The sequence below is a fragment of the Ursus arctos genome, unplaced genomic scaffold, assembly GCF_023065955.2.
Source record: "Ursus arctos isolate Adak ecotype North America unplaced genomic scaffold, UrsArc2.0 scaffold_23, whole genome shotgun sequence".
Lineage (NCBI taxonomy): Eukaryota > Metazoa > Chordata > Mammalia > Carnivora > Ursidae > Ursus > Ursus arctos.
Genome location: NW_026622908.1, coordinates 33,107,346 through 33,175,879, shown reverse-complemented (window position 1 = coordinate 33,175,879; position 68,534 = coordinate 33,107,346). Strand labels below are relative to the sequence as shown.

Sequence of the window (68,534 nt, the reverse complement as noted above, 5' to 3'; positions counted from 1 at the left end):
TGCTAAAAAAAGCAGTTGAAGACTACATTGGTACGAATAAAATGGGAAAAGTCTTTTTAAGCAAGATATAAAAACCAAAAAAATTTAATATTAACTTAATAAAAACATTATTTACATGCCAAAAGCATTCTATAATGTATACAAGTATTAAAACACACCACAAGTACAATTACAGAAAAATAACAGGTACTTCTGCAAACAGTAAAAGACATCATTTCTTTAGTAAAAGAGAGCACTCAGTAAATATCCGTATGGAAAAGATCAACAATTACACAAAATAGATAAAAAACATTAATAGATGATTCACTAAACACATGAAAAGATACTCAAACTCAATAATATGAGAAAGGTTGCAATTTATTCAGGTTGCCTTATGCCATGAGTGTGTATCAGGTAGTGGTTGTCGAGAATGTGGACAGAAGCATTTTCACAGTCCGAGCAGCAGGGTCGCTTTAGTACAATCTCAAGGATGACAGTTTGGCAATAACTATGAAATTCAACATTTAACTATATGGCCATTGACTCTAATACATGTACGAACAAGTCCTCTCCTAGGAACTCATACTTGCACATAGTCACAAAAATACAGTAATAAAATTCGTCATTGTAGAAAAAGGTAATAACATGAACAGGAAAGGATACATATATTTTAGTATATATTTACAAGTGAGGATATGGACTACAAGAAAAACTAAGAGATCGATATGGACTGGTACGGACTAGCTTCAAGATGCTGCAGAAGACTGCACTTTTATGTGGAATTTAACCAACAACCAAAGCAAACAAAAAACAGAAACAGGCTCATAAATAGAAAAAACTGGCTGCTGTCAGAGGGGAGGGAGTGGAGGGATCCACGAAATAGGTGAAGGGGCTGAAAGGTACAATATTCAGGGAGTAAAATAAATAACTCACGAGAATGAAAAGTATAGCATAGGGAGTATAATCAATAATATTGTAGTGACTTTGTATGGTAACAGATGGAAGCCTTTCGTAAGGTACTTGTGTGTGTGTGTGTGTGTGTGTGTGTGTGTGTGTGTGTGTGTCTCCCAGGATTCTTTAAGAACAAAGTGATGAGTGATGTGGGGATTAAAAACAAGAGCATCCTTGAACTTCACCTTCCCTCCAACTAGTTCTCTCCAAACTCCCTGCCCCCACACTTTTTGTGTTCCCAACTCCTTTCTCAGTGAATGAAGAACTTTAATCCCAAAGCCCTGGTACAAACCCCAGGCTCTTGTTCCCTAGCTCTCCCCTTTCCTCTGCCCCCCATTCCTGGGAAGGGCCCACACCTCAGTGTGAATGCATGGGAGAGCCCAGAATGGTGACAGACACAGAGGGAAAGGCTTCCGCCTTAGGGAAAGGAACCAAGGAGTACAGGGTAGTGAAGTGGGGGCCCCCATAGCCTGGGGTACCAAAGTGGGGCCCTGGTGCCAGAGGAAAGGGTATTGGTACCCTGAGAAAAGAAACCCAGCAGCCTCAAAATCCTCTCCTGGCCAGTCGTGCCTACTGGCACCCAGTGCAGAAGTGCACACAGACCACAACCCTCTCCTGTCGCAGCGCTGGGCAGTGGGGCTGATCTGCATCAGGTGGGTTTCAGGCACTGCAGAAACGTGTTCTCCAGATTACCTCACTCGGATCTCTAGCCTTGTTCACTTGCTCTTTCGGGCGTGCACAAGGGTCCCTGCTTTGTATATCTCCTGCAATTTTCATCGTTGTCAGTTTCCACCACCCACTTCTGCAGCAGGGCTGCAGCTTACACGTGTTCTAGTAACTGAGCTCCTGAGGCTCAAAGGGGCAGACGGTTGTTTGGTGAAACACCTTCCCAAAGAGAATCCTCAGGGTGAGCCCCGCATTGGCCTGGATATATCCTAGAGTGATCCTCTTCAATTTCAGGGGCTTGGCAAATTGTTCCAGGTCTTTCTGCAGAGCTTTGATGTCCTGGGACTCCTCAGGGTTTTGCTCCAGCTTCTCCTTGCCTGGCTTCATGGCCTCTGGTGGGGCAGCACTGTGCTCAGGGAAGCCCCCCTCAGAGCTCGCTCTCCACTTGGCTCCCAGCTCGCCCTCCCCCTGAGAGGTCTCCAGGCTGCCTTGGGGCACCTGCCGCACCCCAACCTGAGGTCCACAGTATGCTGCCCCCTGCAGAACTCATAGGGTGGGGAGGCATGGTGGAATCCCCCACACCTCAGCACCTCGCCCAAACCCTGGCCTAATTCCTGACCCACCAGGATGTTCAGCCAGATCTGAGGGTTAACCCAGTAGGGCTCTGCCCCTCCCCACCCATCACCTCCACCATCACCTCCTCATGGGTGCAAAAGTGCCACGTCAGAGGCCAGGCATGCTGCCATGGGGAACAGAGGCAGCCCAAGCCAGGGGGTCTGGAAAAGTGAAGGCTCTCCAAGAGATTGCTCAAAACCTCTCTCCCTCCCTAATCCCACCCACTATCATAATGTACATAATTGTTAAATCACGATGCTGTAAACCCGAAACTCTTGTGATATTGTATGTCAACATACTTCAATTAAAAAATTAAAAATAAATCAATAAACAAAACTACTATAAATTAAGAGTTTACTTATAAAAAGTTCTAAAGTAAAGCAAATATTTACATACACATAGAAAGACTCACCTACAAATATTTAAATTTACACTTGCATTTGTAAAGATTATTACCTGATGAGTTTAAAGACACAGATCAAGCAACTGCCTCTGGGGAAGAGAACTGGGAACTATGCTGAGACTTAAACAGAACTTTATTCTACACTTTATCTCTTTTTGTAAGGTTTTCAATATTACTATTTATTATCTATTACACTTCAATTTTTCTTTTATAAACTAAGGGTATTAGTCTAAATATCTTTATATAAAACAACCAAAAATTAATAAAGGAAAGACTACATAGCACTAAGTATTTTAAATTAGATAATAAAAGAATAAACTTAACTGATAGAATCTAACTAAAAATAATCCTGTCTCAGAAAAAAAAATGTTTTTAAAACATTTTTAAATATTTAAAAATTAGTGTAATCATATAAAAATGTCCTCAGTAATTCATTACCTAGGATGGATTCCTTGCTCTACAGGCATTACACATTTCTAAGTGAAGAGATCGGCAAGGTGTTATGGACCTTACATTCTAGCCACAAGGGAAACTGTTATAGCAAAATCATCCAGTTCATACTTTAATTATAATTAACTTAAATTCTTTCCAAAAAGGAAGTCAGAATCAAACTTAAGAGGATTTCTTCCAAAGATGTGGACCCTAATGTCAAATAATTCTCTTCACGGTGAATAAAACACTTATCTACTGAGAGATATGACATTTCTTCCCCAGAGCTGCTTCATAGCATTTGTCATCTCAGAATTTCTCAGAGTGTAGATCAGTGGGTTCAGCATGGGGGTTATGACTGTATAAAAGACACTCAATGATTTGTCAATGGGGAAGGTCTTAGCAGGTCTTACATACATGAAAATACATGGAACAAAGAAGAAGACCACCACAGTGATGTGGGAACCACAGGTCTGGAGGGCTTTCCGCCTCCCTTCTGGACTAAGGTTCTTTAGAGAGTGCAAGATGACACCATAAGAGGTGAGCAAGAGCACAAACACAATACTACAGATCACTCCTCCATTGGCCAACACTAACAGGCCAATGACGTATGTGTCAGTACAGACCAGTTTCAGTAAGGGGTACATGTCACAGAAAAAATGATCAATGACATTGGGGCCACAGAATGGGAGCCCATAAATAGTGCTAACTTGAATTACTGAATGCAGAAAACCTCCGACCCAGGACACTACCAGCAGCACAACACACACCCACTGCCTCATGATAACCAGATAATGCAAGGGCTTGCAGATGGCCACATAGCGGTCATAGGCCATCGCCAGCAGAAGAAAGACCTCTGATCCACCAAAAAAGTGCCCTGTTAATAACTGAGTCATACACGATTGGAAGGATATGGTATTTTTCCCAAACAACAAGTCTGAAATGAATCTAGGAGAAATAGAAGAGGAATAAATGACATCCATACATGATAAGCTAGCAAGAAACAAGTACATAGGTGAGCCCAGGGTCTTACTGACAGTTACCGTCACCACGATGAGCAGGTTGCCCACCACAGTCAAAATATAGAAGAGCAAGAACATAACAAAAAGGACCTTCTGTTCCTTTGGATCCTGGGTGAGGCCCAACAGGACAAAGTAAGTTACATTGCTCCTTGGTTCCATCTAATCTGCATAGGAGCTGACTCCTCATATGAGAAGCAAGGGATCTATAAAACAAGGGGGAAAACTTTAAATGCATTAGAAGGTTACTCTTTCATTGACTCATTCAACTAAAAGATTGTGCTGGGAACACCTGTTTGTGTCACATGTGTCGCAGATGTTGTGATTTCCAAGTTGAATAAGCTATGGTTTCCAATACTCGGTGACAACATACATAATAATCACCAATGTAATCAGTACCACTATAAAAATTGTTGCACAGAGGAAGCAAGGCTTTAACTGAGTTTCAAAAGAAAAGTGAAAAGACAAGAAAAGAAGGCAGGGGAATTCCATGCAAAGGTACACAGTTCATAAAGTCATAAAGGTTAAATACTTGAGACTCCTTTAAGATAACGGACATATTTAAAGCGAGTGGATCTAACTAGGAATGCAAGGTTGCTGCCCTGGATTGTGTCTTCCCTCAGACTTCTTTCCTAGGATCTTTGGTTGGATACGCCCACTTTTCCTGACCAATAAATGGGAAAGCACTCCAGTGTTGTGTCTCTGCCTTAATTTTTAAAATTCTTATATGCAACATCTCCAACTCTGGACATCTCCAATTCAGTACTTGTGAAACTAAATTTTTAATTTTCAGCAATAAACGTGTTTCCCATCTCATTAAATGGTACCTCTTGCTGTATCATTGCTCAGACAAGAAATACCACCATGTCCTTCATGCCATTCTTGCCCTTGTATCACATTTGATACCTTTAACAAATTTTATTAATGCCCTTTAAAATATATCACAAACTTGATCATTTCCCTTCCCTCCCCACTTCTTCTTGCTCACTGCACTAGTCTCCCACAACATCCCTTCCCTTTCTTTCTGGCTTCCATCAATTTGTGGCCCTGATACAGTCCATATGATCCTTTTTAAATCTGATTCGCATCTGATCACACCACTGCTCACAACTACAGTGGATTCCAATCACTCACTCACAACTTAATGAATCACATTTCATATTTACAGTAACAGGAACTATAATCCCCATTTCATAGTTGAAAAAGAGAGGCTTAGAATATCTCATTAATTTTCCCAAGGTCATTCATTTTCAAATGATAAAACTAGAATTGGAATCCAAGTTTGCTTTATCTCAAAGTGATCTAACTTTTACATAATAAAGATACTCACACAATTGCAAAGCCTGGCTTCCACTATTATCTGTACATCTTACCTTAGAAAGACAAGTCTGCAATCTGAAGGAACAGTTTTTACTCATTCACAGGGGCCAGGAATTCTTCTGTCATCAGTTTGACAAGAGACGCCAAAAACTGCCTTAGCACTTTGGGACGTATTTTATTTCATCAACTGTCTGTCCATTCTCTGCATGGAGTCTTCTGACTATTCAGAAGGTTGTTTTTCCTTGCACTGTAGATTACTTTCTAGGAAGTCTAGGGTTCACACAGGAAAACAAAAATTTAGCATATTAGGTTAATTTATCAAAAAGATAAGGAAGTCCTATCCTTACATAAGACAGCAACCAGACATTTCTGAGGGAGATTTTTCTCAAGTAACTTCTTTCCTACTAATTTCCAAATAGAAAAATACCATTCAACTGTTTAGTCTTCTTCATTCTATCCTGTTGGTTTGCTCAGATTAGCTGACTTGAAATTTTAAGAGACATTTTTGTGCTTTTCATTACATAATGCTTAAAGCCTAACAGCAATGCCCTAAAAAAATGTGTCAGTTGTTAGGAGAATAGCATCTTCTTCCCAACAGAGTCAAAGATCACTGGACATTTTATGCATTCTAACCAAAGTCCTCATTAAGTCCTGGAATTGGGAAGTATCCAAGACTGATTCTTGCTTAATTAAATTCGCTGGGAATTTCCATAAAAACTTTAAAAACATCAATATGAAGATGGTATTAAGTTAAATCACATAATTAGGGTCAGAAAGATGTTACATAAAAAAAAAAAAAGACCACTGCCAGTCAAGAATAAAATTTCAGTCTTGTCATGTTGTTCTACAGAAAATTAATTTAGCATATATTTCCCACTTGTCATAGCAAGTTTTTCTTTCCTTTCATTTAATAGTCAATTTATGCTGCCTTGCAGTGTGGTTAGATGTCCTAGATATTTATCGACAGATTTAGACATAATAATTACCCAATTAATATTATTATTATTAATTTGGAGCTCTTATTTGCTGCCAGGAACTATACTGTGAGTGCGGACACAGCAATTAATGAAATAGGGAAAAAATTATGCAAAAGGTCCTTCCTGCATGGACCCTATATTCTCATAACAGAATCAGAGAATAAATAAGGGGACAATTTAGTTTACTAATTATAAACAGGGTATTCGTGGAGAATTCTACTATGGAGAAGGTGATCAGGGAAGCCCTTTCGTCAAAGGTGATGCTTAAGCTGAGTAGTTGGCTACCATCAGAAACACTGTTACACCTAGTGATTTTGAGTGAAAATTAAGTAAAATGATCTCACTTCACTGATGGCATGACCTATATGTAGAAATTGCTAAAAATATCACAGGGATTTTTATTCCAATGCTTTTGGGAAAAGGAGGGGTGACAGTGGGCATCTCATCTTGCTCCTGATTATACTGGGGAAGCTTTCAACCTTTCCCTGTTGAGTGTGATGTTAAATGTAGATCTGTCATATATGACCTTTATATGTTGAGGTACATTCCTTCTCTACCCAATTTGTTGAGAGGTTACTTTTTTCATGAAAATATACTGAATTTCTTTGTGTGTGTGTGTGTGTTTTGTTTTGTTTAATTTTTTATTATGTTATGTTAGTCACCATACAATATTCTACCAATGAACACCCAGAGAGGATTAGGAAAACAATTCTTTTTACAACAGCATCAAAATGAATAAATACGTAAGAATAAACTTAAAGAGGCAAAAGTCTTCTACAATGAAAAACTACAAAAAGTTGATGAAAGATAATCTGAAAGACACAAATAAATGGAAAGACTTCTATAAACTGATATAGATCATGTCATAAAGATGTCAATTCTACCTAATCTAATCTATAGATTCAACGTAATCACTATAAAAATTAAAAAACAAGTTCTTTGAGAAATAGAAAAATCCATCCTAAAATTCACATGGAATCTCAAAGAACCAAAGAGAAGACAATATTGGAAAGGGAAAAAGAAAAATAAGTTGGAAAACTTCCTGGTTCTAAAATTTACTACAAATCTATGGTAACCAAAACAGTGTGATATTGGCATAAAAATAGACATCATAATGGAATAAAATACAGAGCCTAAAAATAAAGCTTTACGTATGTATTCAATGATTTTCAACAGGGGTGTGAAGAGTAGTCATGGGGTAAGGACAGGTATTTCAAAAAATGGTGCTGTGAAACTGTATATCCACACAGAAAGGAATGAACCTGAACCCTTAATGTACACCATATACAAAAATTAACTCAATATGGATCAAAGACCTAAAATCTAGAAAAAACTATAAAACTCATATGAAAACATAGACGAAAAATCATGACATTGGATTTGGCAATGATTCCTTGGGTATGACACCAAAAGCACAGGCCAAAAAGGAATATGTAAATTGTACTGTATCAATATTAAGAGCTTTTGTGCATCAAGCAACAACACTGACAGAGTGAAAAGGCAACACACAGAAGTGGAGAACATATTAGCAAATAATATATTTGATAAGGTATTAATATCCAGAGTACACCAAGAACTTCTACATCTAAAAACACAATGAAGGGGGCCTGAGTGGCTCAGATGGTTGAGTGTCTGACTTCGACTTAGCTGAGGTTGTGGTCAGAGGGTCCTGGAATTGAGCCCTGCAACAGGCTCCCTGCTCAGTGGGGAGTCTACTTCTCCCTCTGCGACTCCCCCTAGCTGGTGCTCTCTCTCAAATAAATAAATAAATCTTTAAAAAAATAAATAAAAACACAATGAAATAAACAACCAGATTAAAACAAAGGACTCAAATCGACATTTCTCAGAAAAAGATATATAAATGGCCTATGGGCACATGAAAATATCTCAATATCACTAATCATTAGGAAATGCATTTTAAAACCATAACGAAATACCACTTCAGACCCACTCAGATAACGATTAAAGAACACATACACATATACACACACACAAATGTAGAAGAGAATGTGGAAAACCTGGAATAATTGTGCATTACTGATGGGAATGTCAAGTGATATCACTCTATGGAAAATGTTATGGCAGTCCTCAAAAACTTAAAGAATTATTATATGATCTAGCAATTTCACTTTTGGATATATATCCCAAATGATGGAAATCAGGAATTCAAACAAATATTTCTATACTGATTTTCATGGCAGTATTCACAATAGCCAGTAAGAAGCAACCAAAGCAGCTACTGGCAGGTAACTGTATAAATAAAATGAGATGTATCACACAGTGGAATATTATTCAGCCTTGAAATATGAAGGAAATTCTGACACATACATTAATCTATAATACATTATGCTAAGTGAAATAAGGCAGTCACAAAAGGACACATACTCTATGTTTTCACATTCGTGAGATACTTAGAGTATCAAATTCACAGATAGAATGTAGAATGGTGGTTGCCTATGGCTCAGGGAGAGGGAATGGGGAATTAGTATTTAATGGATGTCTGGTTTCAGTTTGGGAAGATGAAAGAGTACCAGAAACAAATGATGATGATGATGTTATTATAACAAAGTGAATTAACTTAATGTCCCTGAAGTATGAACTTACAAATGTCTAAAATTGTAAATTTGCCATGTATATTTTACCACAATTTAAAAGTTAAATGTAAAAACTAAGCTAACTTCCATAAGCAGTATAGTAAGTATATCTATAAAAATCAGTCAAGGGATTCACAAAATAAAAGGATGTAAAGTCTGACACCATATTGCTAAAGCATGGCTGGAGGGGAGTAAAAATGTAGTGCTTCTAGAGGGGGTTCCATCTTAAGCAACCATCATCTTAATACAGACTGCTATAAGCATAAGATGTTACATATGATCCTAATGGTAAACACAAAACTAAAACTAGTAATAAATATGGGGAAAAAAAAGAGAAAGGAACCCAAGTATATCACTAAAGAAAGCCAACAAACCATGACAGAAGAGAGCAAGAGAAGAAAGGAACAGAGAAGAACTACTAAAACAACCATAAAACGAGTAACAAAATGACAATAAGTACACACCTACTGATAATCACTTTAAATATAAATGAACTAAATACTCCAATCAAAAGACATAGAGTGACAGACGGATAAAAAAAGTAAGACCCATCTATATGCTGCCTACAAGAGACTAATCTCAGACCTGAAGGCACGTGCAGATTGAAAGTGAATGGATAGAAAAACATTTACCATGCAAATGAAACTGAAAAGAAAGCCAGGTGGCAATACTTATGTCAGAAAAAATTGACTTTAAAAAAAAGACTGTTAACAGAAACAAAAAAAGGACACTACATACTCATAAAAGGAACAATCCAACAAGAAGATACAACAATTGTAGATATTTAGGCACCAAACATGGGAGCATCCAAATGCATAAAGCAACTACTAACAACATAAAGGAAGTAATAAATAATACTACAGTTACAGTCAGGAACGTTAACACCACAATCACACCAATGGACAGATCACCCAAACAGAAAGTCAGCAAGAAAATACTGGCTTTGAATGACACATTGGACCAGATGGATTTAATATACCTACTCAGAACAGTCCATCCTAAAAGAGCTGAACACACACTTTTTTCAAGTGCTCATGGAACATTCTCCAGAATAGATTGCACGTTAGGAAACAAAACAGGTCTCAACGAATTCAAAAAGATGGAAGTCATATCCCCCATCTTTTCTGACCACAATGCTATGAAACTAGAAATCAACCTCAAAAAAAAAAAATCTGGAATGAACACAAATATATGGAGGTTAAATAACATGCAACTAAATAAGGAGCTAAGCAAGAAATCAAAGAGGAAATCAAAATAAACATGGAAACAAGTGACAATGAAAATACAACAGCCCAAAATCTTTGTAATGCAGCAAAAGCTGTTCTAACAGGCTGCTTTATACCAATATAGGGCTATATCAAGAAGCAAGAAAGTCTCAAATAAAAAACCTAATATTTAAAGGAGCTAGAAAAAGAAAAACAAATAAAACCAGTAGAAGAAAGGAAATAATAAAGATTAGAGCAGAAATCAACAAAATAAAAACCAAAAAAACAATGAGATCATGACAATCAAGAGCTGATTCTGTAAAGATAACAAAATTGATAAGGCCTTAGCTTTATAAAAATAAAACAAACAGGAAAAAAAAGAGAAAGAGAGGACTCAAAATCAGAAATTAAAGAAGATAAATAACAACAAACACAACAAAAATACAAAGGATTGTAAGAGAATATTATGAAAAATTGTATGAAAATAAACTGGACAACCTGGAAGAAATGGATAAATTCCTAGGAGGGAAAAACAAAAAACAAAAAAAACCTCCCAAAATTGAGTCAGGAAGAAATACAAAATTTGAACAAATTACCATCAATGAGGGAGGAAGAGTTAAGATGGCAGAGGAGTAGGGGTCCCCTTTTTCAGCTGGTCCCCTGAGTCGAGCTGGATATGAACCAGACCATCCAGAAAACCCATGGAATCAGCCTGAGACACAGGAAGATACATCTGGATCTCTAAAAATGAACATCTCCAGTACTGAGTATTGAGGTACAAAGTGGGGGGCCGTGAATCCACGCACAGATATTGGAAGATAAACGGAAGGGGGAGGGAGCCTCCGTGCTCGGGGCCAGGAAGCAGTAGCCCCCTGCGCTGGGGAGCAGGCCAGACTCGCGGACCGGCACCCGCGAGAGAGTGGACTGAGACCGTGAGCCTGGGAACGCGCGTGCACGACCAGACTGAAAACAGAGCTCCGGAGCACTCACTGGAACCGGACTGATACCGGGAGCTCAGGAGCGTGTGCGCGCAAGCGACCTGACTAAAAACCAGAGCTCTGGAGGGCGTGGGAACAACACTGAAACAGGGAGCTCAGGAGTGCGCAGGGGCGGCTGGCGGTGTTAGAAACACAAAGGACAGAGATGCACCCGCCCTGGAAGTGAGGGCTGGGACACCCGCTATGGGGCGCACATCCCGGGACGCTATAGGGTTTTTAGCAGCACCAACAGAAACAGAGTTAGAGAGACCAAGAGAGCTTAGTGGAGAGCAGACTGTGATCTCTCTGTTCTGAGACAGAGGCTGGGATTTGGCCACTGCTGCTGTGACTCTCAGAAGAGTCACAGAAAACTGCCAGGGAAAGCTGCCAGAGAACAAAAGCCCGGAAATACCAGCTCACATTGTGCCCATCCCCATCCCCCCTCGCAGGGGACAGGGACTCTACCCAAACAGGGTTGCCTGAGTATCAGCGCGGCAGGCCCCTCCCCCAGAAGGCAGCTGAAAAATCAAGAAGCCCACATCCCTAAGGTCCCTATAAAACAAGAGCACACTGCCTGGGTCCCGGTCAATAATTTGGGCAACCCCGCAATCCTCATCAGAATGACAAGAAGGAGAAATCCCCCCCAGCAAAGAAAAGATAATAAGTCTGTGGCCTCTGCCACAGAACTGATGGATATGGATATAAATAAATTGTCAGAAATGGAGTTCAGAGTAACAATGGTCAAGATGATGTGTAGACTTGAAAAAACTATTAATGCAAATATTAACAAGAATATAGAATCTCTAAGGGCAGAAATGAGAGCAAATCTGGCAGAAATTAAAAATGCTATGAATCAAATGCAATCAAAAAGAGATGCTCTGATGGCCAGGGTAAATGAGGCAGAAAAACGAATTAGTGAATTGGAGGATGGGATGGTAGAGAGAAAGTTAAAAAAGAAACTTGGCTCAAAAAAAATCCAGTATCGAGAATGTAGGTTATTGGAGATTACTGACTCAATGAAACGTTCCAAATGTGAGAATCATCGGCATCCCCGTGGGGGTGGAGAAAGAGAGAGGTCTAGAAGAGATATTTGAACAAATTGTAGCTGAAAACTTCCCCAATCTAGCAAAGGAAACAAGCATTCGTATCCAAGAGGCAGAGAGGACCCCTCCCAAATTCAACCATGACAAACCAACACCACGTCATGTCATAGTGCATTTCGCAAATATTAGATCCAAGGATACAGTATTGAAAGTGGCCAGGGAGAAAACATTTCTCACGTACAGAGGCAAAAATATCAGAATTACATCAGATCTGTCTACACAGACCTGGAATGAGAGAAAGGGTTGGCAGGGCATTTTTAAAGTGCTTTCCAAGAAAAACATGCAGCCAAGGACCTTTTTCCAGCAAGGCTGTCATTCAGAATTGATGGAGATATAAGAACCTTCCAGAATCACCAGACACTGACCAATTTCGTAACCATGAAACCAGCCCTACAGGAGATATTAAGGGGGGTTCTATAAAAGTAAAAAGGACCCAAGAGTGATACAGAACAGAAATTTACAATCTATAGAAACAAAGACTTCACAGGCAACATGACATCATTAATATCATATCTCTCAATAATCACTCTCAATGTGAATGGACTAAATGCTTCCATAAAATGCCACAGGGTTGCAGATTGGATAAAAAGACATGACGCATCCATTTGCTGTCTACAAGAGACTCATCTTGAACCTAAAGATACATCCAGAGTGAAAGTGAAGGGATGGAAAACCATTTTTCATGCCAATGGACCTCAAAAGAAAGCTGGGGTAGCAATTCTCATATCAGACAGATTAGATGTTAAACTAAAGACTGTAGTTAGAGATACAGAAGGACACTGTATTATTCTTAAAGGATGTATCCAACAAGTGGATATGACAGTTATATATATAAGTATCTACGCCCCCAACAGAGGAGCAGCAAGATACACAAGCCAACTCTTAACCAGAATAAAGAGACATATAGATAATAATACGTTAATAGTAGGAGACCTCAACACTCCACTATCAGCAATAGACAGATTACCTAAGCAGAAAATCAACAAAGAAACAAGAGCTTTGAATGACCTACTAGATCAGACAGACCTCATAGATATACACCCCAGATCAACAGAATACTTATTCTTTTCGAATGCACACAAAACGTTCTCCAGAACAGACCATATACTGGGTCACAAAACAGGTCTCAACCGATACCAAAAGACTGAAATTATTCCCTGCATATCCTCAGACCATAACGCTTTGAAATTGGAACTCAACCACAAGGAAAAATTTGGAAGAAACTCAAACATTTGGAGACTAAGAACCATCCTGCTCAGGAATGATTCGATAAACCAGGAAATCAAAAATCAATTTAAACAATTTATGGAGACCAACGAGAATGAAAACACAATGGTCCAAAACCTATGGGACACTGTAAAGGCAGTCTTAACGGGAAAATACATAGCCATATAAGCCTCCCTCAAAAGAATAAAAAATCTAAAATGCAGTTTTTATATTCTCACCTCAAGAAGCTGGAGCTGGAACAGAAGAACAGGCCCAACCCACACAAGGGAAGGCAGCTGATCAAGATTAGAGCAGAGATCAATGAATTAGAAACCAGGAGCACAGTAGAGCAGATGAACAGATCTAGAAGCTGGTTCTTTGAAAGAATAAATAAGATCGATAAGACACTGCCCAGACTTATTCAAAAGAATAGAGAAAGGACCCAAATTAATAAAATTATGAATGAAAAGAGAGAGGTCACAACCAACACCAATGAAATAGGAAGGATCATTAGAAACTTTTATCAAAAGCTTTATGCCAATAAATTAAACAAAACTGTAGAAATGGATGCCTTCCTGGAAACCTATAAACTACCAAGACTGAAACAGGAAGAAGTTGATTTTTTTAAACAGACCTATTAATTATGAAGAGATTGAAGGAGTGATCAAAAACCACCCAAAAAACAAGAGTGCAGGGCCTGACAGATTCCCCAGGGAATTCTACCAACATTTAAAGAAGAAAAATACCTATTCTCCTGAAGCTGTTTCAAAAAATAGAAACAGAAGGAAAACTACCAAACTCATTCTATGAGGCCAGTATTACCTTGATCCCCAAACCAGGCAAAGACCCCATCAAAAAGGAGAATTACAGACCAATATCCCCGATGAACATGGACACCAAAAGTCTCAACAAGATCCTAGCTAAAAGGATCCAACAGTACATTAAAAGGATTATGCATCATGACCAAGTGGGATTCATCCCTGGGATGCAAGGGTGGTTCAACATTCGCAAATCGATCAGTATGATAGTTCATATCAACAAGAAAAGAGTCAAGAATCATATGATCCTCTCAATTGATGCAGAAAAAGCATTTGACAAAATACAGCATCCTTTCCTGATTAAAACACTTCAGAGTGTAGGGATAGAGGGTACATTCCTCAATTTCATGAAAACCATCTATGAAAAGCCTACAGCAAATATCATTCTCAATGGGGAAAAGCTGGAAGCCTTTCCCTTAAGATCAGGAACATGACAAGGATGCCCACTCTCGCCATTATTATTCAACATAGTACTAGAAGTCCTTGCAACAGCAATCAGACAACAAAAAGGGATAAAATGTATCCAAATCGGCAAAGAAGTCAAACTGTCTCTCTTTGCAGATGACATGATACTCTATATGGAAAACCCAAAAGAATCCACCCCCAAACTACTAGAACTTATAGAGCAATTCAGTAATGTGGCGGGATACAAAATCAATGCTCAGAAATCAGTTGCATTTCTATACATGAACAATGAGACTGAAGAAAGAGAAATTAGGGAACCCATTCCATTTACAATAGCACCAAAAATGAAACGTTATTTCAGAATTAACTTAACCTGAGACACAAAGGATCTATATTCTAGAAACTACAAATCACTCTTGAAAGACATTGAAGAAGACACAAAAAGATGGAAAAATATTCCATGCGCATGGATCGGAAGAATTAATATAGATAAAATGTCTATACTACCCAGAGCAAGCTACACTTTCAATGCCATCCCGATCAAAATACCAATGACATTTTTCAACGAACTGGAACAAACAGCCCTTAAATTTGTGTGGAACCAGAAAAGGCCCCGAATCACCAAGGAATTGTTGAAAAGGAAAAACAAAGTTGGGGGAATCACATTGCCGGATATCCATCTGTACTCCAAAGGAGTGATCACAAAGACAGCATGGTACTGGCACAAAAACAGACAAATAGACCAGTGGAACAGAATAGAGAACCCAGAAATGGACCCTTGGCTCTTTGGGCAACTAATCTTTAATAAAGCAGGAAAAAAACATCCAATAGAAAAAAGACAGTCTCTTCAATAAATGGTGCTGGGAAAATTGGACAGCTGCATGCAAAAGAATGAAACTTGACCACTCTCTCACACCATACACAAAGATAAACTCCAAATGGATGAAAGACCTTGATGTGAGACAAGAATCCATCAAAATCCTAGAGGAGAACATAGGCAGCAACCTCTTTGACATCGGCCACAGCAACCTTTTCCATCACACATCTCCAAAGGCAAGAGAAACAAAAGAAAAAATGAACTTGTGGGACTTCATCAATATAAAAACTTCTGCATGGCCAAGGAAACAGTCAAAAAAACTATCAGGCAGCCCACAGAATGGGAGAAGATATTTGAAAATAACACTACAGATAAAGGACTGGTATCCAAGATCTACAAAGAACTTCTCAAACTCAATACATGAGAAACAAATAATCAAATCAAAAAAAATGGGCAGAAGATATGAACAGACACTTTTCCAATGAAGACATACAAATGGCTAACAGACACATGAAAAAATGTTCAAAATCATTAGCCATCAGGGAAATTCAAATCAAAACTACCTTGAGATACCACCTTACACCAGTTAGAATGGCAAAAATGGGCAAGGCAGGAAACAACAAATGTTGGAGAGGATGTGGAGAAAGGGGATCCCTCCTACATTGTTGGTGGGAATGCAAGTTGGTACAGCCACTCTGGAAAACAGTGTGGAGGTCCCTTAAAAAGTTAAAAATTGAGCTACCCTTTGATCCAGCCATTGCACTACTGGGTATTTACCCCAAAGATACAGACGTAGTGAAGGGAAGGGCCATATGCACCCCAATGTTCATAGCAGCTTGTCCACAATAGCTAAATTGTGGAAGGAGCTGAGATGCACTTCAACAGATGATTGGTCCATATACACAATGGAATATTACTCAGCCATCAAAAAGAACAATTTCTCAACATTTGCAGCAACATGAATGGGACTGGATGAGATAATGCTAAGTGAATAAGTCAAGCAGAGAAAGACAATTATCATATGGTTTCTCTCATCTATAGAACATAAGAAGTAGTAAGATTGGTAGGAGACAAAAGGGATAAAGAAAGGGGGGGGTAATCAGAAGGGGGAATGAAGCATGAGAGACTATGGACTCTGAGAAACAAATTGAGGGCTTCAGAAGGGAGGGGGGTGGGGGTTGGGATAGGCTGGTGATGGGTAGTAAGGAGGGCACGTATTGCATGGTGCGCTGGGAGTTATATGCAAGTAATGAACCATGGAACTTTACATCAAAAACTATGGGTGTACTGTATGGTGACTAACATAATATAATAAAAAATGTTATTATTTAAAAAATTACCATCAATGAAATTGAATCAGTAATCAAAAAACCCAACAAGCAAAAGTCTGGAACCAGATCACTTCACAGGTGAATTCCACCAAACATTTAAACAAAAGTTAATACCTAACTTCTTCTCAAACTAGTCCAAAAAAACAAAAACAAAACAAACAAACAAAAAAAAACAGGAAAGAAAGAAAACCTTCCAAATTAATTTGATGAGGCCAGTATTACCCTCATACCAAAACCAGATAAAGACACTACCAAAAAAAGAGAGAGAGAGAGAGAGAGATCGATCTACAGGTCAATATCTCTGATAAACATAGATGCAAAAATCCTCAGCAAAGTATTAGCAATCCTAATCTAAAATTAATTAAATAATTTAAAAAATCATTCACCATGATCAAGTGGGATTTATCCCTGGGTTGCAAGAGTGGCTCAATATTCATAAATCAATCAACATTTTACATCATAACAGGAGAACAGATAAAAACCACATAATCATTTCAATAGATGCAGAAAAAGCATTTGACAAAGTGCAACATCCATTCATGATAAAAACCCTTAGCAAAGTAGGTTTAAAGGGAACATACTCTAACATAATAAACACCATATATGAAAAACCCACAGCAAACATCATACCCAATGGTGAAAAACTGAGAGCTTTTCCCCTAAGACTATGAACAAGACAATGATGTCCACTCTCACCACTTTTATTCAACATAGTACTAAAAGTCCTAGCTACGGAAATCAAACCACAAAAAGAAATAAAAAGCATTCAAATTGGTAAGGAAGAAGTAAGTTTCACTATTTACAGATGATGGATACTATATATATAAAACCCTAAAGACTCCACTAAAAAACTACTAGACCTAATATATGAATTCACTAAAGTCACAGGATACAAAATCAATATACATTAATCTATTGCATTTCTATACACTAATAATGAAGTAGCAGAAAGAGACATTTTAAAAAAGAAGTCCATTTACAATTGCACCAAAAATAATAAAATACCTAGTAATAAACTTAACCAAGGAAGTGAAAGATCTATACTCTGAAAATTATAAAACACTGATGAAAGAAATTCAAAACGACACAAACTAATGGAAAGATATTTCATGCTCATGGACGGGAAGAACAAATACTGTTAAAATGTCCATACTAACACAAAGAAATCTACATTTTAATGCAATCTCTATCAAAATACCAACAGCATGCTTCGCAGAACTACACCAAGTAACCTAAAATGTGCACGGAACCACAGGAGACCCAGATTAGCAAAAGCAATGGTGAAAAAGAGGAACAAAACTGGAGGTATCACAATCCCAGATATGAAGATATACTACAAAGTTGTAGCAATGAAAACAGTATGGTACTGGCACAAAAATAGACATATACTTCAACAGAACAGAATAGAGAGCTCAGAAAAAAATGATTATATGGGAAATTAATCTACAAGAAAGGAAGTAAGAATATGTAATGGGGGGAAAAACAGTGTCTTCATCAAATGGTGCTGGGAAAACTGGACAGCAGCTACATGCAAAAGAATGAAACTGGACCACTTTCTCACACCATACACAAAAATAAACTCAAAATGTTTTAAAGACCTAAATGTGAAACCTGTAAACATAAAAAGCCTGGAACAGAGCAACGGCAATAATGTCTCTGGCATTAGCCACTGTTATATTTTTCTAGCTATGTCTCCTTGAAGAGGGAGCAGAAGGCTAACTGAGGACAGGCAGAAGCTGACACCCCACAACCCAACCCCCATGGGATATATGTGACATTTCTCAGGCATTCCTGGCTGCCCTAAAGGAAAAACAAATAGTTAACTTAGATTACAATCCTGCAAGACATGAGTCTCCCTCAGTTTACAAATATCTTAGAAATGTATAAGAACAAAGCATTTCTATCAATAGCCTAGCTTCCAGAAGGGAATGTAGATACAATTAGGTGTCCTTATAATCTGCAGCCATTGACAGATACTTGAAGTGGGCAAAGTGTAATGTTCCTCCAGGAAGCTCCTAACTATCTTACTGTTAATGCCTTACTAGAAGGAAAAACCACCTTAATTTGACAATGGCAAGTCCTCCTGTATCCGGTGAGTCTTCTTTAACATTTAAAAATCCTTTTGAAACCTCCTTTTTCCTTACCTCCCCGAACTCCCAAGTATATAATTAGCCACACCTCACAAACCCAGGGCCACATTTTTTTGCCCTGCTTTAATAAACCACCTTTTTGCACCAGAGATGTCTCAAGAATTCTTTCTTGGCCATTGGCTCCAGACCTCACCCCACCGAACTTCACCTATATTCCAGAACACCATCATCCTGAGGCAAGGGAAAGAAAACCAAAAATAAACTATTTGGACTCCATCAAAATAAAAATCTGCACAGTGAAGAAAATAACCAACAAAACTAAAAGACAACCTAGGATTGAGAAAAGATATTTGCAAATGACATACCCAATAATGGGCTAGTATCCAAAATATATAAAGAACTTATACAATTCAATGCCAAAAAAAACAAATAATCCAAATAAAAATAGGCAAAAGCATGAAAAGACATTTCTCCAAAGAAGAGATACAGATGGCCAACAGACACATGGAAAGATGTTTAACATCACTCATTATCAGGGAGATGCAAATCAAAAATATAGTGAGAAACCACCTCACACCTGTCAGAATGGCTAAAATCAAAATACAAGAAACAACAAGTGTTGGCAAGGATGTGGAGAAATGGGAACTGTAGGTGGAAATGCAAACTGGTGCAGCCACTGTGGAAAAGAGTATGGAGGCTCCCCAAACAATTTTTAAAAAATTGCCATAATGAGCCAGTACTTCTACTACTGGGTATTCACCCAAAGAATATGAAAACACAATTTTTTAAAAGATTTATTTATTTATTTTAGAGAGAGAGAGAGAGATGAGAGAGAGCATGAGCTGGGGCAGAGGGAGAAGCAGGCTTCCCACTGACCAGGGAGCCTGACACAAAGCTCGATCCCAGGACCCTGGGATCATGACCTGCACCAAAGGCAGATACTTAACTGACTGAGCCACCCAGGCACCCCAGCGAAAAACAAATTGAAATGATATATGCACCCCTATGTTTACTGCAGCATTATTTACACTACTCAAATCATGGAAGTGTCCACTGACTCATGAATGGATAAAGAGGTGGTATGTATATACGATGGGAGATTATTCAGCCATAAAAAAGAATGAAATATTGCCATTTGACATCACGATGCCGGATTTCAAGTTGTATTACAAAGCTGTGATCACAAAGACAGCATGGTGCTGGCACAAAAACAGACACATAGACCAATGGAACAGAATAGAGAACCCAGAAATGGACCCTTGGCTCTTTGGGCAACTAATCTTTAATAAAGCAGGAAAAAAACATCCAATGGAAAAAAGACAGTCTCTTCAATAAATGGTGCTGGGAAAATTGGACAGCTGCATGAAAAAGAATGAAACTTGGCCACTCTCACACACCATACACAAAGATAAACTACAAATGGATGAAAGACCTTGATGTGAGACAGGAATCCATCAAAATCCTAGAGGAGAACATAGGCAGCAACCTCTACGACATCGGCCACAGCAACTTTTTTCATGACACATCTCCAAAAGCAAGAGAAACAAAAGAAAAAATGAACTTGTGGGACTTCATCAAGATAAAAAGCTTCTGCACAGCCAAGGAAACAGTCAAAAAAACTAACAGACAGCCCACAGAATGGGAGAAGATATTTGAAAATGACACTACAGATAAAAGACTGGTATCCAAGATCTACAAAGAACTTCTCAAACTCAATACACAAGGAACAAATAAACAAATCATAAAATGGGCAGAAGATATGAACAGACACTTTTCCAATGAAGACATACAAATGGCTAACAGACACATGAAAAAATGTTCAAAATCATTAGCCATCAGGGAAATTCAAAACAAAACCACACTGAGATACCACCTTATGTCAGTTAGAATGGCAAAAAGTGACAAGGCAAGAAACTACAATTACTGGAGAGGATGTGGAGAAAGGGGATCCCTCCTACATTGTTGGTGGGAATGCAAGTTGGTACAGCCACTCTGGAAAACAGTGTGGAGGTCCCTTAAAAAGTTAAAAACTGAGCTACCCTATGATCCAGCCATTGCACTACTGGGTATTTACCCCAAAGATACAGACGTAGTGAAGAGAAGGGCCATATGCACCCCAATGTTCATAGTAGCATTGTCCACAATAGCTAAATTGTGGAAGGAGCCGAGATGCCCTTCAACAGATGACTGGATTAAGAAGATGTGGTCCATATATACAATGGAATATTACTCAGCTATCAAAAAGAACAATTTCTCAACATTTGCTGCAGCATGGACGGCACTGGAGGAGATAATGCTAAGTGAAATAAGTCAAGCAGAGAAAGACAATTATCATATGGTTTCTCTCATCTATGGAACATAAGAACTAGGAAGATTGGTAGGAGAAGAAAGGGATAAAGAAAGGGGGGGTAATCAGAAGGGGGAATGAAGCATGAGAGACTATGGACTCTGAGAAACAAACGGATCGCTTCAGAGGGGAGGGGGGTGGGGGAATGGGATCGGCTGGTGATGGGTAATAAGGAGGGCACGTATTGCATGGTGCACTGGGTGTTATACGCAACTAATGAATCATCGAACTTTACATCAAAAACCAGGGATGTACTGTATGGTGACTAACATAATTTAATAAAAAAATATTATTATAATAAAAAAATATTGCCATTTGAAACAACACAGATGGATCTAGACGGTATAATGCTAAGTGATATAAGTCAGAGAAAGACAAATACCATATGACTTCACTCTTGAAAAAAATGGGCAATGGGGGAAAAAGAGATAAACAAAACAGACTCTTAAATATAGAGAACTGGTGGTTACCAAAGGGGAGGTGGGTGGGGTAATGAGTGAAATAGATGAAGGAGATCAAGTACACTTATTGTGATGAGCACTGAGTATTGTATAGAATTGCTGAACCACTTTACTACACCTGAAACTAATATAACACTGTATGTTAATTATACTGGAATTTTAAAAATACGTAAATAAGAAAAAAGTTTTTAGAGTACTAGAAGAAAAGAACTAAGATGATTTCACTAATAGGTTCATGTGGTGAACATAAATTACAGCAAAACAGCTAGAGAATATCCAAGGATCACTGGTTTCAGATATACCTGGGTAATTTGTCTAAAAGTTGATATGTCATACAACAAAACTAGTATATTAAAATCTCCACAGCTTTATTCTGACAATCTGGAGTTTACAAGATATCTAATTCTCACAGTACATTGAACATTGACAATCAATTGGACAATACATAAATCTAAATAGGATATTTTTACAATGATAAATAGTTTGTCCCTGGACCTTTCCTCAGTGTCTATATGTCAAAATAAACATACTTTGGACAAATAGTGTTCACGTGCCTCTGTAACATAGAAATTATCTTTTCTCTTTTCCATTTAATAGATAAATTTATCTTATAAAGTTATAGATATCTGTCAAACGTACCATTTTTACCCTAGAACTTCCTCATGGCATTTTTCACCTCCCAATTTCTGAGTGTGCAGGTTTAAGTTTAACAAGGGAGTTACCATGCTATACAACACAGCCACAGCTCAATCAGTGGAGAAGGTGGTGATTGGGTGCAAATATACAAATATGCGGGACACAATCCTAAGACCACCACAGTGATGTGAGAGACACAGGTGGACACAGCTTTGTGTCTCCGCTCCAAGCTACAGGTCCTCAGTGAGCATATGAAGACCAGCTAGGAGACCATCAAGAGGAAAATTTTCACAGGCAGATGAACCCACTGTTGACAGCAACAAAGAGACCAAGGGTATGAGTGTCCATGCAGTGAGTTTCAGGCAAAGGTTTACATCATGCATGAATGGTCTATGACAGTAGAGCCATGCACAAGCAGCCACACTGTGAAGAGGACCTGAATGGTTGCAAGGACAAAGCCTCTAGCACATGCCACCTGAAAGAGGAAGGCATATCCCTGTCACTCGTGATGTTTCATAATACAGGGCTTTGCAGATGGCCACACAGATGCTGAGCAAAGACATCAGTCACACACTTCCTGAAAGAGATGGTTTTTCTTACAACAAAAGTACCAAGCAGCATTTTAGGGGTCATGGATGAAAAATAGCAGATATCTAGAAGGCACATGTCACATAGGCAGAAAATGGAAGCAGTACCCAAGGTCAAGAAAGATGACTTGTTGAATGAAAAGACCCACTCATGGACAACAGTTCTCAGTACTGGAAAGCTCTAAACTCTTCCTAAATTAATTTCCTTAAATTGAATTGTCTTGAACATAATAACTGACTTTGTTTTGTAACTAAACCATGTTAAACTTATTTTAACTTACCAACTTATTTTAATGTTAAACATTTACCTTATTTATGTCTAAACTTACTATTTTAAACTTGAATTTGAAACATAAATATGTAAGACTATTTGTAAGTCTGAAAAGAACAAAAATGAGAGACCGCTAGTTTCATCACATATCTATGTGTTATATATCAAAACATATATTGTATATCAATTGGGACATGAATAAAGAAATCAATAAAACAGAATAGTCTTAAATTGGATCCAAATACAAATGGGACATTAGAGTATAATAGTCAGGATTTCAAGTCAATGGTAAAAAGATAATTACACAACTATAAAAAAACTAAAATTTATAAAAACAAACAAAATTCAATCCCTATTTAATTCCCGTATCTAAATAAATTCCCAATGAATCAACAGTTTTAATATAAGACCAAGAAAAGTGTTTAACAAGTGCTAAAAATAGTTGAAGAATATTTTGGTATGAATGAAGTGAGGAAAGTCTTTTTGAGCAAAATACAAAAAAATAAAAATAAAATGTAAGACAAAAATTTTTACATGCCAAAGGCATGTAAAAAAGTTAGTATACAAAGGTTAAAAATACCACATAGACATAGGATAAAAAAGTTAGAAATACCACAAGACAGAAAAATAATAATTACATATGCAATAGTAAAAGGGATCATTTCTTTAGTACATAAATGACTTCTAAAAATCAGCATGGGAAAGGTCAACAACTGAGTGAAATAGGCTTTAATAGATAATCCACAGAAAAAGAAATACAAGTCATGTTAAATATACGGGAAGGTGCTCAAACTCAATTATATGAAAAGGATTTTGGAAAAAAAAAGGATTTTGATTAAAGTATAAAAATGAAATAAAATAATTTTAATCAGATTGTTCTATGCCTTAAATATTTATTAGGGACCGGTTGTTGAGCATGTGGGCAGAAGGCCTCTCAGACTGTGAGCAGCAGTGTACCACCTCAAGGATGGTAGTTTGGCAATAACTATGAATATCAATATTTAACTATCAGACCATTGATTGACTCAAATACATATATCAACACCTCCACTCCTAGAAACTCATCTTTGCACATAGTCAAAACCATGTATTTATTGCAAAATTCTTTGCCATACAAAAGGGTTAGGAACAATCCATAGAGAAATGCATACATTAATTTTAGTAAATATTTATAAGAGAGTATTACCTAATACAAGAAATACTAAGAGTTAGATCTCTATAGACTGGTATGGAATGTTTTTAATGTTGCAGATGATTTCACTTATACATAAAAATCTAAAAAACAAACAGAAACAAAAACAGACTCAAATACAGTGAACAAATTGATGATTGGAAGAAGGGAGGGGCTGTGGGGACCAGCAAAACAGGTGAAGGTGATTAACAGGTACAAAGTTCCAGTTATAAAATATTCAAGTCAAAGGGTATAGTGCAGCATAGGAAATATAGTAAATACTGTCATAATACCTTTGTATGGTGACAGATGGTGACTATACTTATCATGGTGAGCATTCCGTTATGTCTGTAGTTGTCAGAGCACTATGTTATACACCTGAACCTAAGACAGTACATCAAGTATACTTCAATTAAAAATGAAAATAAAAAATATATAAAAACTATCTTAAAATTAACACTGTATTTAAAAACAATGTTGCACAGACAATAAGCGGGGCACATGATGTCATGAGTACTGGGTGTTATATGCAACTGATGAATAACTGAACTCTACATCTGAAACTAATGATACAGTATATGTTAATTAATTGAACTTAAAATAATAAAGAAAAAATTTTTAAAGATGTTGCATAGTAAAGGCAACATTTACATACACAGAAAAAACACACATATGTATATTTAAATGCACACGCATTTGTAAAGATTATTACCTGATAAATCTTAAGAAACCCATGAAGTGACTGCAAGAGGACTGCAGACCATGCTGAGAGATGAGTAGGAAATTTACGCTACACCTTATCCTATCTTTTAAGGTCTTCATTTTTGCTATTATTAGCTATTACACTTCAACTTTTCTTATATAAGCAACTGAGATTTAACAAGGAAGACTTTCTATACATGATTGAGTTTTAAATAGTATAATAAAATGATTAAATGACAATAATCTAATTAAAAATAATACCAAGTCTTGAAAAAAATGTAAAAGATAAATGCACAAATTGATTGAAATTTAGTGTATTCATATAAAAATTTCCTCACTAATGCATTACCTATTATGGATTTCTTGCTATAAAGGCATTACACATTTTTTTTAAAGATTTTATTTATTCATCCGACAGAGAGAGACACAGCCAGCGAGAGAGGAAACACAATCAGGGGGAGTGGGAGAGGAAGAAGCAGGCTCCCAGTGGAGTAGGGAGCCCGATGCGGGGCTCGATCCCAGGACCCTGGGATCATGCCCTGGGCCAAAGGCAGATGCCCAACAACTGAGCCACCCAGGCGCCCCTAGGCATTACACATTTCTAAGTGAAATGATACACAAGACATTATAGACCTTCTATTCTAGCAGGGAGGAAAACTTATTACAGTACAACCATCTAGTCCATTCTTTGATTATAATTACCAGAAATTCTTTGAAGAAAGGAAAGTCAGAATCAGATTTAAGAAGACTTCTGCATTCTAAGGAAATGAATCCTAATGCCAAATGACTCTCTTCGTGGTGGAAGATGTGCTCATTTACAACAAGGTATGATGCTTCTTCCCCAGAGCTTCTTCATAGCATTTGTCATCTCAGAATTTCTCAGAGTGTAGATCAGTGGGTTCAGCATGGGGGTTATGACTGTATAAAAGACACTCAATGATTTGTCAATGGGGAAGGTCTTAGCAGGTCTTACATACATGAAAATGCATGGAACAAAGAAGAAGACCACCACAGTGATGTGGGAACCACAGGTCTGGAGGGCTTTCCTCCTCCCTTCTGGACTAACGTTCTTTAGAGAGTGCAAGATGACACCATAAGAGATGAGCAAGAGCACAAACACAATAGTGCAGATCAGTCCTCCATTGGCTGCAACTAAGAGGCCAATGACATGGGTGTCAGTACAGACCAGTTTCAGTAAGGGATACATGTCACAGAAAAAATGATCAATGACATTGGGGCCACAGAATGGGAGCCCATAAATAGTGCTAACTTGAATTACTGAATGCAGAAAACCTCCGACCCAGGACACTACCAGCAGCACAACACACACCCACTGCCTCATGATCACCAGATAATGCAAGGGCTTGCAGATGGCCACATAGCGATCAAAGGCCATCACCAGCAGAAGAAAGACCTCTGATCCACCAAAAAAGTGCTCTGTAAATAGCTGAGTCATACAAGATTGGAAAGATATGATATTTTCCCCAAAGAACAAATTTGAAATCAGTTCAGGAGAAATAGATGAGGAATAAATGACATCCATAAATGATAAGCTAGCAAGAAAAAAGTACATCGGTGAGTCCAAGGTCTTACTGAAAGAAACAGTCACCACGATGAGCAGGTTGCCCACCATGGTCAAAATATAGAAGAGCAAGAACATAACAAGAAGTACTTTCTGCTCCTTTGGATTCTGTGTGAGGCCCAAGAGGACAAAGTCAGTAACATTGTTCTTTGGTTCCATTTCCTTGGCTCTGTCTATTCCTTATAGGTGCTGACTTAAGTTATTAGAAACAGTTTACCTTTAAAACAAAGGGAAAAAACTTTTAATACATTATAAGCTTAATTTTTTTATTTATTCAATAAAAAATGCACCTGGAAAAATCAATTTATGTCAAACCCGTCATAATTGATATCACCCAGTTGAATACAACATGGTTTCTTCCTCTCAGTGATTTCATATATAGGGGGCAGACCATTACAGACCAATTTACTAAGTGTCACTATACATATATTCATGTATACTACAGGTTCCCTGTGCCAGAACACATAAATCAACATGAGATCTGGGAAGGCTTCCCAGAGAAAGCAGTATGTTAGCTGAGTTTTAAAGAAGAAGTGAGAGAACAAGAGAGGATGGAAAGGGAATTCCATGGAGGATACACCATGTATAACGTCATGCATGAAGTGTAATTCCTAAGTGAAGAATCACTTAAGGTAATTTACATATTCAAAGTGGGAGAACAATTTATGAATGGCTCTCTGTATACAACTACCTAATTGACATTTCCAAATGGGTATCTATTAAGTATTTATTAAGGTAAGGTTTTAATTCCCTACAATAAAACTATTCCTTCCTAAATGTCCTCCATCTCATTACATGGTACGAAATATTTTAATGACAGGAAATGCTGCAAGAAGAACATCTATTATTTGTCACGCACAACTATATATCACGTGCTATTTCCACACTCACTGTGTATGTGTAATATACATACACCTTTACATATACATCTACATCTATATATGCCCATGCATATAGAATCACATTTAATGTACATTTTATCTTTACAGTACAAGTACTGTTATCCCCATTTTGTAGTTGAAGAAACAGGCTTAGACACTTAATTTTCTCAAAGTCATGCACCCTTCAGTGACAGAGATGGAATTAAAAACTAACTTTGTCTGACTTCAAATCTCCTGTGATTCCAAAGAACTTCTCAACTTTTCAATTCTTATAAACTAGTTTAGAAGAATTTCCTGCATAATACAATAATTCATACAACCGAAAAGTCTGGCTTCCACCCTCATAGGCTTACCGTTGGAAGGCTTGTTCACAGTCAGCAAGAGGGCTTTTTAACTAACTCCTAAAGACCTGGAAATGTCTCTTCCATCCAGTATCACCACGGAGGACAAAAAGCTGCATTAGTCCTTAAGGATATATTTGACTTCACATGACTGTGTCTGTCCATTTTCTACACAGAGTTCTCTAAGTACTTCAGAAAATTGTTACTATTTGATTGTAGATCTATTTAAAAGGAATCCCATGATGCAAACAGAAAAACAAAAATTTTCCATGTTAGGGTAATTTGTCAAGGCAGACAAACTTATGTAACATAAGAAGTCAATAACGAACTCTTTTCAAAGGGAAATAGTTCCCTAGAAACTAACTTCTTTTCTAGTACCTTCAAAAAAGAAAAATTACCATTCCCATTTGGGGGACATCTTACTCTGTTAATATGGAAAACGAATTGTACTGAGATCTTGAGAGGACATTCATGAAATGTCCTCCTGAAAGAGTTGCAACAGTCCTGAAGAGAATAACACCTTCTTTCCAGTAAAGACAAATCTCTTTTCACCTTCTCAGCAGATATATCATCAAGTCATGCAATTGGGAGTATGTCCAAGACTGACTCTTGCTTTATTCTATTCACTGCAGTTTTCCATCGAATTTTAAAAATTTAAAAGAACATCTATATGTAAATATACTTTTAGACCTATTACAGTATGGGGAGGTTGGACTGGAAGCACTGGTGAACTATACAGTCCCAGAAAAAAGAAACTAGAACAGAATATGCAAGAACAGTGGGACAACTACCAAAGGGGTAACATACATGTAATGGGAATACCAGAAAAGGAAGAAAAAGTGAAAACAACAGAAGCAGTATTTGAAGCAATATGACTGAGAATTTTCCCCCAAAATAATGTCAAACACCAACTCTCTGGAAGTTCAGAGAATACCTCATAAGATAAATGCCAAACAAAACAAATAAAACACCATATAGAAGTATGTCATATTCAAACTTCAGAAAATCAAAGATAAATTTGTAAATCTTGAAAGCAGCCAGAGGAAAAAATGTCTTACCTATAGAGGAGTGAGTATCTGACATTAAGCTTGTGTAGTATAAGTGCTTGACATTAAGTTTTTGATTGCCAAAGCACCCATTTCAAAAGGCATCCATCGTGAATAAATGCACTGCCAGCTTCTGACACAGCTACTAGCAAAGCAACAGGATAAGGAATTAAGTCACCTCCATTCATGAAGTTCTCTGTTGCAGAAAGCCCTGGGTAACTTCAATAACTGACCACTTGAGCGACCCTTCTTCTCCCTTTCCATGCTCTAATTCCCACTCTTATACTTTAAATTATCCAATGAAGACAGAACCCACGAAACCCTAGATACCTCCCCACCACCTCCAGACCCTAGTAAAGGCAGAGCACCAGGTCTGTGCTCTCTTGCTCTCTTCACCTGCAACCTCAGGTGTGGCCCTTGGATAGGCCATGCACCCTCCAGACTAGTGTGTAATATATCTTGTACCTCGAAGTTCCTTGATCATTTCTACTGCAGTCAAGTGTGTCCTGCAATCATAATAAGAACCACGAGAGCCAGTCCAGCCCCAACACTGGCCTCGGCGGGGGGGGGGGGGGGGGGGGGGCGGGAATGTCTGTGGGGACCTACTACAAGTAATACAGGCCCAGGTGAGTGCCACAGGCATTCCTGGACAATAACACCACCATCAGTAGTCTGGGACCACCACAACAAGGAGCAGAGGCAAGGATTACATCCAATTTCTCCTCAGCAACCACGCCAGAAAGAAGTGAATGGAGTGAAGTATTTAAAGTGTTGAGAGAAAAAACAAACAAACACTAAGCTGAATTTCTGTGCTCTGTGTAATTATCCTTCAAAAGTGAGGAAGGAAAGTCAGACTCAGAATCAGAGTAGAACAGTGGTTGCCAGGAGCTAGGGTTAGGGAAGGGGGGAGATGTTGATCAAAAACTATAAGCTTCCAACTTAAGATGAATAAATTCTGGGTATCTAATAATCAGTATGGTAACACATTTAACAATACTGTGTTATATACTTGAGAGTAGATCTTAAATGTTCTCACCAAAAAAAAAAAATGTTAATTATGTGAGGTGTGACCAATGTTTTAACTTACCTTTCTGTGGTAATAATTTCACAATATAGATGTACACCAAATCATATTGCACATGTTAAACTTTTAAAATATTATATGTCAATTATATTTTAATTAAGTTGGGAAGAAAAAAAACCTACACCTTGATGTTTCTAGCAACTTTATTCATAATTGTCAAAACATGAAAGCAACCAAGACATCCTTTGGTAGAGGATGAATAAGCTGTGGTACATCCAGACAATAAATATTAGTCAGCACTAAAAGAATGAGCTATCAAGTCAGGAAAAGACATGGAAGAAACTCAAATGTGTATTACTAAGTGAAAGAAGCCAATCTCAAAGGGCTACACACTGTAGGATTCCAACGATGTGAAACTGTGGACAAGGCACAAGTATGGAGACTGTGAAAAGATCAGCGGCTGCCAAGGAGTTAGGAGAGAGGGAGGGATGAACAGGCAGCACACAGAGCGTTTTCAGGGCAGTGAAGCTACTCTGTATGATACTACAATGGTGGGTACATGTCATTATACATGTGTCCAAACCAGAGAATGTGAAGCACCAGGAGAGAACCCTAATGTAAAGTATGGACTTTGGGTGATAATAATGCTTCAGCATAGCTTCATCAGTTGTTACAAATGCACCACTGTCATGTGAGAGGTCCATAGTGGAGAAACTTGCATGTGTGGGGACAAGGATTATACAGAAACTTTCTGTACTTCCTGCTCAAATAGCCAGAAGCTGGAAACTTTACTAAAAATAAGGTTTATTAATTTTTTAAGGTGACATGTGTCCAGGAAGAGGAAGCACACAAATGCATGTGGATCAGCTGGATGACCTGGGGTCTGCATTAAGAGCCACGGTCCAAACAGAGATATGAGGCAAGATGGGATGAATCTGCCATTTTGAACCTAGCCAACTGTGGATTTTAAACAGAATTCCAAATATGTTGGAGAGAGGCGACCAGGAATAATTCGTCGTATTATTTACAATAGCATAACTCTGAGAACATTATTTTAAATATCTCTAAGCCTCATTTTTTAGCTCTAAGAGAATAACATGTACTTCGAGAAATGATGATGATTGAATGATATAATGTTTCCAAAGTGCTTGATGCATGGTAGTATACAATACATTTTGGGGTGATTTTTTTTAAAAGGATTAGAGTCACTAAAGTAAGACAAGCATTTTTGTTTCTTATTGAGAAATGCTTCCTTCTAATAAATAGTTCAAAATTAGGGTAGAGGAGGTATTTTGAAAGTGCTACTGCATCCATTGCTACACTACGCTAATGCTGCAAGGTGAAGGACGATGCTATCCATTTGTGTTTCTACTTCTGCCCTAACCACAACTATTAGCACGGCAGGTATTCAGTAAAAATAAATGATATGAAATACTCAGTGGTAACAACAATTTTCCTGCTCTCAGCTTTCTTGTGGTCCTTTATTTCTACTTCTCCTATACCTCCCAGGTGTAGGATAGAGACTGGGACACCCTTAAATTCTGTGGAAATTAAAAACAATGGGATAAATGAAATCCATTTTGTGAGCTCCCATCCCCCACTGTGCACATCTAGAATGTGTGGTTGTCCAAAAATTTCTTAAAAGCAACCTGCACATATTAGTTTCCAAAATGTGTATCCACTTTCCCAACATAAAATCCAAAGAACCTCATTTCCTTTCCCTGTCACCCTGCCACTTGCGTGCAGGCATGTGATGGTTTCGACCAACCAAAAGCATGTGTGCAAGTCTTGGAGTGGAAGTCAGTTACCTGGGGACAGGTGGTTCCAAGCATCAGAGTGGCTCTGAAGTCAGCAGTGTGTGTACCACTGCAGTCTAGCCAGGTCAGGGTGATCCTGGTCACGGCACAGGCAGCAGCGCCCTCAGCATGCCAGTCCAGTCAGGTGTGCCTCTGCAAGCTCTTTCTGATAGCTCGCCCTCGAATCTGTGATTCCCACTTTTCCAAATATCCATGAGCTATTTAATTGCATATCATATCTCCCTTCTACTTAGGTTAGCTACAGAGATTCTGCATCCTCAGCTAAGAACCCCAGCTGATATATTAACTGACCTAAAGTTCTCCATTTCAATTTATCACCAAGAATGGAAAGTCACCAATTTCAGGAGCTTCTGGTTAACAAGGGTACCTTTTAAAAATGCATTTATTCTTAAGAGAGTTAAGTGGAGATGGTGGCCTTTTATTCAGTAAGTATGTATGAAGCATTTACTATGGCCAAGTCTACTCTAGTTGCTGGAAATACAGTAGTGAACAAAACAGCCAATGCATCTACTTTTGTGGAGCTTACATTCTAATTGGAAGAGAGAGAGAATAAACAAGTAAATCAGATAATCGGATGGTGAAGATGCTATAGAGAAATTGCGAGTGATGTGACAAAATTACTCAGGGAAATAGAGAATGGCTTTACAAGGTGGTTAAAGAAGACCTCTAAGGAGGTAGCAGTCGAGTTGCAGACTAGGTGGGGACAATGATCCAGGCATAGGAAGGTCTAGAGGAAAACCACAAGGGAATAAAGAACTAGTTCAAAGGCCTATAGGCAAAAATGAGGCCATTGCAGCTGGAGCTAGTGGACAAGGGAGAGAATAATTTGATAGGGTCAAAGAGATGTGCTTGAGTGGGACAACTGTACGGAGATGTACAAGTTAAGCAAATGCTTTCACATGGGGAAAAATTGTAGAAATTAAAGAAGCTGTGAAGAGGCAAAGTGGAGATCAATGTCATTGGCTATACCAAGTCCACCAAAGAAAACACCTGCCAGAAAGCACATGCAAGTTCTGGGGAAAGACGGTTGCTTGAGTACAGATGTTTTCTTTCACTTCATCCTGATTTTTTTTTAATGATTTAAATTTTTTATTTGAGAGAGAGAGCTTGCGAGTAGAGTGAGAGAGAGCATGAGCTGGTGGGGGGGGGAGTCAGAGGGAGAGGAAGAAGCAGGTTCACTGCTGAGCAGAGAGTCTGACAAGGGGCTCAAGCCCAGGACACTGGGATCATGACCTGAGCCAAAGGCAGATGTTTAACTGACTGAGCCACCCAGGCTCACCTCCCTTCATCCTGATTTTAATTAGAGTTGAAGCAATTGTACGGTTAAGTTTGCTTGGTGTTCTCAGAAGAGAGTAGTTAATGACACTCACTCATGTCAAATAGAAATCTCCTTCACACATACAGAAACTCCTTTCTAGTGGTTTTACTCATGACCTTTCAGCTCACTGTCTCTCATACCTGAACACAGATAAACACTATAAATTCTTGCTTTGGAGTCTTCCTTGAACACAAAACTTAGAAAGGCCCCCTGCCTTCTGATTCACTATCACATCACCTCCTTCAATTTTTAAGCACTTTCCCCCTTGAATGTAACTTTTTTTATATATGTTAACTTACTTATTGCCTATTTCCCTCCACTAGAAAGTGTTATGTGATCTGTCATTATTATGATGTACATCATAGTGTTTATTAGTGCACGTTCTAAATCCCATCTTGGGCATGCTCTAGTGTGACATACAGTAAGCTATTGAAATTTTCCACACTTCAGTTCTTCTAGAAAGTAGGAATAACATTATCTATTTCATAGAGACTTTGGGGATTAAACAGTAACTTGCCTTTGTAGCACCAGCCAAATTGTAATAAGTCGGAATCACTTCACTACAATTACTAATTATTGTACTATAGATTTTTTATTTGTCATGAAAAGTGCATTAAATTTTGGTGTCTTCCTTAACCTAATTATAACTTTGGAGACATTCACATTTTTAAGGTGAATTTTTTAAAGAGTGTATCTTATCCATGTTGTATAATTTTGAGGGCTTTACTCTCAGAATTTTGAAGTACCTCATGACCTCTTAACAGAAATATCTACATGGAAGGGCCATATGCACCCCAATGTTCATAGAAGCAATGTCCACAATAGCTAAACTGTGGAAGGAGCCAAGATGCCCTCCAACAGATGACTGGATTAAGAAGATGTGGTCCATATATACAATGGAATATTACTCAGCCATCAGGAAGAACGATTACCCAACATTTGCAGCAAATGGACGAGACTGGAGGAGATTATGCTAAGTGAAATAAGTCAAGCAGAGAAAGACAATTATCATATGGTTTCACTCATTTATGGAACATAAGGAATAGCAGGAAGATCGGTAGGGGAAGGAAGGGAAGAATGAAGGGGGCGTAAGCAGAAGGGGGAATGAACCATGAGAGACTATGGACTCTGGGAAACAAACTGAGGGTTTCAGAGGGGAGGGGGGTGGGGGGATGGCCTAGCCCGGTGATGGGTATTAAGGAAGGCACATATTGCATGGAGCACTGTGTGTTATATGCAAACAATGAATCATGGAACACTACATCAAAAACTAAGGATGTACTGTATGGTGACTAACATAACATAATAAAAAAATTTTTTTTAAAATCTACATGGAGTTGAATAACATGTATAAATCAGAGGTTTTTTTAATGTATAAATCAGAGGGTTTTTTTTTTTAACGTCAGATAGAAATAGAACACTAACAAAGAAATGAGCAGGCAACAAAGACAAAGACATTTATTAAGTACCCACTGAGTGACAAGCATCGTCATGAATATTTGGCATGTAGTGTCTCAACTAATGCTTGAAACTACCGTATAAAAAATGTATTACCATGTCATTGTCCATGTGAACTAAGATTAAAATAAGATCCTGAGAGCTGATGAAATTCACAATGTTACATAAACTTAATGAGACAGAGTTCAATACTAATTCCATTTACTCCACGACGCAAATTATTCGACATCACCCAAAACTGCCACTAATACTAACTTCCAGAGACTGAATAATAACCTAAAAGTCAATAACGCTCTTACCTAAAGTTCAAGGGAAAAGTTATCTGATGTGGTATTGATCATACAAGGAGCTGTCTTTTTCACCTAAGGAGACAGGGACCAAGGCAAGATCCATCCATAGAGGTCCTGATCCATTCATAATGAGGGCCTTCCTAGTTCAAGAAGAGATATAAGCACAAATCTGTCTGTATTACGAGGAGGGTCAGCACCGGGTTTTTTTCCTTTTAATGTTTACTGTGTGCCGGGAACTTTCACAAGCACTTAACATATATAAGCCCACTTAAATAGCCCAAAAATATTCTGAAATAGGTATTTATTATTACCATCTTTACAGATAAAGAAAATATTATAGAAAGGTAAAATAACTTCCCCAGGATACATTCAAACCCAGCAAATCTGACTCGAATCTATTCTCACCACCGCACCACACCACCTCCTCTAAAGAAATACCTCACTTAATTCTGTTCATACTCCAGTTGCCTGCTGTTGTTGACCTCAGGTCCATTAAAAAAAAAAAAAAAAGACTTCTTTGGTCCTTCGACTCAGACCTGTCAAAAACTCATACCTGTAAGTGGATGAGCCCCAAGGCCTAGGAAGCATGAGGACAAGGTAAATGAGAAAAACAGGAAAGTGTGGGAAAGTAATGGCCAGGATGTTGGGAAACATTCCAGCCCCCAAGAATTTTACAAGGCCAGTGAGCTCAGAGTATTATTCCTCACAGAAGGTACAAAGACACTGCGTATTATCCATTCTAATGCTCAAAAATAGATTAAGTGGTTCTGTAATGTTATACAGACTCCAGTAATAAATTTCATACTAGCTAACAGCTATCGAGAATTTACTGGTATTAAAAGATTTACAAGAATTATTTATTAACCCTGATAATATCTCTATCACTTTCTTTTAACTCGCAGAAGTTGTGGTTTGCTGAAGTTCACACTGCATGTGGCAAAATTAAGTTTTGATCTCACAACTAAGTTTTGATCTCACAACTATCTCAGAACTATTCTCTTAACAATAATGATATACTAAACCCATTCCTCCAAATGTTCATATAAAAATGATATATAAAATTTCCTTCACATAGCAAAATCATGAAAATAATGTTCTCAATGTAAATGACTAGTTACTATTACAATAACAATGAATTTTATTCCAAATAATCCAGCAAGAATAGTAGACCTTCCCACTGGAAGTAAAAGAGGAAAAGAGAGAATCAGACCGGATATAGCAAAAGATTCAAAAGTATAGAAAGTGAAGATGAAAAATACAGAAAGCTTTTCCACCTTCACAAAATAGTACATTTTTGACAAAGATAGTGAGCTTGCATTGCATGACTTATGAAGAATTGAGTTTCGTGATGCTCACAGCATCTGCTATGAAAGATACTTCCCAGGAAATGCTTTAACAAGTGATCTGTTAATAGGTCAATGGTGCAAACATAATCTATAGCATTATTGCTCAAAGTGTATGCATATATTATCTGCTTAGAAACATCTGCATAATTTGTTTAAAATGCGAATATGCCAATCGAGGGACAGTCCCGCTGAATTAGAATCTCTAGAGTCTATATTCTGGCAACGTGCCTGTGTCGGCACATGCCAATTGGCAGAATTCCAACTGATTCTGAAAGTCATCAAAGTTTGACAACTAAATGGGCAATAAACAAATCTAAATGGGACATTTTTAAATGATAAATAACTCCCTGCCTGGGCCTTTCCTCAGAGGACTTATATGCCAACATCAACATACTTTTACATATAGTGTTCACCTGGCCCTGAACCACAGAAATTATATTATTTTCTCTTTACCATTTAAAAGATGAAGTCATTTTACACTGTGGTGATTATTTCTCCACTGAAGTCACCTTTTGATCCAGAGCTTCTTTATAGCATTTTTCACCTCTGAATTTCTCAAGGTGTAGATTAAAGGGTTTACCATGGGAGTTATCATGGTATAAAACACAGCCACAGCTTTATCAATGGAAAAGGTGACCACTGGACGCAGATACACAAATATGCAGGGCACAAAGAATAAAACGACCACGGTGATGTGAGAGACACAGGTAGAGAGAGCTTTACGCCTCCCCTCCAAGCTATAGGTCCTTAGGGAGTGCAAAATGACCACATAGGAGACCACCAAAAGGAGGAAGTTTAACAAACAGATGAACCCACTATTGGCAGCAACAAAGAGACCAAGGGTATGAGTGTCCATGCAGACGAGTTTCAACAAAGGGTTTAAGTCACACATGAAATGATCGATGACATTGGGGCCACAGAAGGGCAGCCAGATTGTGAAGAAGATCTGAATGGTTGCATGGACAAAGGCTCCAGCCCAGGCCACTCCCACAAGGAGGCTACACACCTGTTGACTCATGATGGTTGTGTAGTGTAAGGGTTTGCAGATGGCCACATAGCGGTCATAGGCCATCACCGTGAGAAGGATAATCTCAGCAGCACCAAAAAAATGCTCAGCAAAGACTTGAGTCATACATCCCCTAAAAGAGATGATTTTTCTCACAGTAAGAGTGTCTGCAAGCATTTTAGGGGTCATAGAGGAAGAACAGCAGCCATCTATAAGGGACAAATAAGACAGGAAGAAGTACCGGGGGGTTTCCAGGGCCCTGTTGGTGCTGACGGCGGTCATGATGAGTAAGTTGCCGGTCAAGGTGAGCAAGTAGACAATTAAAAACACAACAAATGAGAATTTCTGGAGTTCCACATTTTGAGTCAAGCCCAGGAGGATGAATTCCGTCACATTATTCATCTTATCCATCGATTCAGTTCAGGTGACAAAGGACTTCGCTGAAAAGAAAGTCACACTCATCCTCAATAATGACACCTTTACCTAATGAACAAATATTCATGGAGTGCCTTATTTTTTTCTAGTTTTACAGAAGGCAAAAACAAGCACAAAACCCTATCAACTGTTTCATTTTTTTATATTCTTATAAGTGACAATATAGGTGGTATTTTTTGTTCTTTATAATTTCCTGTTTTGTTTTTTTTTTTTTTGAGAGAGAGAGAGAGCACAAGTCGGAGGGGAGGGGCAGAGGGAGAGAGAGAATCTTAAGCAGTCTCCACACCCAGTGTGGGCTCATTTTCAGGACCCTGAAATCATTATCTAAGCTGAAAACAAGAGTCGGAGGCTTAACCAACTGAGACACTCAGGAGCCCCTTGTTTTAATTTCTACAACAAAAATGTGTAATGTTTAAAATCGGAAAATAAAAATACCAAGCATCAATTGGGAAGAGCCAATTCATGATATACCATACATGTGGCACATTCACATATACCCAGAGATTTATGTATTTTAGCTCTAAAATGGCTGGACATGTTTACCAGTGAAAAATTTAATTTGTTCTAATTGAGGTCACATGAAAAGACTCAAAGACATATAAAAATTCTTTCACAAGCCATACTTTTTCCTACTTCACCTGTCTGGTAGCTCCTCAGCTTCCTCAAGACTAAAAATGGTATTGCTACCTCCTCCCAATCTCAGAGAAGGTGGTAAATGGCCCTTGGGGCACTTGCCACATTGTCTCATACTCATCTCTTGTTCTTCAACAGGGTGTGTCCTTGAAGGCAAAAATGTGCCTTACTGAAACTGTAATCTTACTCATTTTTGTATTTCCAGTGATGGCCAAAAAGTACCATAAAACATTCACTGAGAGAGGGAGAAGAAAAAAAGAGGCAAAGGAAAGAGGGAGAGAAAGAAAGGAAAAAGAGCAAAGAGAGATGGGTTTAAAATCCAAAGACTTAGCTTGGAATCTGGGATGTACCCCTGATTAACTCTATAACATCAATTTATTTTATCTCTCTGTGCTTCAATTTTTTCATCTGTTAAAGTAGGGATGAAATATATCTGTATTTAGGAGTGTTGTGAAGATTAAATCATTTTAAATTTACTGTTGTTGTTGTTAATATGATTTTACTGTTCTCACAGGAGTATCACCAAAGTGATCTTTCAAACTTGTCTCTGAACACTTCCAAAGGCAAAGATTCTGAAAATGTAAGCTAAACAAGTGAGAAGAAACAAAAGAATAAGAAAAACAGTGATAAATGTCAAAAAGAAAGGTCACCGGATTTAAAAATAGAAAAATTTTACAGCAAGTGATTAAAAGAATCTTTAATATAAATAATTTTTGTTTAATTTGCTAGCTTTGTTTGTGGGATTTATTGTCTATTCATTAATTGATTTGCCGAAGACATATCTAAACATAAATTAATGTACTCCTTCCAAATTTGACTCTGTGACCAACTATGGATTTTTCCAGGAAACAGGAAACTAAATGTAAATCCTGTTCACTATTCAAATAAATGCTTTGTACAGTGTTGTGTTTTACTAGTTTGATAACCCTATGCAATTTTACATCCACGGTGATAGCCGGTATTAGATATTAGAAAGCATTTGAGAGAGAGCAGCAAAGCGGATGTAGAGATAGAAAGGTAGGAGAGGAGAAGGTAAAACCAAAAAAGAAAAGAGAAAAAAAGGCAAGAGGAGAAAAACGGGCACACGACAAAGTCATCTAAGAAAGACTTAATAAGTGTATTGTACTTCAACCACAGCACTTGAAGTCTGAACATTTTATCAAACTTTCTTGCTGATTATGGCCCTTAGGATCACAGAAAAATGCTGACAAATCAAGAAGCCATAGGTTGTCCTTACACACAAACTAGTCACAAAAAAGTTATTTTTGCCTAACTCGGTGCTGAGGGTTGTAAACTACTGTCTTGTCAACAGTTGGTCCTTTGCAGACTCAATCATACTTAAACTCCATTAAAGTTTTTTTCAATCCACGGTATAGGAAACCAGAGTCTTGGTCATGTTAATTTATTAAAATTTACTGTTCAAAAAAAAAAAGAAGTGTTTCCAGAAAACAAAATTCTGAAGTAAAACCAAAAAGAAGAAAATTGTGCTTTTCATACACACCAATCCTCCCCATATCTAGTATGTCTGGGACTTCTCACCTTGGCCTGACTCGTTCATATAATAAACAATCCCAGATAGTAGACACATTCACTTTGTATTTAAAAGGAATTTGGGTTGGGAGGAGCGGGGGAGATTTTAGCAGCTTAGCACATTTCTATTTCTATGGTATTCATAGAAATCTATAGGTTTTTAAGTTTTTTCTGTAGAACTTAGTGTGAGAGACTTGATATAGACCCTAAGAGCATGGCAGCCATTTCTAGAGCCAGAAAAGAAAATCCAATTACCAAAACATCAGCAGTTGATAACAAGTCTCTGGAATGAGGAATCCCTTGAAGCCAATTCTTCTGAGCCTTTTTTCAGAACATCTATGCTCAGTGCTGAGCTACATACTTTGGTCCTCGGATGCACCCACACTCTCCCATCATTTCACTAGCTCCCCATGTCTAGCCACAGACATAGTCAGGGAGAGGCACTGCCTTTGAGTTTCACTCTGCCAAGGAATCCTCACAGTCCTGCTTCTCAATTCCTTCAGTTCTCACAAGAAAAAGGCACCAGTTTTATTTAAGTGGTGACTCACTTCTATGCTATTTTCCCAAGGGAAGACTAGTTAATTTTAGCAGCCTTTGCCAAAATGGCAGCAAAATGCTTCTCCCTTCCTCCTATAGTCCCTTTGACCACAGAAGGACATTTTTGACAAGGGTTAGAATTGATCTATAGGAATAATTATCAGGCTACAGTTAGAACCTAGACTCTTCATTTCTTTTTTTGTCCCCAATAAATGTTCATGAAACATCTAAAATATACCAGGCACAGTGCTGTTCAATAATAATAATGACAATAACTAACTATTGAGTGCTAAATGCTAGGCCCTGTATTAAACATGTTACATGAGGTACGCTTTGTGATGGGCACTATTATTATTTTCATTCTACAAATGAGGAAACTGAGGCACTATGAGTAGAAGTACTTTACTCAAGATCAGAAGTGAGTAGTGGCAGAACTAAAATTTATTTATGTATTTTTAAAGATTTATTTATTTATTTATTTTAGAGACAGGGAGGGGGGCATGTACAAGTGGAATGAGGGTCAAGAAGAGAGAGAGAGAGAATCCAGAAACAGACTCCCCACTGAGTGCAGAGCCCAACACAGATCTCAATCCCAGGACCCCAAGATCATGACCTGAGCCAAAATCAAGAGTTGGAAGCTTAACTGACTGAGCCACCCAGGTGCCCCATAAAACTAAAATTTAAATACATATCTGCCCCCACAGCCCAGATAGTGTCTCTGCCCTCATATGCAAGAATTCAACTACTAAGAAAAGGAGAGTGATGAGCATTATAAAAAAGAACACAGTGCCATAATGGGAAATGTCTTAAACTGGGGTGAAGGTGGAATGTTCAGGGACAAAGTGATGTTGAAGTTGAAGCCAAAAAAGACATCACCCAAGGTCGAGATTAGATACATAGGAGAGGGCATTGAGCCAGACTATAGCATTTGGTGAATGTGACCAATGAAGATCATCTCTGTGCGAGCCCACCAAGAGCATTTGTGGTTCCATTCTGTTAGAGTCCAATCAATTGTACTTTTACAATCTCATGTTCAAGTTGACTATAACCTTTCATTGTCACTATCAATGAGCTGAAAGTTACTTAAGCAGAAGAGTTAAAATACATAAAGCAACTGAAAAACCCCAGTTATAGCTGGCTTGTTTGAAAGAGGAGCAAAGACAACTTAAAGCGCCTGGACCTCACATTTAAGCAGCCTCCAACTCAGCAGTGCCAAATGTTTTCTTACTTTGAAATAAGTTATTTACCTTTCTCAGATTTAATCAATCTTCAGAAAGGGACTAATAATACATGTTATTGTTTTGAGGATTAAAGAGACCCATAGGAATGAATAAATGAATGAGTGAATGACAGCCATATTTCTTTTTCCTTTCTTTAAATTTAAATTCAATTAGCCAACTTATAGTACATCATTAGTTTCAGGCGTAGTTTCAATAATTTATCAGTTTCATATAACACCCAGTACTCATCACATCATGTGCCCTCCTTAATGCCCATCACCTAGTTACCCTATCCCCCCACCAACCTCCCCTCCAGCAACCCTCAGTTTGTTTATAGAGTCTCTCATGGTTTTTCTCCCTCTCTGATGACTTCCCATTCTGTTTTCCCTCCCTTCCCCTACAGTCCTCTGCCCTGTTTCTTATATTCCACATATGAGTAAGGCTATATGATACTTGCCTTTCTCTGATTGACTTATTTTGCTCAGCATAATACCCTCCAGTTCCATCCACGTCAATGTAAATCATAAATATTCATCCTTTCTGGTGGCTGAGTAATATTCCATTGTGTGTGTGTATGTATGTGTGTATATACATATATACATATATATGTATATACACACACACACATGTATATACACATACATACCACATCTTCTTTACCCACTCATCTGTCAATGGACATCTCCGCTCTTTCCACAGTTTGGCTGTTGTAGACATTTGGCAGTCATGTTTCTACTAAAAAAACAAAACAAAACAAAACAAAACAAAACAAAACAAAAAAACCCTCAAACTTGAGATGAAATTTCCACCAAAATTGTGAGACTCTGTTTTCAAGTGACTAAAGAAATCACCCTCTCAGACATTTTTCATGTCTGAGAATTATTTCCCATCACAGAATAACTAACATGCTCACCCTCTCTTTCCCAAGCCACTTGCTCTGCAGACCTCCAGTGCTCAAGTCTGCAGCTGTTGTATCTTGAAGTACATTCTTTGGGCACAGGCAAAATGCTCCTGCTGGTGCTTCACAGCTGATGTTGGTTGACAGATTTCTGGGTAGTTCCACATTCTCAGTATTACTGACAGGCTGCTGTGAAGACTCTGGTACACAGTTCCAAATGTGCACATGCCAACTATTGCTTGAGTGTGTATCTAGGAGTGGAACCTATGAATCAAGGTTATGGGAAGTTCAAGATTACTAGACAATGCCTATTTATTTTCCAAAGTAATTGTATTAATTTATACTTCCAGCAGCAATGTAAAATACATCCCATTGGTTCATATCCTCCACATTACACGGCTGTCTCAAACTTCTTAATTTTTGCAAATTAAGTGAATGTAGAATGTTATTTCACTGTGCGTTTCCTTGGCATTTCCAAAATTACTAACAAGCTGATTATTACCCCACATGTTTATTCACTACATCTTTCTTTTGGTTGAAATGCCTGTTAGTATCTTTGGCCCCTTTTGCATTTGTCTCTATTTTCAATTTGTAGAAGCTCATTATGCATTGTAAGCAATAATCATTTGTAACTTAAATGTCTTGCAAATGTTTTCTAGTCTTTGCATTTATTTTAAGGTTATTCCCATTAACACCACTTTGTAGTTTAAATATTGGTGTTTATATATCTTTTATTTATGAAGAAGGGTTTTGTGTTTCCTTTAAGAAAAAAATTGCACACCTCAAGGTCACAAAGATATTCACCCATATTTTCTTCTAAAATATTTGATGTTTGGCTATTGATATTTAAATTCTGAAACTAACTGATGTTAACTGTGAAATCTTTGTTAAACCCAAGTCTTCATAGATATGCTCGGGCTTTCTTCTAGAAGATTTATAGTTTTTACTCTTATCTTTAGGTGTGTGATTCATCTCAAATTAATTTTTTATGTGATGTGACTTAAAAGCTGAGGTTCATTATTATCTATATGAATATTACTTATTCCAGCACCTTTTGATGGAAAGACTTTTCCTTTCTCCATAACTGTTTTGATAGTGTTTTGTGAAAGTCAATTAACTCTGTGTGTGCTGGTTCATTTTTGGACTCTCTATTCCGTGCTATATATCTATATGTTTATCTTATGTTGGTTACTGTATTTTTATATGAAGTCTTGAAATCAGGTAGTGTAAACTTTCCAAAGCTCTTTTGCATAAACTATTAGGCTTATTCCTAAGTATCTTCATTTTTATCTAATGTCAATAGTGTTTTTCAATTTAATATTCCAATGTTTTTATTCTTGGTGCAGAGAACATATTTTCACATATTGACGTTTTATACAGCAATATGGCTACATTCACTTATTATGCAGTCATGATTTTTCTACATACAAAACCACAAACTTTGGAAATACATAGTTTAATTCCTTTCCAAACTCTATCATTTTTTCTTCTTTACTGCAGTAAGACCTCCAGTCTTTACAAAAATAGTTTAGAAAGTTACTAAACCAACAAGCAACTACACCCCACCAAAAAGCCTCCTTCATAAAGTCAGAACAATGAAAGAATGTCTACTCTAAATACTTCTATTCAACATTTAATTACAAGATCCTACCATGGAAATTAGGTTTAGAAAATAATAATAAAAGGCATCCAAATTGAACAGAAAGAAGTACAACTATCTGTATTTGCAAATCAGGGGGAGGCAAATAAAAATCACAGTAAGATACCACTTTATATCCTTTAAGAGGCCATAATTTTTTTTTCCAAAAAAGTAAATTTATAAGTGTTCACAAGAAAGGAGTAATTAGAAACCTGGTACATTGCTTATAGGAATGTAAAATGGTCTAGAGGGTTACCTGGGTGGCTCAGTTGGTTAAGCATCTGCCTTTGGCTTAGGTCCTGATCCCAGGGTCCTGGGATTGAGCTGCATCTCAGGCTCTCTGCCCAGGGGGAGCCTGCTTCTCCCTCTCTCTGCCATTCCCCCTGCTTGTACACTCTCTCTCTGTCAAATAAACAAATAAGATATTTTTTAATAAAAAATAAAAATGGTCTAGAGATGTGGAAAAACAGTTGGTGTCCTCAAAAATTAAATATAAAATGATCATAGCACTCAGCAATTCGGCTCCTATATATATATATATATATGCCCAAAAGAATTAAAAACAGGTATTCAAACATATCTGTACAAAAATTTTCACAGCAGCAACATTCACAATAGCCAAAAGGTAAGAACAGTCCCAATTTCTACCCACTGATCAATGGATAACTAAATTGTAGTATATCCATACAATAGATTATTATTCAGCCATAGAGTAATAAAATACTGTTACATGCTACAACATGAATGGACCTTGAAAACATTATGTTAAGTGAAAGGCAGACACAAAAAGCCATGAACTGTATGATTCTATGCATATAAAATAACCATAATGAAAAAATTTGTGGAAACAGAAAACAGGGTGGTGGCTACCAGGGGCTAGAGAAGGGGAGAAATAGAAATTGACTATTTAACTGGTATAGGGTGATAAAAATGTCTGCAATTAGGTAGTTGTGATGATTGCACAACATTGTAAATGTACTACTGTAAATTTTTAAATGGTTAAAATGGTAACTCTCATGATATATGAGTTTTACCTCAATAAAAAAAGAAAATCACAAGACAAAAAAATATTTTGAAAGAAGTAAAATTGAAAGCACAACATATCAGAATATCTAAGAGCACTAAAAGTCCTTAGATGAAAATCTGGACCATAAAATGTACATATTAGAAAAGAAATGTCTCAAATCAATTATCAAAGATTTTGGCCTCCACAGGTAGAAAAATAGGAAAGTAAGCAGAAAGTAGAAGATAGAAAATAATAAGGATAAGAACAAAAACTGATGAAACAAAGTGAAAAACAATCAAAAAAATCAATGAAACAAAACTGGTTCTTTGAAAAGCTTAAATAAAATTGACAAAGTCTGAGCTAGAATAATGAGGAGGAGGGGACAGGGAAGAAGGAAGGGTGAGAAAGGATTAGAGAAAAAAAAGAGACAAATTACTCATATCAAGAATAAAAGACAGGGTGCCTGTGTGGCTCAGTCACTTAAGCGTTCAACTCTTGATTTCAGCTCAGGTCATGATCAGTATTGTGAGATCGAGCCCAGGGTTAGGATCCATGCTGTGTGTAGAGCCTGCTTAAGATTCTCTCTCTCCCTCTCCCTCTGCCCTTCCCCCCACACACACACATGCACACACACACACTCTCTCTCAAACAAAAGAAAAGAATAAAAGATAATACAGCATTAGAGATTCTACAGACATTAACAGGATAGTAGAAAATATGACAAAGCCAAAAAATTTGACAACTTAAAAACCCAATTATTTGAAATGTATTACAAAATCTGACTGAAGAAGAAGTAGAAAACCAGAATAGTCCTGTATCAGTTAAAGAAATAGAATTTGTGGTTAAAATCCTTCTCAAAAATAACTCCAGGCCCAATGGCTTCATTTTTAATTACACATTTTTAAATTACATATATTTTTTAAAAATAAGTAATACTGCTTTTCCTTAGCTGCTGCTAAGATTCTCAGTCCTTCAGAAGAAGGTAAGTCTACACTGGGGTGAGTCCCTAACTTCATGCAGCAACTACCACCAAGCCCAGCAGGACCCACCCAGCACATGCCCACACGATCACCTTGGTTTCAAACCTTACCCGCGTCTACTCAGCCCTCATTCTGCACCACAATAAGGTGAATGTTAAGGGGGAAAAGATCAATGATATCATTAAAGCAGTCAATTGAACCTTTCTGGCCAGGCTTATTTGTAAAGGCCCTGGCCAATATCAACAGCAGGAGCCTCACCTGCAACATAAGGGCTGGTGAACCTTCCCAGCAGCTCCCACTGCACCAGAAGGAGGTCCTTCTCTCTCTGCCATCACTGCCCCAGCTGAGAAGAAAGTGCAAACAGAGAAAGAAGAATCTGAGGGGTGTGATGACGACGTGAGCTTTGGTCTTTTTGACTAAACCTTTTTTGTAACATGTCCAATAAAAACTGACTGACCGAAGAAATAAGTAAGCAAATAAATAAAACTAATCCTATATAAACTCTTTTAAAGCATAGAGGAGAAAACACTATGCAACTCATCATATGACCCTGCACTGCCTAAATACCAAATGACATTACAAGAAAGAAATTGACAGACAAATATCTGTTATGAACATGTGCAAAAGACATTAAAAAAACACCAGTAAATCAAATCCATCAGTAATTTCTAAAAATAATAATGCACCATAATCATACAGAGTTTGTCCTTAGAATAAAAGGTTGGTTTAACATTCAAATATCACTCAATATAAGTCACTACAGAATAAAGGAGAAGAACTACATGAACATGTCAAAAGATGCATAAAAATTGATAAATTTCAAACCAGATTTAAGATTTCTTGTAGAAGTTAGCAAATGAACAACAGAAAATTATTTGTTCGACCTGATAAACAACATCTTTATAAAATCTACAACTGTCATCATATTAATGATGAATACTCTCTCCCTAAGAGCATGCCACTCTCGATCTTGGAGAAAGATAGGGATATACACTCGCCATTACTATCATATATTGTACACTAGATTCTAGCCATTGAAACAAGAAAAGAAAAAGAAATAAAACACATAGAGGTTCGAAAGGAAGAAGCTGGGGTACTTGGGTGGCTCAGTCAGTTAAGCATCTGTCTTTGGCTCAGGTCATGATCTCCAGGTCCTGGAACAGAGCCCCACATTAGGCTTCCTACTCAGAAGGGAGTCTGCTTCCCTCTCTCTTTCTCTCCCTCTGCCCCACCCCACCACTTGTTCTCTCTCTCTCTCTCTCTCAAATAAGAAAGGAAGAAGCAAAATTGTAAAAATGTTTTTGTGCAGACGGCAAAATTGTGTGCAGAGAAAATGTTAAGCGTGCTAAAATAGTTGATCTAATCAGTGAACTTAGCAGTCATACATTATAAGTCTATGTAAAAAAATCAACTATATTTCTCTAATAGCATTAAATAATTAGAAATTGAAATTATGTCCAATAATATTTTTTAAAATGAACTATTAGGGTTACATTTTTAAAATATATTCAATATCTGTGTATGAAAACTAGAAAACACTGCTAAGAAAATTAAATACATAAATGGAGAGATGTACCATGTGGATGGAATAGAAAATCCAATATTTTTACCATTTTATTTCTAAGTTTTCAATGCAATTTCAATCAAAACCACAACAGGATTATTGAAAAAATTGATAAATCTGTTCTGAAGTTTATACAGAAATGTAGAAATTCAAAAATGCCTAGAATAGCAAATCACTTTCAAAAAAAGAACACATTTGGGAACTTATTCTACATCTAATTTCAAGGTTTACTTTTAAACTCCTATAATCAATATTGTGTCCTTATTGGCATAAGGACAAACATATAGATATATCCAGAAACATAACAGAATGTTCATAAATAAACTCAAATGTATTAATTTTTTACAAAGATGTCAAGGTAATTAAATGGTTAAAGAATAGACTTTTAAATAAATTATGTTGTATCAATTGGGTATTTATATGGGAAAAATAAACACTAACCACTACCTCACACTATATAAAAAAATTAACTCAAAATGAGCCAGAGACCTAAATGATAAAGCTGTTTAAAAATAATAAAAATAGGAGGAGTTAAGATGGCGGAGGAGTAGGAGACACCGTTTTCAGCCGGTCCCCCGAGTCGAGCTGGATAGGTACCAGACCAGCCTAAACAACCACGGAACCAGCCTGAGACGCAGGAAGATACATCTGGATCTCTACAAATGAACATCTCCAGCGCTGAGTATTGAGGTACGAAGCGGGGAGCCATGAAACTGTGCACAGATATCGGAAGATAAACGGAAGGGGGAGGGAGCCGCCGTGTTCGGGCGCCGGGAAGCGGTAGCCACTTGCACGGGAGAGCGGGCGGGGCTCGCGGACGGCACCCGCAAAACAGCAGACTGAGACCGGGAGCCGGGTGCGCGCGCCACCAGGCATCTCGCGGAACACCGGAATCCCGGTGCGCTCACTGGATCCAGACTGAGACCGGGAGATCCGGGAGCGCGCGGGGCGGCTGGCGGCTGGCGGCATTAGAAACACAAAGGACAGAGACGCGCCGGCCCTGGAAGTGAGGGCTGGGACGCCGGGTGTGGGGCGCACATCCCGGGACGCTGCAGGGTTGAGCAGCACCAACAGAAACAGAGTTAAAGTGGCCAGAACATCAGTGGAGAACGGGCCGCAATCCCTCTGTTCTGTGACAGAGGCTGAAATTTGGCCGCTGCTGCTCTGACTCTCAGAAGAGGCACAGCAAACCGCCAGGGAAAGCCGCCAGAGAACAAAAGCCTGGAAATACCGGCTCAGGGAGTGCCCGTCCCCATCCCCCCTCGCAGGGGACACGGAGACTCTACCCAAACAGGGCTGACTGAGTATCGGCGCGGCAGGCCCCTCCCCCAGAAGGCAGAAGGCAGGCTGAAAAATCAAGAAGCCCACAGCCCGAGGCGCCTGGGTGGCGCAGTCATTGAGCGCCTGCCTTCGGCTTAGGGTGAGATCCCGGCGTTCCGGGAAGGAGTCCCTCATCGGGCTCCTCCGCTGGGAGCCTGCTTCTTCCTCTCCCACTCCCCTGCTTCTGTTCCCTCTCTCGCTGGTTGGCTGCCACATAAATAAATAAATAAAATCTTTAAAGAAGAAGCCCACATCCCTAAGATCCCTATAAAACAAGGGGCACGGCCTGGGACCCAGTCAATAATTTGGGCTCTGGAAACCCCGCAACCTCTCTTCATCAGAATGACAAGAAGGAGAAGCCCCCCCCAGCAAAGAAAAGACAGTGAGACTGTGGCCTCTGCCACAGAAATAATGGATATGGATGTAACCAAATTATCAGAAATGGAATTCAGAGTAACGATGGTCAAAATGATGAGTAGAATTGAAAAAAGTATAAACGAAAAGGTTACTGAGAATATAGAATCCCTAAGGACAGAAATGAGAGCGAATCTGACAGAAATTAAAAATTCTATGAGCCAAATGCAGGCAAAACTAGAGGCTCTGACGGCCAGGGTCGCAGAAGCAGAGGAACGGGTTAGTGAATTGGAGGATGGGTTAATAGAGGAAAAAATGAAAATAGAAGATGGTCTTAAAAAAATCCACGCCCACAAATGTAGGTTACGGGAGATTACTGACTCAATGAAACGATCCAATGTTAGAATCATCGGCATCCCCGAGGGGGTGGAGAAAAACAGAGGTCTAGAAGAGATATTTGAACAAATTGTAGCTGAAAACTTCCCTAATCTAGCAAGGGAAACAAACATTCGTGTCCAAGAGGCAGAGAGGACCCCTCCCAAGCTCAACCACGACAAACCTACGCCACGCCACGTCATAGTGCAATTCGCAAATATTAGATGCAAGGATACAGTATTGAAAGCAGCCAGGGCAAAGAAATTTCTCACGTACCAAGGCAAAAGCATCAGAATTACGTCAGACCTGTCTACACAGACCTGGAATGAGAGAAAGGGTTGGGGGAGCATATTTAAAGCTCTTTCAGAGAAAAACATGCAGCCAAGGATCCTTTATCCAGCAAGGCTGTCATTCAGAATTGATGGAGAAATAAAGACATTTCAGAATCGCCAGTCACTAACCAATTTTGTAACCACGAAACCAGCCCTACAGGAGATATTACGGGGGGTTCTATAAAAGTAAAAAGGCCCCAAGAGTGATACAGAACAGAAAGTCACAGCCAATACAAACAAAGACTTTACTGGCAACATGGCAACATTAAAATCATATCTCTCAGTAATCAGTCTTAATGTAAATGGTTTGAACCATCGCATAAACGCCACAAGGTTGCAGATTGGATAAAAAGAAATGACCCATCCATTTGCTGTCTACAAGAGACTCATTTCAAACCCAAAGATGCATTCAGACTGAGAGTAAGGGGATGGAGTACCATCTTTCACGCAAATGGACCTCAAAAGAAAGCTGGGGTAGCAATTCTCATATCAGATAAATTGGATTTTAAACTACAGACTATAGTTAGAGATGCAGAAGGGCACTATATTATTCTTAAGGGAAGTATTCAACAAGTGGATATGACAATTATAAATATATATGCCCCCAACAGGGGAGCAGCAAGATACACAAGCCAACTCTTAACCAGAATAAAGAGACATATAAATAAAAATACATTAATAGTAGGGGACCTCAACACTCCACTATCAGAAATAGACAGAACACCCTGGCAAAAACTAAGCAAAGAATCAAAGGCTTTGAATGCCATACTTGACAAGTTGGACCTCATAGATATATATAGAACACTACACCCCAGAACCAAAGAATACTCATTCTATTCTAATGCCCATGGAACATTCTCAAGAATAGACCATGTTCTGGGACACAAAACAGGTCTCAACCAATACCAAAAGATTGAAATTATCCCCTGCATATTCTCAGACCACAACGCTCTGAAATTGGAACTCAACCACAAGGAAAAATTTGGAAGAAACTCAAACACTTGGAGACTAAGAACCATCCTGCTCAGGAATGACTCGATAAACCAGGAAATCAAAAATCAAATTAAACAATTTATGGAGACCAATGAGAATGAAAATACAACAGTCCAAAACCTATGGGATACTGCAAAGGCAATCCTAAGGGGGAAATACATAGCCATCCAAGCCTCACTCAAAAGAATAGAAAAATCTAAAATGCAGTTTTTATATTCTCACCTCAAGAAGCTGGAACAGCAACAGAGGGACAGGCCTAATCCATGCACGAGGAAGCAGTTGACCAAAATTAGAGCTGAAATCAATCAAGCAGAAACCAGAAGTACAGTAGAGCAGATCAACAGGACTAGAAGCTGGTTCTTTGAGAGAATCAATAAAATTGACAGACCACTGGCAAGACTTATCCAAAAGAAAAGAGAAAGGACCCAGATTATTAAAATTATGAATGAAAAAGGAGAGGTCACGACGAGCACCATTGAAATTGGAAGGATTATTAGAAATTTTTATCAACAGCTATATGCCAATAAACTAAGCAATCTGGAAGAGATGGAATCCTTCATGGAAACCTATAAACTACCAAGATTGAAACCGGAAGAAATTGATTCCTTAAACAGGCCAATTAATTATGAAGAAATTGAGTCAGTGATAAACAACCTTCCAAATAACAAAACTCCAGGCCCGGACGGTTTTCCTGGGGAATTCTACCAAACATTCAAAGAAGAAATAATACCTATTCTCCTAAAGCTATTTCAAAAAATAGAAACAGAAGGAAAGCTACCAAACTCATTCTATGAGGCCAATATTACCTTGATCCCCAAACCAGGCAAAGACCCCCTCAAAAAGGAGAATTACAGACCGATTTCCCTAATGAATATGGACGCCAAAATCCTCAACAAGATACTTGCTAATAGAATCCAACAGTACATTAAAAGGATTATCCATCACGATCAAGTGGGATTCATACCTGGGATGCAAGCGTGGTTCAATATTCGCAAATCAATCAGCGTGATACATCATATCAACAAGAAAAGACTCAGGAACCATATGATCCTCTCAATCGATGCCGAAAAAGCATTTGACAAAATACAGCATCCTTTCCTGATTAAAACCCTTCAGAGTGTAGGAATAGAAGGTACATTTCTCAATCTCATAAAAGCCATCTATGAAAAGCCTACTGCAAATATTATTCTCAATGGGGAAAAGCTGGAAGCCTTTCCCTTAAGATCAGGAACTCGACAAGGATGCCCACTCTCGCCACTATTATTCAACATAGTACTAGAAGTCCTTGCAACAGCAATCAGACGACAAAAAGGGATCAAAGGTATTCAAATTGGCAAAGAAGAAGTCAAAATGTCTCTCTTTGCAGATGACATGATACTCTATATGGAAAACCCAAAAGAAGCCACTCCCAAACTATTAGAAGTTATAGAGCAATTCAGTAACGTGGCAGGATACAAAATAAATGCTCAGAAATCAGTTGCATTTCTATACATGAATAACGAGACCGAAGAAAGAGAAATTAGGGAATCCATCCCATTTACAATAGCACCAAAAACCATACGTTACCTTGGAATTAACTTAACCAGAGACGTAAAGGACCTATATTCTAGAAACTATAAATCACTCTTAAAAGACATTGAGGAAGACATAAAAAGATGGAAAGATATTCCATGCTCATGGATCGGAAGAATTAACATAGTTAAAATGTCCATGCTACCCAGAGCAATCTACACTTTCAATGCTATCCCGATCAAAATACCAAGGACATTTTTCAAAGAACTGGAACAAACAGTCCTTAAATTTGTATGGAAACAGAAAAGGCCCCGAATCTCCAAGGAACTGTTGAAAAGGAAAAACAAAGCTGGGGGCATCACAATGCCGGATTTCGAGCTGTACTACAAAGCTGTGATCACAAAGACAGCATGGTACTGGCACAAAAACAGACACATAGACCAATGGAACAGAATAGAGAGCCCAGAAATGGACCCTCGGCTCTTTGGGCAACTAATATTTGATAAAGCAGGAAAAAACATCCGGTGGGAAAAAGACAGTCTCTTCAATAAATGGTGCTGGGAAAATTGGACAGCTACATGCAAGAGAATGAAACTTGACCACTATCTCACACCATACACAAAAATAAACTCCAAATGGTTGAAAGACCTCGATGTGAGACAGGAATCCATCAAAATTCTAGAGGAGAACATAGGCAACAACCTCTACGACATCGGCCAAAGTAACCTTTTTCATGACACATCCCCAAAGGCAAGAGAAACAAAAGATAAAATGAATTTATGGGACTTCATCAAGATTAAAAGTTTCTGCACATCCAAGGAAACAGTCAGAAAAACTAAGAGGCAGCCCACGGAATGGGAGAATATATTTGCAAATGACACTACAGATAAAGGACTGGTATCCAAGATCTACAAAGAACTTCTCAAACTCAATACACGAGAAACAAATAAACAAATCAAAAAATGGGCAGAAGATATGAACAGACACTTTTCCAATGAAGACATACAAATGGCTAACAGACACATGAAAAAATGTTCAAAATCATTAGCCATCAAGGAAATTCAAATCAAAACCACACTGAGATACCACCTTACGCCAGTTAGAATGGCAAAAATAGACAAGGCAAGAAACAACAATTGTTGGAGAGGATGTGGAGAAAGGGGATCCCTCCTACATTGTTGGTGGGAATGCAAGTTGGTACAGCCACTCTGGAAAACAGTGTGGAGGTCCCTTAAAAAGTTAAAAATTGAGCTACCCTATGATCCAGCCATTGCACTACCGGGTATTTACCCCAAAGATACAGACGTAGTGAAGAGAAGGGCCATATGCACCCCAATGTTCATAGCAGCAATGTCCACAATAGCTAAATCGTGGAAGGAGCCGAGATGCCCTTCAACAGATGACTGGATTAAGAAGTTGTGGTCCATATATACAATGGAATATTACTCAGCTATCAGAAAGAACGAGTTCTCAACATTTGCTACAACATGGACGGCACTGGAGGAGATAATGCTAAGTGAAATAAGTCAAGCAGAGAAAGACAACTATCATATGATTTCTCTCATCTATGGAACATAAGAACTAGGATGATCGGTAGGGGAAGAAAGGGATAAAGAAAGGGGGGGTAATCAGAAGGGGGAATGAAATATGAGAGACTATGGACTATGAGAAACAAACTGAGGACTTCAGAGGGGAGGCGGGTGGGGGAATGGGATAGACCGGTGATGGGTAGTAAGGAGGGCACGTATTGCATGGTGCACTGGGTGCTATACACAACTAATGAATCATCGAGCCTTACATCGGAAACCGGGGATGTACTGTATGGTGACTAACATAATATAATAAAAAATCATTTAAAAAAATAAATAAATAAATAAATTTAAATTTAAAAAAATAATAATAATAAAAATAATAATATCTATTAAAAATTGGGGTATAATATTTATTAGAAATGATCCAATAAGTATGAAATATAAGAAAATACAGAATTTGACCTTATCAAAATTTTAAATCTTCTTACCAGATGTTGCCACTTAAGTTTATTTATTTTTTAGTAATCTCTACACCCAGTGTGGGCCTCAAACTCATGACCCTGAGATGAAGAGTGGCACGCTCTACTGACTGAACACCAGGCACCCCACGTGTTGCCATTTTTAAAAATAAAAGTGCAATCCATGGACTAGTATTCCATACTGACCAGCCCATAAGTGCCAGAAATAACTGTAATCTAGAGCCTTCTAAGATTTCTGGCTACTTCAAAAGCCCTCTCAGAAAAGTGAAAAAACAGCTTTTACATAAAAATTCACACAAAACAAAAGAATACAAATAGCCAATGCCATCTTGAGCAAGAAGAATAGAATTGGACCTGTTACAACTCCCAATTTTCAAATATACTGCCAAGCTATTATATCAAAACAGTAAGTACTGGCAAAAATACAGACATATAGACCAACAGAACAGAAGGGAGAGCCCAGAAATAAACCCATACACTAAACCCAAAAACATACAGTCAACTGAACTTTGGCAAGGGCACCAAGGACATACAATGTGGAAAGGAGAGTCTCTTCAATAAGTGCTGTAGGAACTCTGGAAAACCACATGCAGAAGAATGAAATTGGACTCTTATCTTACATGATATACAAAAATCAACTGGATTAAAGACTTAAACTAAGATTTGAAATTATAAAACCCCTTAAAGCAAACATAGGGGAAAATCTTGTTGACACTGGTTTAGGCAATGATTTTTTTAGCTTTGATACCAAAAGCAAAAACAGACAAGTGAGATTTCATCAAACTGAGAAACTTCAGCACAGCAAAGGAAACAATCAAGCATGAAAGACAGCCAACAAATATGAGAAAACCATACATATTTGCAAACCATATATGTGATAAGGAGTCAATATCCAAAATATGTAAGGAATTTATACAACTCAAAGCAAAACACAAACTTCCTGATTTTAAAATGGGCAAGGACATTTTAAAATGGGCAAGGACAATAGACATCTCTTAAAAGAAGATCGATAAATGACTGACAGGTATGTGAAAAAGTGTTCAACATCACTAATCATCAGGAAAATGCAAGCCAAAAATGTTACCTTACAATTTTAAGAACGGTACTTATCAAAAAGGCAAAAGATAACAAGTGTTGAAAAGGGAACCCCTATGCACTGCAATTGAGAAAATAAATTGGCACAGTCACTATGGAAAACAGTATGAAGATTCCTCAAAAAACACTAAAAAAGGACTCGTTTTTATGCAGCAATCCCACCTCTGGGTTTAGAACCAAAGGTATTGAAATCAGTATCTCAAAGACATACCTGCACTCATGTATTCTGAAGCATTATTCATCATGGCCGAGATATGGAAGATATGGAAACAACCTGTATGTTCCTTGATGGATGAATGGATAAAGAAAATGTGATATATATATATATATATATATATATATATATATATACACACACATACACACACACACACACACACACACACACACACATACACACACACACACACACAATGGAATATACAGCCTTAAAAAGAAAGGAAACTTGCCATTTGTGACAACATAGATGAACCTACAGAACATTATGCTGAGTGAAATAAGCCAGAGAAAGAAAGTGAAATGTTACATTATCTTACTTAGATGTGGAATCTAAAACAGTCAAACTTACAGAAGCAAAATAGGATGAGTGTTGCCGGAGGCTGGGGGAGGGAGAAATAGATATTGATCAAGGGGAACAAAGTTTCGTTTATGCAAGATGCATAATCGTACAGCAACGTGATTATAGTTAGCAATACTGTACTATATATTTGAAATTTACTAGAAGAGTGGATCTTAAGTTTTCACTACACATACACACACACACACACACACACATACACACACAAATAGTAACTGTGAGTGATGAAAATGTTAAAAGCTTGGTTGTGATGATTATTTCACAATGTATACTTTTGTTAACATATCAAATTATACATCTTAAATACACAAAATTTTATTTGTTCATGATTCTTCAATAAATCAAAGAAAAAGAGCTATCAGAGCCAAGAACCTGAGATGCTTTCCTGTTGCTTTCACTGCTCTAGCTCTCAAGCAATCAGAAGTGGTTTTGCAATAAAGGTTTAGTATTGATAAGAAAAGAGAAACTCCTCTGTGACATTAGCTATAGGGAAACTCCATCACAGCTCCACTGGAATATGGCATCTTGCTATTCACATGACATTCAGCTTTCTTAACAACCCAGGACATAGAGGAAGGAGACTCACAGGGTTAGGTTCCAAGTGTAGGGAATACAATTCCCCACATAAGAATGAGTGTTTCTCAACATGTCTCTTTAGAATACTGTTTCTAAGACAAAGCCTTTCCATCAAAGAAGATAATTAATTCCTGGGAGAGGATGCAGGAACTACAAGACAAGTTCCCTGAACCTTGATGGAAACCTCTTTAAATATCCATAGAGGGCAAGGTGAAAATGTTTTTGTTCACCACTTCTCCAGAGCAAGATTCATCATGGGCAGAGTGAACGACCTGAATGTGATTTCTCCACACCGTTTGCCTCTTGCCCTGCAGGACCAGAGCCATGTATAGATCATTTCTCCTTAGTGTCTCAAGTGAATCCATTCTAAATTCAAAACCAGAAAACACATTTCAAACAGATTTTCTGTGAAAAAGGTTTGAGGCTTTAGGCTAGATGGAAAGATTTGGACTCATAAGAACACTCTTATTTTAGTAGACTCACTGAGGTATAAATTATATACCCCCCAAAATTGCACAAATTAATTATACAATTTCTAAATAACTGTTGAGTTGATAGTGAATTATCTGAATAGGCTCTTCCCAAGTGTGACATATCTCTCATACTGAAAATTACTTACTACAAGAAGAGGTCAGTTTGAAGACGGGAGTGTTTCTGAATACCCCCAAATATCATTAAGGTCATCTAAGACAGCTGAGGTAAGTTTTTGAATACCACTGATGCTTTATTAAAGATTGTTGCTTTACACATATACTATTCATTATTTTTCAACTTTTCAGACATAGTAATAGAATAATTTATCCTTATCCCAATGCTTCAAAAGATAATTCATGAATATCATTAGCAAATTGGACAGTTAAAAAAGTTGGGGGCTTATAGAGATTAAGCAAATGGTAGGACCCAGCTCTCTGACACCAGACACCATGCTTTGGCCATGAGACACCTCCTAATAATGAAGAAAAATCATGAGAATGAAAACAAAATTTTACTACATTTCAAACACACAAATATGAAAATTAAATGATATAGATCACCAGCTATTTCATCCAAGCATGAACATGAAGAACAGTTCTTGGGATCCACTGCTATGTATTGCATAAGTCTCTATTGTTTCTTTGAGAGTAAAATTGGTGATGAGCCTTTCTAAGTTCAACTTCATAGTTGAATGCTTTTCTGTATTATTGCCTGAATTGTCAAATCTTCCTATCTCATACAGGCATTCACGGTCAGAAAACTAAATGACAGTCCTGTGTACATCCCAAATAATGTGGTCGATGTCTCAAACAATTGTCGTGATAACCTGTGAGGTGGATATTATCCTTCTTGCTTTACAGATGAGGAAACAAGGATGTAAGGTCTAAAGTAATGTACCCCAGATAAAAGAAACTGCAAGTGGAAGAACAAGGATTCTACTCTGGTCTTTCTGATTTTCAAACCAATACAATTAACCACTGGGATAATTTGTTTTGATATTTTGCAGAGTCTGGCACCCCATTTTTTAGAGGGAGATACAGTAAGAAACACTTAGGGCTAGGAGTGAGGCCAAGATAAAAGGGTTATTCAATGAGAGCAGTGCCACATTTTTCTTTTTTTTTTTTTAAGATTTTATTTATTTATTCGACAGAGATAGAGACAGCCAGCGAGAGAGGGAACACAAGCAGGGGGAGTGGGAGAGGAAGAAGCAGGCTCATAGCTGAGGAGCCTGACGTGGGGCTCGATCCCAAAACGCCGGGATCACGCCCTGAGCCAAAGGCAGATGCTTAACCGCTGTGCCATTCAGGCGCCCCCACATTTTTCTTAATATTTGAGAGTTCCAGTATGCCACTGTGTGTGCTGTGTGTCTGCTGATGAAACTGCTCCACATAAGCTTGCCTCTAAAGTAGTATTAAAGTAATTACAAGTATCATGGTCATATCAAAAAGATTACTAGTTAAACATTGTTTATTATAAAGTAACAATATAGGGCATGGATTAAAAATTTGGAGGTAAAACAATTAAGTATAACCCGACTTTTCTTGGCTCAAGTCTTTGTTAGCTATTCAATCGTCCTGGACAAGATCCTTAGCTTCTTCTCTATGCAACTATTGCCTAATGTATAAAATAGGGATAAAAATGATAGTAGTAACCATTCCTTAGGTTTGTACTGAGGATTAAATAACCAAATGTCTGCAAAAAAACAGAGCACTCTAAGTGTTCAGTAAGCTTTAGTTAATATTACCACTATTATTATAATTAATAACATTAGTCTCTGAGATTGTTTCCTCATCTGCAAAATGAATGATATAATACCAACCACACAGGTTATCATATGAAAAGGAACCACATATACAAACCATTTGCTACATACCATGCACACAGCAATCAATCATTCAAAAGTATATATTACTAGCTATTTTAAAGTTATTAGGACTTAGGAAGCATGCATTATGACTACTTTTAAGTAGTTCTTGTGTCCATTCATTACATTCCTATCACCAATGCCCTGTTACTCTTTATTCAACTACTGTGAAAAGTCTGCTACTGGGATTCTTGTGCCTTCTTTCCACCTCATGACAGAACCTCAACCCATTTCAGCCAAAGCACGCAAAGATCTTTATGAGAATAATATTCAAGATTCCCCCTTCACAGTCTCCTTCATCCTCCCACTCATATTCTCAATTATCTTCCATGGTTCCCCACTTCCTCGAGATTAAAGGGAATATTCTGAAGCTTTGCTTTAGAGACTACATCCATCCACTACCACTTTTTCAGGTTTGGCTACCACAACATGTACAGTCTACGACTCCAACGTAGACTCTTGGTCATCTGGGATGACTAAGTGCACATATGGTCTCCCGCCTATGTGTTTACAAAAGTTCCTCATGTCCATAATCTTAACAAAGACTTCAGTGGGGGCAATTTGATTAATTTTCAAGAACTCAGAATCTTTATTTCCAACACACACACAGCCTTAAAAGAATTCACAATTCAACAGAATCCAGGAATGTATTATATATTAGAATGGAAAGTTTAGTAAATACAGGGTTACATTAATAAAAATTGTTTTCTTTTCAGGCAATGTAATTAACTATTAGGTGAAACACATGGAGAATAGGAACAATGTGACTGAGTTTGTTCTACTGGGGCTTACAGAGGATCCAAAGATGCAGAAAATTATATTTGTCATGTTTTTTGTCATCTATACCATCACTGTGGTAGGTAATATGCTCATTGTGATCACCATCACTGCCAGCCCATTGTTGGGGTCCCCCATGTACTTTTTCTTGGCCTATCTCTCCTTTATTGATGCCTGTTATTCCTCTGTCAATACTCCCAAACTGATCATAGATTCCCTCCATGAAAAGAAGACTACCCTATACAATGGATGCATGACCCAAATATTTGGGGAACATTTTTTTGGAGGTGCTGAAGGCATCCTGCTTACTGTCATGGCCTATGACCGCTATGTGGCCATCTGCAAGCCTTTACACTACACAACCATCATGAGTCGGCGAGTGTGTGGCCTGCTAATGGGAGTGGTGTGGGTGGGAGGCTGTCTTCATGCAACCATACAGATACTCTTCATCTTCCGATTACCCTTCTGTGGCCCTAATGTCATAGATCATTTTATGTGTGACCTGAATCCTTTGCTCAATCTTGCCTGCACTGATACCCACACTCTAGGGCTCTTCGTTGCTGCCAACAGTGGATTCATCTGTCTATTAAACTTCCTCCTCTTGATGGTCTCCTATGTGGTCATTCTGCGCTCCCTCCGGAATCACAGCTTGGAGGCAAGACGCAAAGCCCTCTCCACCTGTGTCTCCCACATCACAGTGGTAGTTCTATTCTTTGTGCCCTGTATATTTGTGTACATGAGACCCGCAGCTACTTTGTCTGTTGATAAAGCAGTTGCAGTGTTCTATACTATTATAACTCCCATGCTAAACCCCTTAATCTATACCTTGAGAAATGCCCAAATGAAAAACGCCATTAAGAAATTGTGTAGTATGAAAGCTATTTCAGGTGAGAAATAAATGTGCCTGGAGCTCAATGCTGATTCAATGGAAACAAAGGTCAAAAGGACATTTTGGATGATTTCAGCAAGGAATACTTAAGGGATGGAGAAATAAATTAATCACTATGAATCATCAATGCTGCATTGAGGGTAACAGAAATGAATGCAAGAAAAGAGAGAACACATAATGCAGGACCACTTTGCATATTCAGAAAATTCTACGCAACCAAATATTTGGATTCATAGACTTTCCTTCTAATAACAACTTAAAGAAATATTAGAATTTATTGCTGTCAAGCAATAATCTCTATAACAATCCAAGGAGGTAGGCCACTGATATTATCACCACTGTACAGCTGAGAAAACTGATAGAAAGGGGAAGGTACCAAAACAGATACATTGGAAAACCAATAACCAGAATTGACTGATTTCCCAGATCATGTCCTTAACTGCTGTTAACTGCCAGGCAACAATGATCAAAAGATAAGGTGAATATACTAGTTACTATTTACTGAGCCAGAGACTGTACTGGATGCAAAGTATATATTAGTTCAATATCTATAACAAAGCTTAATATTTTTTCATGAATAACTGCTTGTTTTTACATATCGTAATTGATTATATATGTTGCCTATAACATTATGGTATGCAACTATTTAGGGCTATAAAAGCATTAGCCATTTAACCTCTCAGGGGTAGGTAATGAAGATTAGGCCATGTTTCCAAGTTCCCTTGTAGGATTCAGAACCATTTTGTATTGCTCATATCACTCACATTATGCTGATACCCCATCAGAAGGAGTAATGACTTAAAAATTTTGATGTCAGAGAGAAATTTCTGTTTATTAAATATACAGTCATACTCTATAAAGTACTTGCCTACTGTGTAACAATAGTCCCTCCAAGGTAGCACAATGTCTGGTGCATGATAAATATTGAATTAATTAATTAACTACTTAATTAAAAGTATAAAGGAAGATGAATAAATTCAAAAATAAAGAGCAAGAAAGTAATACTGGAGGCTAGGGAATTCTTTCCCATTTTTATATGATTCAACTCTAAGGAGAATTCTGGTTAGACCTCTTGGGGGAACTACAATTTGTTTTCACTCTTGCTTATACTAAGGATGAAAAAGAAATTGAAACTACAACTCACAGCATATGAGCAAATAGTTTACCTTAATATTCTCCTGCTTTCTGTGACATTTTATTATCTTATGAATGTGGCCTGCTTAAGTTATGTTTCTGTGTTAATCAGTTTACTTTTTGGTACCATGTCATTATTAAAATATGTGGCTCTTTCTATACAAAAAGCAATCTCAGGATAAATATACTCCATTCATTCCTTTTGTCCTATCTTCATTAATCAGCAAATATTTTTGAGCCCAAGAAATGTATCAGGCATGTTGACAGTTGCTGGGCCTTCAGTGGTGAATAAAAAGAGAACCAGGTTCTGCCTCCATAGAGCTTAGAATCCATGAAAGGCTCCCAGGAGGAAGCAGAAAATTACAACAAGTATTATAAATGATAAGATAGCAGAATCACAGGTGTCATGAAACCACATTGCAGGGACACACAGGATCAGGAGAAGATTTTTAGATGAAAAGGCAAAAAAACAGAACCTAAAGGTGGAAATAAGTCATCTGGTACAGTGAATAGGCATGGGGTTGGCAGAGTGTCCTAGAAGATGGAATACATAACAAAGGCCAGGAGGTGAAAAAGAGTGCACAGGAAACCTAATCAATTTGATATGGCTAATTAATTCAAAAACATTAGAAGTTTGTTTTAGCTAGTGAGTGGTGCAGTTAGAGTTTTAGAGGGGTGCCTTTGGTGACTAAGTTGGTTAAACATCTGCCTTTGGCTGAGGTCATGATCCCAGGGTCCTGGGATTGGGTCCTGGGATTGAGTCCTTCGTGGGGCTCCTTGCTCAGCGGGGAGCCTGCTTCTCCCTCTGCCTCTCCCTGCCTATCCCCCTGCTTTGTGCTCTCTCTGTCTCTGTCAAATAAATAAAATCTTTAAAAAAAAAAAAACTTTGAGTTTTAGAATGATAACTCTGGCTACAGTGTGGGAAATGGATTGAAGGGGATAAGACCAGCAACAGGAGAGTAGTTAGAGGTCACAGTGATGATTTGGGTGCAAAAGGATGGAGGTCTGAACTCTGGTGGTGCCAGTGAGGATGCAGAGTTTGGTGGATATGACTGTGCCAAATCCCCATCTCAGAGTCTGCATCTAGGGAACCCAAACTAACACAGAGATAGAAAGGTGTTCAAGAAATATTTAGGACTATATTTCACTTAACATAATCTCCTCCAGTCCCACCCATTTGATATAGGGTAAAGATTTGAGAGAGGAGTCATGGATGATACCAAGTTTCTAGTGTAGACTACCAGATGGATGGAACAGAGAAAAGATTAATGCTTTTTAATGTGTTGGATGACATTTAAATAACAATGTACAATTAATAATATGTTTCTGATCCTCCGAAATATGTAGGCCACAGAAATGAAGAAAACTTGAGCATACAGATGGCAATTAAAGCCATAAAAATATTAGATATCAGCTATGGAGAGTGTGATTTGGGCAGCATGGGTGGTTTTCAGTGGTCTATCAAATAGCCATTTTGACACTTTTAGAAAGAAAACAAACAAACAAAAAAATTGATCCTAAAATAGAACTCTAAAAATGTCAATTGGTCTATTATTAGAAATTGAGTAGGATAGCAAATCAATAAAATAAAAACAGGCTATGAAAGAATTTTTAAAAATCAAACAGGATATTTTTGCCAGCAAAAGTAGAAATTGAGAGTTAATGAAAAAAATCTTTAATGTTCTCAAGGGAAAAAACTGTAACCATTAATTCTGTATCATGCAATACAGAATTCAAATATGAGAATAAAACTGAAATTCAAATATTCAAATTCAAATATGAGAATATGAGATAAAATATGAGAATAAAATATGAAGATAAATACATTTTCAGACATGCAAAGACTCATAAATTTTACTGGCCAAGAATTATACCTGTGCAAATTGAATTCAACACATTCAAAAGATCATACACCATGACCAAATGGGATTAACCCATAATGCAAGGTTTAAAATATGCAAATAAATCAAATACATCACATTAAGACCACATGATCATCTCAATAGATTCACAAAATTGTATTTAACAAAGTTCAACAATCTTTCATGATAAAAATTCTCAACAAAATCGATTTAGAAGGAAATTGCCTCAACACCCATGCAAAAAAAAGCCATTTATGAAAAGCCCACAGCTAACATGATAATCAATGGGAGAAAACTGACAGCTTTTCCTCTAAGATCCAGTACAAGGCAAGGAAGCCCATGCCACTTCTATTCAACAAAGTAGTAGAAGTACCAGCAAGAGCCATCAGACAAGAAAAATAAATAAGGCATCTAAATTGGAAAGAAAAAGGTAAAATTATCTGTTTGTAGATGACATGATCATATATATAGAAAATCCTTAAACTTCCACACACACACACACACACACACACACACACAAATATTAAAACTAGTAAGTGAATTCATTGAAGATGCAGAATACATACAAAAATTATTTGCATTTCTTTACACTAACAATAAACTATACAAAAAGGAAATGAAGAAAATAATTCCATTTACAATATTATCAAAAAGAAAAAAAAATACTTAGGGCTAAATTTAATCAGTAAGTGAACATTCTCCACACCAAAAGCTGTAAGACACTGACGGAAGAAACTGAAAATGACACAAGTAAATGGAAAGATCCCATGTTCATGGATTAGACAAATTAATATTGTTAAAATGTTTGTATTACCCAAAGCCATCCATAGATACAATAAAATGCCTATCAAAATTCAAATGGCATTTGTCACAGACATGGAACAAACAATCCTAAGATACAGCAGGAACCACCAAAGACCCTGAATAGCCAAAGCATCCCCAGAAAGAAGACAAAGCTGGAGGCATCACACTTCCATTTCCTGGTTTCAAAGCACTATATTTCAAATCTGTAGTAATCTGAACAGTATGGTACTAGCATAAAAACCTACATAAATAGAATAGAATTGAGAGCCCAGAAATAAATGCTTGCACATACAGCCATTTAATATTTGACAAGGATATCAAGACTACTCAATGAGGAAAGGATAGTCTCTTCAAAAATGGTTTTGGGGAAACTGGATATTCATATGCAAAAGAATGAAATTGGACCCTTATCTCGTACCATATACAAAAATCAATTGAAAATCAATTAAAGACTTAAATGTAGGACCTGAAACTGTAACATAGGGAGGAAACATATGAAAAAAGCTTATTGACATTGGTCTGGGTAACAATTTCTTGGGTATGCTTCTTATCTCAGCTTGCTCTATGTAGCTTCCAAGAGTGCATGCTTGGAGGAGGAGGCTGGAGAGACATCTGGTGGTGCTGACACTGCCACCTCCATGGATAAAGATTTCCCAATGAGTTTCAGTGACACTTCTGCAGGCAGATTCTAGTGAGTCTCACAGGCACTTAGAAATCAAGTTCTCAATTCAGTGGATCTGCAACAGAGTTGGGGTGTTTTCTACCAGCCTTGGTCCACCTGCACCCTAGAGTGTTGTTTCCTGCTTGTCAGTCCAGGCCGTAGTCCTTTGTTCACCAGCCTCAGGCTACCAGTAACCCAGAGGGAAGTTCCCAGTTTACTAGTTCCTTTTATCCCTGTCAGTCTCCCTCTCCAGCTACTATGAACTAGAACTGGCCCAGGACAACCTAGTGAACTTCACTGTCCAATGGGCAACAGCTACTCCTTCTTCAAAAGATGAATCCCAGCTTTGGGGAGGAATTCTACCTTCAAATGTATTCCTTCCTTTGATATTCACCTCTTAGTCCCAGGGAATTCTTTAGAGTAATAATTAGCCCTTTCCAGTTAATGCTCTGCTATAATGAACAACTGTATGTAAACCTTCGCTGTTCAAATTACTGTGTTATCTGTCTCCTAATTGGGCCCCGAGATACAACATGGAAAATACCTAATACAACACCAGCTTTATAGGCATTTGATAAATAGTATCTCTTTTTACTATACAACCAAGATTTAGTGAACACGAAAATTCACAAAAGAAAGAATTTATACTGGTGCCAGAGTCCAAAGGAATATCATTAAACCTGTTATTTTTAATAAGAAGTAGTAACCAGTATCTCACTGCTACATAAGATTATTTTAATACCAATCCAATATTCTAGATTCATATCTTTTAGCTTCTAAAGATATTTGAGATTCTAAGTAATAGGTAAATATTTATGGATTAAGAAACAGTAAATTGTGATGACAAGACTGTGGGATGGGAGACAGTAAGTCTGGATTCCAGCACAAGCCTTAGTTTTGCACGTAAGTGGCTATCTGCAAGTGTTATCCAACTCCTTGTTAGAGCTGATGTCCTCATCTATAGATCAAGAAGTTTTCACTAGATTACTTCTATTACTTCTATATGTAATGCTCAAAGATTCTGTTTAATCATTATCTGAAGTCACTTTTTTTCTCCAGAGCTTCCTCATAGCATTTTTTTACCTCAGCATTTCTGAGGGTGTAGATTAAGGGATTTAACATCGGGACCACCATAGTATAAAAGACAGCAACAGCTTTATCAATGGGCAGAGTGGTCACTGGGCGCAGATACACAAATATGCAGGGCACAAAAAATAAGACAACTACTGTAATGTGAGAGACACAGGTGGAAAGGGCTTTGCGCCTCCCCTCCAAGCTATAGTTCTTTAGGGAGCACAGGATGACCACATAGGAGACCACCAAGAGGAGGAAGTTTAAAAGGCAGATGAATCCACTGTTGACAGCAACAAAGAGACCAAGGATATGAGTGTCCATGCAGACAAGCTTCAACAAAGGGTACAAATCACACAGGAAATGATCTATAACATTGGGGCCACAGAAGGGCAGCCAGACTGTGAAGAGTATCTGAATGGTTGCATGGAGAAATCCTCCAGTCCAGGCCACTCCCAGCAGAAGAATGCACAGCCTGTGGTTCATGACAGTCATATAGTGCAGAGGTTTGCAGATGGCCACATAGCGATCATAGGCCATCACTGTCAGTAGGATGATCTCAGTAGCACCAAAAATATGTTCTGCATAGACTTGAGCCATACACCCACTAAAGGAGATAGTTTTCTTCTCATGAAGGGAGTCCAAAATCAGCTTAGGAGCTGAAGAAGAAGAATAAATTGTGTCTATCAAGGAAAGATGTGTCAGAAAGAAGTACATGGGGGAGTTCAGAGCCTGGCTGGTGGTAATGGTAACCACAATGAGCAGGTTGCCTGAGAGTGTTACCATGTACAGAACCAAAAATCCCAGGAACACCATATTCTGCATCGTGGGGTTCTGTGTAAGACCTATTAAAATAAATTCAGTCACATTTCTTTTATTCTCCATCTATGTGGTGTGGGTGAGAAAAACTCCAGGAAGGAATGCTTTGCCTTAAAAAAAAAAAAAAAAAGAAAGAAAGAAAAAAGGAACCATAAAATCATGAAGTAGTCCAAAATAGGTATGTCAAAACTTCTCTTAGTGGACACTCAAGTAAACTTTAATATAGTATTTAAAGCTAAGTTTTGCCATTATTAATTCTCACTTTTTTCTGGACCTCAGATTGCTTTATTTTCTGTATCTCAATGTATTCTTAAATCACAAAGGCAGTGAAGGGTAAGATAAACTCTCCCTGTTACACTTGAGCAACTTACATAATGAGGCACATGGAAAGAACACCTCTTCCAGATGATCCCATAAGTGCTTCACTGAGAAGGTAGCCTTAGAGCCCAAGACCCAAGATAGTGGTCTCCCTTCTGGAAGCCCAATGCATCAGAGAATCCTTCCAGGGACAAAAGGTGAGTGCACTTCTAATTGCCAACTCTTCTCTGGAAGAGATGGCCTTTGGGAGAACCAAAAACTGACTATGTTTTTATAGCTTCCTGAAGGTCAAGGCCAAAAGTTGGGTTTTATGATAGAAATCAGACAGAAAACCCCAAATTTGACTCAGTCATTATCATTATTTATTATTTGTTTTTTGCAAATCTTGAAGTAATTTGAGTATATTTTTTAAATGATTGTCTTTTATAATTTTCATCTGCCCCTTTTTGTCCCACACCATACAGAAACAACCATACAAATAAAACTTGGTCTTTATGTCAAAATTAATGTGTTTGATGCCCTCTATTAATTGACAGACTCAAGAACAGGATCAGTTTCTTTTTTGTGCTGTAGTCCAAAGACCAACAGTGTACCTATTACTACACAAACCCTCTAATACCCATATTTTTGGATAAATGAGAAATGGAGAAAAGTGTTGATCTAACAGGATGACCCTGATCTTCTATAAGAGAACCCTCAGACTGCAATTGAAAATAAGGACTTAAGCAGACAAACTTCTTCCAAGCACAGAAATCTTTGTTACTTGCTTAAATTCCACATAGTCAAACATTTCAAAATGGAAACTTTTATTACAGCTCTGTTTTACCCCATTCTTAATAGCATATGGAGATTTATTTTTACACTCTGTAGTTCCTACAATAACAACTTTTAAGGAGTGTTGGTCATGTGCTAGGCACCATACTAAGTACTTCACATGCATTATTTCACTTCATCTTCACAACAGTGCTATGACATGGGTACACTATTATCTATATTTTAAATAAAATGAAACTCTGGTTAAGAGGATGTAAATGACTTGTCCAAAGTGAGAGTGACTTAAAAAAAAAAAAAAGAGGGGACTGCTT

The 68,534-nt window shown here is 37.9% G+C and overlaps 5 protein-coding genes and 1 pseudogene across 5 annotated transcripts; 1 reads left to right on the top strand and 5 right to left on the bottom strand.

The window, feature by feature from the left end:
* Positions 1 to 1,287: 1,287 nt before the first annotated feature.
* On the bottom strand, positions 1,288 to 2,342 carry LOC125282463 (POU domain, class 5, transcription factor 1-like; annotated as a pseudogene).
* Positions 2,343 to 3,294: 952 nt separating this feature from the next.
* On the bottom strand, positions 3,295 to 6,945 carry LOC125282565 (olfactory receptor 4A47-like). Its single transcript, XM_048217599.1, has 2 exons — positions 6,937 to 6,945; positions 3,295 to 4,224 (listed from the first exon to the last, which is right to left on the bottom strand). The coding sequence occupies exons 1-2, from the start codon at positions 6,943 to 6,945 to the stop codon at positions 3,295 to 3,297; spliced, it is 939 nt and encodes a 312-aa protein (XP_048073556.1).
* An 18,946-nt stretch (positions 6,946 to 25,891) lies between these two features.
* LOC125282449 (olfactory receptor 4A47) lies at positions 25,892 to 26,833 on the bottom strand. The gene has a single exon (XM_048217201.1). It carries the CDS (start codon positions 26,819 to 26,821, stop codon positions 25,892 to 25,894), a length of 930 nt encoding a protein of 309 aa, XP_048073158.1. The 5' UTR covers positions 26,822 to 26,833.
* A 9,855-nt stretch (positions 26,834 to 36,688) lies between these two features.
* On the bottom strand, positions 36,689 to 37,600 carry LOC113249263 (olfactory receptor 4C12-like). The gene has a single exon (XM_026490773.1). The coding sequence runs from the start codon at positions 37,598 to 37,600 to the stop codon at positions 36,689 to 36,691; it is 912 nt and encodes a 303-aa protein (XP_026346558.1).
* Positions 37,601 to 59,856: 22,256 nt separating this feature from the next.
* LOC113249262 (olfactory receptor 4C46) lies at positions 59,857 to 60,789 on the top strand. The gene has a single exon (XM_026490772.3). It carries the CDS (start codon positions 59,860 to 59,862, stop codon positions 60,787 to 60,789), a length of 930 nt encoding a protein of 309 aa, XP_026346557.2. The 5' UTR covers positions 59,857 to 59,859.
* Positions 60,790 to 66,273: 5,484 nt separating this feature from the next.
* LOC113249259 (olfactory receptor 4C12) lies at positions 66,274 to 67,197 on the bottom strand. The gene has a single exon (XM_026490770.3). It carries the CDS (start codon positions 67,195 to 67,197, stop codon positions 66,274 to 66,276), a length of 924 nt encoding a protein of 307 aa, XP_026346555.2.
* Positions 67,198 to 68,534: the final 1,337 nt, after the last annotated feature.

Bases quoted from the DNA above. Each gene is read 5' to 3' on its own strand.
- LOC125282449 (XM_048217201.1), bottom strand. From the start codon at position 26,821: ATGGAACCAAAGAACAATGTTACTGACTTTGTCCTCTTGGGCCTCACA.
- LOC113249263 (XM_026490773.1), bottom strand. From the start codon at position 37,600: ATGGATAAGATGAATAATGTGACGGAATTCATCCTCCTGGGCTTGACT.
- LOC113249262 (XM_026490772.3), top strand. From the start codon at position 59,860: ATGGAGAATAGGAACAATGTGACTGAGTTTGTTCTACTGGGGCTTACA.
- LOC113249259 (XM_026490770.3), bottom strand. From the start codon at position 67,197: ATGGAGAATAAAAGAAATGTGACTGAATTTATTTTAATAGGTCTTACA.